Raw genomic sequence first — 71,642 nt, 5'->3', positions numbered from 1 at the left:
ACTAAGTTCATGATAATTAAGTTCATCTAATCAAATCATTAATGAACTCCCACTTATATTAGACATCCCTCTAGTCATCTAAGTATTACATGATCCGAGTTAACTAGACCGTGTCCGATCATCACGTGAGACGGACTAGTCAACGTCGGTGAACATCTTCATGTTGATCGTATCTTCTATACGACTCATGCTCGACATTTCGGTCTTCTGTGTTCCGAGGCCATGTCTGTACATGCTAGGCTCATCAAGTCAACCTAAGTGTTTGCATGTGTAAATCTGTCTTACACCCGTTGTATGTGAACGTCTGAATAAAACACCCGATCATCACGTGGTGTTTTGAAACAGCGAACTGTCGCAACGGTGCACAGTTAGGGGGAACACTTCTTGAAATTATTATGAGGGATCATCTTATTTACTACCGTCGTTCTAAGTAAACAAGATGCAAAACATGATAAACATCACATGCAATCAAATAATGAACGTGACATGATATGGCCAATATCACATAGCTCCTTTGATCTCCATCTGGGGCTCCATGATCATCTTGTCACCGGCTTGACACCATGATCTCCATCATCATGATCTCCATCATCGTGTCTCCATGAAGTTGCTCGCCAACTATTACTTCTACTACTATGGCTAACGCGTTTAGCAATAAAGTAAAGTAATTTACATGGCGTTTCTCAATGACACGCAGGTCATATAAAAGAATAAAGACAACTCCTATGGCTCCTGCCGGTTGTCATACTCATCGACATGCAAGTCGTGATTCCTATTACAATAGCATGAACATCTCATACATCTCATATAGATCATTCATCATTCATCACAACTTTGGCCATATCATATCACAAACCACTTGCTGCAAAAACAAGTTAGACGTCCTCTAATTGTTGTTGCAAGTTTTACGTGGCTGAATTAGGGTTCTAGCAAGAACGTCTTCTTACCTACGTTAAAGCCACAACGTGATTTGTCAACTTCTATTTACCCTTCATAAGGACCCTGTTCATCGAATCCGCTCCAACTAAAGTGGGAGAGACAGACACCCGCCAGCCACCTTATGCAACTAGTGCATGTTAGTCGGTGGAACCGGTCTCACGTAAGCGTACGTGTAAGGTTGGTCCGGGCCGCTTCATCCCACAATACCGCTGAAGCAAGAAAAGACTAGTAACGGCAAGAAAGTTGACAAATCTACGCCCACAACTAATTGTGTTCTACTCGCGCAAGAAGAACTACGCATAGACCTAGCTCATGATGCCACTGTTGGGGAACGTTGCAGAAAACAAAAAATTTCCTACTCGTTTCACCAAGATCATCTAGGAGTTCATCTAGCAACGAGTCATTGGATGCATCTACATACCTTTGTAGATTGCGCACGGAAGCGTTCAAAAGAACGGTGATGATGTAGTCGTACTCGACGTGATCCAATCACCGATGACCAGCGCCGAACGGACGGCACCTCCGCGTTCAACACACGTACGGGACGGGAGACGTCTCCTCCTTCTTGATCCAGCAAGGGGAGAGGAGAGGTTGATGAAGATCCAGCAGCACGACGGCGTGGTGGTGGATGCAGGGCGTCACAGAAGCAGGGCTTCGCCTATACTACGAAAAGGAGACGTAACGGGGAGAGAGGGAGGCGCCAGGGGCTGGTGTGAAATCCCTCCTCTCCCCCCCACTATATATAGGGGTTCCATGGGGGGGGCGCCGGCCCTAGTAGATGAGATCTACTAGGGGGGGCGGCGGCCAAGGGGAGGTTTCCCTCCCCCCCAAGGCACCTAGGGGTGCCTTCCACCACATGGACTCTTCCATGGTGGAACCCTAGGCGCATGGGCCTATAGGGGCTGGCGCCCCAGCCCACTATGGGCTGGGTTCCATCCTATTTCAGCCCATGGGGCCCTCCGGAATAGGTGGCCCCACCCGGTGGACCCCCGGGACCCTTCCGGTGGTCCCGGTACAATACCGATAACCCCGAAACTTGTCCCGATGCCCGAAACAGCACTTCCTATATATAATTCTTCACCTCCGGACCATTCCGGAACTCCTCGTGACGTCCGGGATCTCATCCGGGACTCCGAACAACATTCGGGTTTCTGCATATACATATCTTCACAACCCTAGCGTCACCGAACCTTAAGTGTGTAGACCCTACGGGTTCGGGAGACAAGCAGACATGACCGAGACGACTCTCCGGTCAATAACCAACAGCGGGATCTGGATACCCATGTTGGCTCCCACATGCTCCACGATGATCTCATCGGATGAACCACGATGTCGAGGATTCAATCAACCCCGTACGCAATTCCCTTTGTCTATCGATATGTTACTTGCCCGAGATTCGATCATCGGTATCCCAATACCTCGTTCAATCTCGTTACCGGCAAGTCACTTTATTCGTACCGTAATGCATGATCCCGTGACCAGACACTTGGTCACTTTGAGCTCATTATGATGATGCATTACCGAGTGGGCCCAGTGATACCTCTCCGTCATACGGAGTGACAAATCCCAGTCTTGATCCATGTCACCCAACAGACACTTTCGGAGATACCCGTAGTCTACCTTTATAGTCACCCAGTTACGTTGTGACGTTTGGCATACCCAAAGCACTCCTACGGTATCCGGGAGTTACATGATCTCATGGTCTAAGGAAAAGATACTTTGACATTGGAAAACTCTAGCAAACGAACTATACGATCTTGTGCTATGTTTAGGATTGGGTCTTGTCCATCACATCATTCTCCTAATGATGTGATCTCGTTACCAATGACATCTAATGTCCATAGTCAGGAAACCATGACTATCTATTGATCAACGAGCTAGTCAACTAGAGGCTCACTAGGGACATGTTGGTGTCTGTTATTCACACATGTATTACGATTTCCGGATAACACAATTATAGCATGAATAAAGACAATTATCATGAACAAGGAAATATAATAATAATGCTTTTATTATTGCCTCTAGGGCATATTTCCAACAGATGCCGATTCTTGAGGTAGGTTGAAAATTATTCTTCCTCCATTCTAAAATATAGTGCGCCCGCGCTGTCTGAGGTCTAACTTTCACCATAAATTTAACCAACTAGATCGACTGCGGTGGGAGAAAAAAATTATATAATTGAAAACTTCTTTTAAATACGAATTCATTGGTATAACTCGTAGAAAACTAGGCTTAAGCGTATGCAACTTGCAGGGACGCGTGCGTGTTTATATGGGGTGCGAGGCCAGAAGATTTACAGGGTTGGTTAGGCTTAGGATTGATCTCCAAGTAATCTATCTAGCTAACTACCATGGGATCATATCTCTTAGCCTAACCGGTTGTTATAACAGATATACACGCACGCACACAATTACAATGTTTAACACTCCCCCTCAATCACAACTTATCTAAGTTGAGATTGTGCCTAAAAATCTCTAGCTGCTGCAAGGAGAGGGGTTTAGTAAACCCATCCGCAACATGGTCTCCAGTAGGTATAAACCTGATGTTCAGCAACTTGTCAGCCACCCGTTCTCGAACAAAGTGATAATCAATCTCTATATGCTTAGTCCTGGCATGGAAGATAGGGTTAGCAGACAAGTATGTAGCACCAAGATTATCACATCAAAGTGATGCTGCTCTGGGGTGAGAAATACCCAACTCCGTTAACATGTTCTATACCCAGATGACTTCAGCAGTGGCATTGGCTAGAGCTTTATATTCAGCCTCTGTACTTGATCTAGATACAGTTGGCTGTTTACGTGCACTCCAAGAAATCAAGTTACTCCCAAGAAACACTTCAAAGCCTCCAGTTGATCTTCTATCATCAGGACAGCCTGCCCAATCAGCATCTGAGAACGCACTTACAAGCATTGAGTCGGACTTGCCAAGTTTGAGTCCATGACTCTTTGTTCCTTGAAGATATCTGAGTATCCTCTTTACCGCTGTCCAATGTGTGGTAGTAGGAGCATGTAAGAACTGGCACACCTTATTAACTGAGTATGAAAAATCTGGCCTGGTTAAAGTCAAATATTGCAATGCTCCTACTATACTCCTGTACCTGGTAGAGTCCTCTGCTCCAAGTACTTCTCCATCATAAAGAGACATCTTCTCAGAAGTAGACAAAGGAGTAGACGACTGCTTACACCCTTTCATGCCCATTCTTTGGAGTATCTCTTGAACATATTTTTCTTGTGATAGCAAAATTCCACTCTTTACATTTTTTACCTCAATCCCAAGGAAGAAGTGAAGGCTGCCAAGATCCTTCAACGCAAACTCTTTTCTCAAATCCGCAAGAAGAGCTTCAACTGCTTTAGAGGACGAGCTAGTGACAACAATATCATCAACATAAATGAGCATGAAAATAGTTATCCCACATCTGTGATAGAAGAACAACGAGGTATCTCCTCTAGAAGGAACAAATCCAAGTGACTGCAATTTAGAAGAGAGCCGAGAATACCAGGCTCTAGGTGCTTGCTTCAGCCCATACAAAGCCTTATCAAGTTTGCAAATATAATGAGGTGCCTTAGGATGCTCATACTCAGGAGGTTACCTCATGAACACCTTCTCTTCCAGAACACCATGCAAAAACACGTTCTTAACATCTAGCTGTCTGTTGCACCAATTCCTAGATACTGCAACTGAAAGAATTAACCTGATAGTAGCTGCCTTTACTATCGGACTAAACGTGTCCTCGTAATCAATCCCATACCTCTGTTTGAAGCCTTTTACAACTAGTCGTGCCTTGTATCTATCAATAGTGCCATCAGATTTCCTTTTTACCTTAAACACCCATTTGCAGTCAATTATGTTTTTGCCCTTGACTGGTGGGACCAAACGCCAGGTTCGATTTTTCATTAAGGCAGCATACTCTTCATCCATTGCTTCTTTCCACCGGGGTTCACCAAGGGCTTCACCAAAACTTTGTGGTTCACCTGTTGCACAAAAAGAGCCCCAACGAACACAACCATCTTTATATATTTTAGGTTTAGCAATACCGCTCCTTGATCTGGTGTGAGCAGGTGCAGGAGGAGGCGGCGTCGGTCGCTCAATGTGTTGTTGGAGGCGATTAGGCAAAACAGGCGACCCTGAATCTGCCACAGAAGATCCTCCAGGCGACTCCTGTAGCAGATCCTACTGGATTCGAGGCGAATCAGGCACAGGAGAGGCGCCCTTTGCGGAACTGCCACTTGGCGCTCCAGAAGCGCGCCGCGGGTGCTGGTCGGGGGCGCGCACCACGCCCGAGTCCGCGGCCCCGCACGGGTGACGTGGCCCGCTGTTGTCCGCTCGCGAGGCTGGCTCGCCTGGCCTTGCAGACGAAAGCGGCCGACCGAGGCGACGTGCTGGGGCCCCGCCTGGTCCCGCCACAGGTGCGGCCCGCCTGGCCACCGAATCAGGGGCGGACGGTGATCCCGCGGCGGATTCTCCTGCCGTGCCTGGCGCCTCAGTCGCGGCGGATCCCGAGGCTGATTCACCCTGATCTGCATCGGAGTCAACGCCAAGATCATCTGTGTCTGTATACATAAAATCATGCGCATTTTCTCCATTTTCTTCACTGTTTTCCTGCATGCTTGCATCAGAGTTTTGGTCAAAGGTATTATTGTGAGACATTGACATGCGATCATCAGTATCTAGTACTCTCCCTTGATCAAAACAGGATGCTGGGAGAAGATGAGAGGGCAAGAGAACAAGCTCCTTGCGGAGTTGTGCGCCGGCATTAGGGTGTAGTGTGGCGAAGGGAAAGACGTGCTCATCAAAAACCACGTCACGAGAAATATAGACTCGACCGGTAGAAATATCGAGGCACTTGTACCCTTTGTGGAGGCTACTGTACCCTAGAAAAACGCATTGTTTTGACCGAAATTCAAGTTTGTGCTTATTGTAGGGACGTAGGTTTGGCCATACGGCACACCCAAAGATGCGAAGAAATGTGTAGTCAGGCTTCTTGCCAAAGAGGCGCTCAAGAGGGGACTGATTTTTGGTGACACGGCTAGGCACTCGGTTGATAAGATAGACAGCGGTGAGAAACGCCTCATCCCAAAATTTCAAAGGCATAAATGCATGAGCAAGTAGAGATAGACAAACTTCAACTATATGCCTACGTTTGCGCTCGGCAGAGCCGTTTTGCTGGTGAGCATGGGGGCAGGAAACGTAATGAGTGATCCCAATGCGCTCAAAAAAGGAATTGAGCTTTTGGTATTCACCCCCCAGTCTGTCTGCATAGCAAGGATTTTACGATCAAAGAGGCGTTCAACGTGTTGTTGAAAAAGACGAAATTTCTCAAATACATCAGACTTATTTTTGAGCAAATAAATCCAACTAAACTTGCTAAAATCATCAATAAAGCTCACACAATATTTTTGTCTGCCTATAGAGACGGGTCCAGGACCCCACACATCTGAAAAAATAAGCTCTAAAGGAGCCTGAGATTCACTAAAAGATTTGGGATAAGGAAGTTGATGGCTCTTAGCCATCTGACAAGCATCACAGACCAATAAGTGGTCCTTTTTATTCGATACGGGAAGACAAAAATTGCGAAGAATTTTCTGGACCACCGGTAGAGCAAGATGTCCTAGGCGCTTATGCCACCGTGAAGTGGATGGTTTGATCACGCTAAGAACTTGACCATGAGAAGGAGCATCTTGGCGGCCGGAGACAGGGAACAAGCCATCCCTACTCTCGTTTTGCAGAATTGTCCTCCGAGTGGCCCGATCCTTAACAAAAAACGTTTCAGGGTAAACTACTAAACTTCAAGGAAGGCATGATTATCTTTGATAAGTTGATAGGCAGAAAGTAAACTCTTATCATCTTGTGGAGAATGAAGGATATTGTTCAAGTTTAAGGAGCCTTGAGGAGTAGATAAAACTGAATGACCAACATGAGCAATGTTCATACCTTGACCACTTGCAGTGTGGATTTGCTCGGAGCCGGTGTAGCGGTCATGGACGGCAAGTTTTTCAAGTTCACCTATCACATGGTTGGTTGCGCCAGTGTCAAGATACCAGTTGGTATCAACTCCATAGGAGTGAGCAGCGTTAGCCGAGCGGTTGCCACCACCGCCATTGCCTCCGCCACCACCACCCCCAGCAGGATTGCGTACGTTGTTGTTGAAGTTGCGATCATAACGCCTCCTGCAGCGCCATGCCCCGTGCCCTTCAAGCTTGCAGATTTGGCACTTCTCACGGTCACCGCGGTCACCACAAGGAGCACCGCCGGAGTTGTCGTCGAAGAAGCCCCCCCCCCCCCCCCCCGTGTTGGTGTTGTTGTAGCCACGGGAGCCCCCGTTGTTGCTGCTGTTGCCGTTCCCCGAACGGTTGTTGTTGCCGCGGCCTCCACCTTTTGCAGCAAGGTTGGCGGAGTAGGAGGAGGTTTGCGCGGCGATCCGTGATTCCGCCGCGAGCAGCAGCGAAAAAAGCTCGCTCAGGCCGATCGGCTGATCGGTGATGGTGCGTGTGGAGACGGCAGAAACGAATCCGCTATACTCCGACTCATGCATGAGGCCCTGGATGATGTGGGAGACAATATCATCATCGTCCCGGGGCCTCCCGGCGGCGGCGAGTTCATCAGTTATCCCCTTCATCTTGGTGAAGTAGGCAGCTGCGGAGAGATCCCCCTTCCTGGTGTGGCCGATCTTCTCCCGAAGCTGGATGATGCGAGCGCGGGACTGCGAGGAGAAGCTCTGGAGAAGAGCGCTCCAAGTTGGCCGTCGAGCAGTTGCTGACCTGCAGAAGGACTTCTCGAGAAAGAGTTGCTAAAATTATGGTTAAAGTTGAAGCACATGAATAGAGAAAGTACTATATTTTGAAACGGAGGGAGTACTACTAAGGAGTGAACCACAAATTAACATCGACCCAGACAGGGCACCTACCAGGAAGAATAAAACAACGGCAACCATTACAACAAAAAATAAATAATAATAGCGTTTAATCTATGATGACTTTTTTGTGTGTGGATTTAATCTATGATGACTTGACATCTTTGTCAAAATTATACTGCCACCATGTTTTTAATATTCTTTTAGCATTGGGCACATGAAGTAGATTGAGAGTGCTGTTAAGATGTCTACATTGCCCTTTGCTCACAAGGTTGTTAAACATCTATTTTTCCTTTCAGAAAGAAGAAGCCATACAAGTGCAAGGCTTATGAACCTTTTCTCCAGTGTCATCGTGATCACTGATTAAAGATAAAGCTGGAACACGATGAGTAAAGTTGCATTAGAGGGGTTGAAGGGCAAATATTTTGGAAAAAATAATGGAGAGGCTAAAGAAACATCTACCCTGTTTCAAAACGGAGAGAGAAGCACGGAGAACGAAGTGCTAAGTTGAGTACTATTACTGCCAGACAAGACTTCCAAAACCACCAACTATGACTTTCAAAAGAGTCAATTACACCGGTGGTGCTTGAACTTGACGTAAACAGTCACTTTGGTGTTAGAACTTGTGTCATACATTGAACTGGTGCAATAACTTGGCTTGGGTGTGCAAATACAGTGCTAACTGTACTTGGATATGAAATCAACGCTGACTTGGCCGCCAGCGTGGCATGGGGCCCTTTGTCAAAGACTAGAAGTGTGTGGCCTGTTTTTTCTTTTTTGCAAAAAAACCTTGACATATTTTATTTCTCACAATAAAAGACCCTGTCCACGCGGTAGATCATTTTTTTTTGTTTGTTGTATGCCAGGTGAGTCCCGACGTGAAAATTAAAAGGGAAAATGTTTTTTTTTGCCGGGAATTAAAAGGGAAAATGTTAGACTCCTACACTCTAACACGTGACCGTTTTTATTTGAGAATTCAACATGCGATCTACTGTTAGGGCGCTCGCGCTCATAGCCACTGCACCAATTACATTCGGATGTCTAACAAGGATAACAGCCGTTAATGTAGTATAAGGATGATACATGTGGGGCTTAAATTGGCTGCAGATAGTGCAGCCCATTTGCACGCGGTAGTTCTTTTTGAAATATTTGTGAAACATAAGTAATTAAAATAATGTTTAAGTATTTATTTTTTATAAATATTATACATACAAACAATTATTGGTAAAAAAAGTTTAAATGTACACACATCTATTATATAAAATTGTTCATTAAATACAGACATTTAAAGTATTTATTTAATAGAAAAAATATACATGTCCTGCTTATATTTAATATTCAAATTGATGAATACAAAAATTTATCTGAAGTTGTGAAGACTGAATGGTGTAGCAGCCAGACTATGACATGGGCAAGGGTGGCACGTTCGAGACGTGGAGGCCTCCTTTTTTCTTTTTATTAATTCTCAGTATGTACACACTGGGCCCACTGGCCATAGAGTCGAAAAAATGAAATGCCATTTTCCAACATTGACAGGGCCTTTTTTGGGGAAAAATAATAATAATTCAAGGGGGTTTACCCAAGAAAACTAGCCACACACCCCCCTGTCTGCCTTCGGGTCACTGACGGCGGGACCCATGCCATGTTGGCGTGCCTAATCAGCGGCTTGGGTGTATGCAGCGGATGTTTGCACCGTATTTGCACGCCCGAGCCAAGTTGTTACATCAGTTCAATGTATGCCGCAAGTTCTAGCACCAAAGTGACCGGTTGCGCCAAGTTCAAGCACCACCGGTGTAATTGACTCCTCCACTTCGATGTGGTCAGAAATGGGGAGATGCATGTACTCCTTCAGAGGTAAGTTGAAATTGAATATGGAGTGAATGGACGCGGAGATTGATACAGGCAGCTACACGCCAGAAAGCTTGAAGATAAACAATTACAGCTACAATAATAAGAAAACAGAGTAGACAGATCACGCTGCATAAAGCGCTTGACCGAACTTTGTGGGTCCTCGATGCTAACTGTATAATAAAACAAACCTGGAGCAGGAGCTGAGGAGAGATTCATGCATCTTCCCTGACCATTCATTCCTCACCTCCGAAGCTAGCTACCTAGGGTGCAAGATCACTCCCTGCTCGCCCAAAAATGGCAGAAATAGCAATTATAGTGACGCATATACTCGCAAAACGCTTAGTGAGCATAGTCGATGAGCACAAGGTGAAGGTCTTCGGGGCCATAATTACAGTGATCCGGAATACAGGGCCATCGGCCCAGCAAGCAGAACGAGAGCGAAAGCTGCCTAAGCCGCTGGAGGAGATGTCGCTCAACAGTTACGCGCTCCTTCGGGCGTACGTCTTGATGGCTGTAACGGGGTTAGGCTTCCTGGCGCTCACATGGTCGACGGTAGTCCTCCTGGGCAGCTTCGTCACCACGCTGGGGAAGGAGGATTTTTGGTGCCTCACAAGCATTAGCATGATACAGGCAGCCAGGTCAGTAATTTTAGAATCCTCTTTCCCCTCTTCTGTCAGATCCTTTTTCCTATATTTTCTTCTTGTTTGGCTCTGCAATCTTCAAGTTTGTCCAGTTGCTTTTAGAAATAAGAGTGTGTTAATTCCCAGTTGCTTTGGAAGCTTGTATATCTCAATCGCCTAGTGTGGTTTTTTTAAACCTGGATGCATTGCACCACATGATCAATAATTCAGAAAAGAGTAGCAAGAAATCTAAAAAAAATTGTGACATCAAGTATGATAAAAGAAAGTAGGTTCTTCCAAAATTTCGTCTAGAAAAAACATCCTAGGAGCTCCACACAAGAACAAAAACAATGCTCAAACTGTTACTTCTAGACGAAAATTTTTAAGTGCCTAAAACATTTGAACACATTTGATATAAAAAAAGTTCAGAATTTTTTTATTTGTTTTGAATTTGAGTTCATTGGGAGAGCAATGCAATCAGGTGTAGCCATAGTTTTTCGTTGTAGGTGTTACAGTATACATGGATTACACTAGCCCTTTTCATCAGTTCGGACGAAGCTTAACATGGTATCAGAGCTAAGGTCTTGAGTTTAAGTCCCGGCTTTCGCAATTTATCTAAAAATTGTTGTTCCCCCCTTTGTGTCCACGTATAGGCCTCTTGATCCATACCTCTAAGTCTATTCACATGTTGACTTCCCGTGTCACACGTGAGAGGGGATGTTGAAGTGTATATGTGGATTGCCTAGCTCTTTCCATCAGTTCGGATTTTTGGTTGCGTTGGCTAGTGTATTAAGCTTAACATGGTATCAGAGCTAAGGTCTTGAGTTTAAGTCCTGGCTTTCGCAATTTATCTAAAAAATTGTTGCCGGCCCTCTTTGTGACCACGTATATGTGGATTGCACTAGCCCTTTCCATCAGTTCAGACTTTTGATTGCGTTGGCTAGTGTATGAAGCTTAACAGTAGGAAGCTTTGCTACGGCGTTGCAGCAACCCTTCTTGCTAGGCTCCGCGAGAAACTCTAGATTCAAGGCATCCTTGAACTGAGCGATGACAGCGTTGAGCATGAATTTTCCTTTGAAGCATCGCTCTGGGTGACCCATATGACAACTGAGGTCTATGGGTGCTACCTTGTTGTGGCACTGTCCTCTGAGTCTGAGGTGGCTTGGCCTACATGATCTAAATGCTGCTCATGGTAGGTTTTACACTTCGATTTGTCATGGCGAAGTCGGAGTCGCCAGATCATGGTCACCGTGGATGACGTTGTGTGCAATGTAGATGTGGGGTTCTTCCGGTGGCACTTGTTCAGTTTCTGCTTGCATGTGCTTCCATGGCCATGGATAGATAGTGTGCTCTTAGCCTTGTGCTAGGTGCATATGTGTGCTTTAATCCCTTTTCTATAAATTAATCGGACAACTCTTTCATTTAGTTATTTACAGTATCTATGATGTGATGGTAGGACTCCCACCCTGCTTGTCGGCTTCGAACAAAACAAATAAACATGAATTCACTCTAATTTATATTAATGGCCGGGCACTGATCATGCATTTGCAATGTCACTCACACAGGATCTTCAACGACGCAGGGGACAACTTGTTTCCTATATTTGTGAACCTAATGGAGAAGCTTGTGAGAAAAGTCTTGGCAAATCCATTAGGAGTTGTTATGCAATTTTTTAAGAAAGATACCAGGGGCAAGGGGCGCAGTCAGACTACTATTACCGTTGTGTGGGTACAAGTTGTCCTTTTCATCCTGCAAATACTGTGCATACCGGTCCTGGTTGTGGTTCTAATTGCAGGGACCCTTTATGTGTCTGGGCCTGTCGCCTGCGTCGTGCTGTCACTATGGCGCCTACGGCAGCACAATTATGGCAATACCCCAGGAGATGACAGCAAAGCGAACCTGGTGCCAGCACTGACCATATTCTACAGTTTGGTTATTTTCCAAGGCGTGCTCTACTTCTTATGGCGATTGATAGAGGGCGCGGCGATGCTGGTTGTCGTTTCATTCTGTTTAGATTGCAAGTTACCACCAAAGTGGGGCACCATAACAGTTGTAGATTATCTCCATGATATCCGAGCAAAATGCTGGCAGGACCCTACATCCATACGTGGTAGGAATTTTATCAACTATGTTGTCGATTTGGTGAATTCGGAATCGGAGAAAGACTACCTCTCAGGATCAAGGATGCTCCACAGCTTCATTGAGCAGAAGGCAGATGTAAGGTCCCTGCTACTCCCCTCCAGACCAAAGATTAAGAAGCTGATCGATACGCTAGAATGGAGCAGCAGCAGTCGAGAGCTCAGGGAGGTGGTTGCCAGGATCATTGCATACCTTGCTGGTGACATCCATTTGTCCCAGTTCCCTGGGGCAACATACTGCATATCCTCCCTGCTCGATACCACTCTGCCTTACTGGAACAACCAACAAGGACTACATCATTATTCACCAGTTACTGAGTCAAGAGATGATACTGTCAGTGCTATGGAAAGACTGATTTCTGTTGTCAAAGGCATAGAGGAACATGGCAAAAAAAAAGGATGCTGGTGACACAAAGGACAGTAAAGCAAAAAATGACGGAAACCAAGGTGGTGACATTGCACAAGATGGAGTGGATAGCTCAACCTATCATGGAAGCAAAGGAGATGGCTGGAATGAGCTGATTCTACAAGGCCTGACAATTCTTGAGAGGCTCGCCTTTGATCAACACAACTGCAACGACATATGCAACACCTCTGGTCTCCTCCCTAAGATCATGGCACCTCTCTACTCCGAGACACTAATCCAAGATATCAATGTAAGTGCATGGGCCGATGTAGCTAATGGATCGCTCAAAGTGGTGCACAGGCTCATCCGTGCTCCAGAGTGGATTGGAAAAAGTGATCTGGTCCACAAAATCTGTTCCAACGAGCATGCACTCAGCAACCTAGAGAGAATTCTTTACCAGGGAAAAAATGATGGCACAGAAGTACAGATGCGAGCATAGTTTTAAATAGCCGGCTATAGCCCCGCTATAGCTGTTTGAGAGTGTTGCCGCTAAATGATTTCATGTACAATTTGCCGCTATAACTCCGCTATAGCCCGCTATAGCCCAGCTATAGCTGTTTTTAAGGGTCGCCGCTAAATGCCATAGCCCGCTATTTAAAACATTGGATGCGAGCCATAGAAATCCTGACAGAACTGGCCATTGATTCGTCGACCAACCTCAGCACGGAAATACAATCTAGTCTAATAAAGAAGCAGATGAAGATATTCCTTAATGATAATGAAGGGGAAGAAGACAAGCTTAGAGTTACTGCTGGAAAATCACTGGCATTACTTTCCAAGATGGAAACTATCTCTAAGTTTATAATGGAGGAACATGACAAGGAGGACCTCCAGAGCAACACTGTTGACTGTCGCAATGAAATCGTTGATACTAAGAACAACATTGTTGTTCGTCTCAGTGAAATACTTGATGCTAAGAAAATCATCACGTACAGGACAGTAGCATTGGAAATCTTAGAGAATTTGTGCACTCATTGTACGCTGGACAAGAAGTACAAGGATTATGTGAAGGAAGCCTTGCTGCCAAAGGTTAGCTTACAGATTCTTTCATCTACTTTTATCTAAAGTAGCACAGCACTATTTTTTTAGTAGGCACAACGATAGTTTTGGTTATACCCTTTTAGCACCCTAAAATCCGAGCAGTTATTTGTATTTTACAAAGATGCATTATTGTTTGCAGGTCCTCAAGGAAGTACTGGCCGCAAGTAAATGATACCTCACTCGAGAAGAAAGATTGTCTTTGGAATGGGCTAGGTCATTGCCAGATAATCGACAGACCAATGCAATGAAGGATGTTTTTGCAACCAGAAAACGTGAAGAAAACGAGGCAATTTCTGGACCAGGAAATGATGAAGAAAATCAGGCAATTTCTGAACCTGTAGGTGATGAAGAAAACCAGGCAACTGAATCAAGAGGTAGTGAAGAAAACCAGTCAATTTCTGAACCAGAAAGTTATGAAGAAAACCAGTTAACTGAATACAGAGGTAGTGAAGAAGACCAGTCAATTTCTGAACCAGAAAGTGACGATGAAAACCAGGCAATTTCTGGACGGGGAGATGGTGAAGAAAAGAAACAGTTATCCAAACGCAGCGGCCAAATCAAGTCACCTGATCAGGCAAACAAGGAGCTAAAAGCTAAAATGGAATTCCGAGAAGCATTGTTATCGCTTACTTTGGTGATGTGTGCCAAACTGATCAGTGTAGAAGAGTTCAATGTTGTAGCTCAAAAGATGTCCCTCAGAGAAGGTGAATTTGTGGTGAAGCTCAGGACTATAGTAGAATAGTACTGCGAGGCCAGAGTTGATTGTCTCAGAATCGTGAAGCTTTGTGGCCAGATTGCGGTATTTATGCTGCAGCCCAGCCAGGACACCGCCCAGCTCAAGGAATTCCCGAAGTCATTGAAAAAGGCTTCAAGGATCATGTCTAACCTCGAAAGCTGCATTCTCTTTGCAGGGACTGATTGTGGAGTGAAGAAGACAGTCAGGCCTCTCCTCTCCGATATTGTGGGAAAAGTGCGAAACTTGGTTCGTAACAAGAATGAAACTGTAATTGGCTAATTGCTACCAATGTTCTGTCATGTGTACCAGGAACAAACGTTTCTGGAGCCTTGGGCTGCTTTATTTTCTCATATTTTCATTATAAAGCAACATTGTATTGTTGGAAGATTTGGAGTCCATAGCTATTGTTTCTATAGCACTGGTCTGCTTTATTTTCCACGTTTTCACTGTAATGCAATATTTGTTTGAAAACTTGGAACCTAGAGTTACTATTTGTGGAGCCCTGGCCTGCTTTATGTCGAATGCACCATGAAAATTATACCACTGAAAAGTTATGTCGAATATAGATTCAATTATATATTTTGTATGGCATATAGCTCGTTTTTGTTAGTCAAAATTCGAGGAGAATGAATGGAGTACGTATCTTTAATGACACTAACCCCCTACTTCCATGTGTTACAGGATTCCATTATCTAGTACTCCCTCTGTTTTAAAATAAATGTCTCAAGCTTAGTATAAAGTTGAGATACTTATTTTGGGATGGAGGAAGTATATTTTTGCTGGAATAGAGGGTTCTGTTATTAGCCACTAATTAAGATCCGTTATCCAACTAGCGTGTATCAAAAGCTAGGGCATGCACAACAAAATCAAGCCAGCTAATTTAGTACTCCCTCCATCTGGAAATACTTGTCATTAAGATGAATAAAAGGGGATGTATCTAGATGTATTTTGATGACAAGTATTTCCGGACGGGGAGAGTAATTAATTAATATTTAGGCTTGCCAATTAGAAAAGGAAGGACAAAGCGATGGTTGAAGTTAAAGTTAGATTCTTTACCTGGTTATAAACGCTTGGTGTCATTGTTCCTTCCTCCACGATTGTCAGTAGCAACTGGAGCAATTGACGGACACGCCTGCAGCAGGTTACAGGAGGGTGACTACTGATTAACGTGCTCCGTGGAGCACAGCACCGGAGGAGATGTCTTCTATTCCTCTGTTCCAAAATAGATGACTCAACTTTGTACTATCTATTTTGGAACGAAGGGAACATGCTCCTCTGTTTCTTCTATCTATGAATTTTCAACTGACAGACAGTTTTTAAGTCAGACAAGGCATGCTTCCCGAAAAGAAAATGGCGGAAGTAGTTGCAGGTGAGGGATAGAGCGGCTGCTGCGCATCGATCTCGAGTCAACTCAAAGCGACCAAGCATGCGTGTACTTTCACTGGTATCTGATGCTGCAGAAAATGTTATTGGTTAGTATATTCTGGGCAACGACATGAGTCCTGCTCAACCATGACAACAGCAACCGATTTGCTTAATCTGATTTGCGTCGCCATTAGTCTGAGAACGATTGCTTTCCTCTAGCAGAGGTGAGTCGGTTTTGCATTTCTCTGTTAAGTCGAATGGGTTTGACTGGGCAACAGATTCCGTGTATATGTTTAGCAGGTGAAGCTGCCCTGGCTCAAATTCCTCGTCGGTTTATTGGTGAAGCTGCCGTGTGATTGAATAGGTATTAGAGAAAATAAAGAACCATATATCAACAAATAGCTATGGAGATGAAATATACAAGAACAACCAACCTTTTCAGCAAAATCTTTGGATATAGCTTTGGTCCTCTTGTTGATACCGTTGACGTCCTTCAATCGATGATAATAGTAACTGTTCTTTGCTCTTTCTTCTACAGAAATGATGGTCGAAGATGGTTGTTCTTACAGGAGAACTAGAACAACACTTTTTTTCATCCCTGCTATTTCTCTATGTTACATTCCGTAATCAAATGCTAGGCGACCCCACACCAGCAGGTATGCGACTCCACACGAATAAGTATACTGCTTTAATTTACAAATGCCTTATGTGCATATAAGAAACATTATACGAGAGCAAATAACCTATACACAAACGAGTTTATGAACCTTAGCGCAGATCGGTGGCCGACAATCTACGTATCCCCACCTATGTGCGCAGGGCCGTACCTCCAAAACATGGGGCCCTGTGCAAACTTAAAATTAGGTCCCATGGGTAGAAAAGTCTAAAAATGTTTTTTTTTGCATACGTGTTCCAAGAATTACCATTTGCCAAATAGAAAAGGTAGTATACTATCTTTCCATATTAATATGGAATCTTAGTTTTTTTTGATTAGTAACAATCTTACATCTTTCAACCATACTGATTAATGGCTCATTAGACTTCAATTAACCATTTTTTAGAATCAGTTAACCCCTTGGTAATTATGGAAATACTAGTACTTAGAGAAATTTTGGGGCCCCTAATTTTTTTGGGCCCTGTGCCATTGCTCCGGATGCACCTGCCCAGATACGGGCCTGTATGTGCGCCACGAATCCTCTTACTATCGTACTCCATTCATTTCATGAATAAAGCACGCACATATTCCAAAATTCCAGCTAAATATTAATTATATGTGATAAAATTATACAGTTGAATTCGTATTGAAAAGAAGTTTCCAATGGTGTGATTTTTAAGTCACAAATATATATATATATATATTATTTATTAATTTATGATCAAAATTAGTTTTTAGGATGCGTCCGCGTATTGTTCATTGAAAGTTTGAAACGAAGGGAGTACAAAAGTAATATTTTTGATAGAAAATACAAGAGTAATTTTGAATGTACATTTGGAAGACCACACACACTTAGAGCATCTACAACTGGATTCTTCATATCCTCCTTAAACGTTCGAGCGGACATCACGGTCATTGCTCGGATAGAAGAAAGAAGAAAAAAGCCACCCAACCGCAACTCTCACTTTGTTCAGGTAGTCCGCCACGTAAGATGTGGCCCATCATCGCGGACCACCTTTCTCATTCTTTATTGTTTTTATATTTTCTCTCTTCATATTCATCAATCACATGTATGTAACTGGACGTTTGAGGAGTGTGGTTGTCATGCAAGGAATGTGGGGGACACTGACCGTAAACTATGAAGGCCACATCCACTTGGCAGTTGCTTTTAGCAAAGAATTATTAAAAAAACTCAGATGTGTTAAGAGATGAGGACATGTACATGCGGATCTTGAGAGAGGTTAAAGTTATACTACATGGGAATCTCATAAACAAAAAGTTACACTAGATGGAGTGGACCAAAACCTGACATCAAACCACAGGTATGGGCATCAAATATAAAACAACCGCAATGATTATAACAATTGTATTAAAACTATGATGACTTGAGCAACATTATACTACTTGCGCGTTTAAAAAAAAATCCATGCAGGCATCTTGGGTTTACATAAATTTTGTAGGAATTCTATAGGATATGGTTTCAATAGGAAAAATATATCCTTTTGAGTCATTTAGTTTATAAGAATGAATTCTTATTTCTATGTAGAATTGTTTCCTATCCTTAAGATTTCAATAACTGAAAAATTAGCTCACACCTTGTGGAAAATCCATATCTTATAAACCAAATGACATGTCTTTACTATATGAATTTAAATATGCGTCATCTTATTTTCTATGACTTTCCTATTTACTCCCTTCGTAAACTAATATAAGAGCGTTTAGAATACTAAAGTAGTGATCTAAACACTCTTATATTAGTTTACAGAGGGAGTATATTATATTCCTCGTCTATGAAACAAAGAGACGTTTAGGATTGAGGATACGAATCGAGTGTTGTGAAAATGTCTACATTGCCTTTTTCTCGCAAGGTCATTAAATATCTCTTTTTGTCCCTCAGAAGCAAGCCATACAAGCGAATGCGGAGCCAATAATCTTTTCTCCTTTGTTACTGATTAAAGATAAAACCGAAACACAATGACTAAAGTCTGATTGAGGTGTAGAAGGCCATATATTTTGAAAAAAGCTGGAGAGGTTAAAAGAGCATCTTTAGTCACTGCACTTCGATGTGGTCAGAAACGGGAGATGTATATGTGCATTCACAGGAGTGAGTGTATGCATGTATATATAAATGCTTACGTATGTAATGTGTTCGAGAAAAGAAATGGGTGATTTATGTAATAGTACATATGTAGGTAAGCTGAAATTAATTATGGAGTGAATAAAACCAGAGATTGATCCAAACAGGTATGTGCTGAAAAGCTTAAAGTTAAACAACTACAGTACGACAATTAGGTCAGGCGGGCGCCCATATCTTAGAGCATCTCCGGCCGTTCCGCCCCCGAGGACGCTGAAAAAGCGCCGTCTGGGGCCGAATCGGCGCTTACTTTCAGCGTGGGGGCGATTGCATTCTCAGTCGTCGCCCCTAGATCGCCCCCAACTTGGCGCAAACTCGGCGATTTTTTCATTCAAATTTGTACAAAAAACAAACAAACTACGCCTAGCCCTACTACGCCGCGGCCGCCGCCCGCCTTCTACATGCCGAGGAACCTGTAGAACTGGATGTAGTCACCTCGGTCGTCGTCGTCGTCGCCATCATCGCCGCTGCCCTGCGTCCCGCCAGAGCTGCCCCCGTCCCTGCTGCTCCCCTGACCAGGGTCGCCGAGCGCTGGGGGTTGGACGGCCCGGGCGCCTCCTCGTCGTCGTTGTCGAGGATGACGACGCCGCCCTCGTCGCATCCGCGGCGACGAGCCTTGATCTCCTCGTAGGCCCGGCACTGGCGCGCCACCTGCTCACGGACGTAGTCCGCCTTCGCCCACTTGAGGGTGGTCTCGTCGGCGGCGGCCATCTCCGCGTGCTCCTTCTTGACGGGGACCAACCCCAGCTCGGTCTTTGGCCGAACTAGGCGGAGGGAACGCGGGGAGGGGCGACCGCCCCCGTTGATGACAAGGGGCGCCGCTGCGGGTGCGGCGTCTCCAGCGGCTCCGGCTTGACGGGGCGAAGCGCTGGCGACTTGGAGGAGAGCGAATCGAGCCCGACAACGAGGAGGTCACCGCCTCCATTCGCCCCGGCGTCCAGGAGCTGCCACGGCAGCGAGAGAAGGACGGGCGCGCCGTGTTGCTGGTCTCGATGTGGTCGAGGACGACCTTGAGGGTGCGGCCGTGCACGCCCACCATTCGCGCCGCCCGTCGGCATTGAGTCGGCCGCGGGGGATGTTGCCGTTGGTGGAGGCGATCTGGTCTTCGTGGTGGCGGTCGAAGTACATCGTCCACAGCGTGTGGCTGTCGGCGGCGTACCTCGACTCATTCCGCTGCGCCTCCGACAGCGATGAACGGATGCCGGCGATCTCGGCCCGCCGTTCAGCCCCGGTGGCACCGGGACGCCGCCGGCGCTCAACTTCCATGAGCCCGGCACCCGCATGTCTGGCAGTGTCGGATAGTCGGCCTCGTAGAGGAGGCGTGCCTCGTCCTCGTGGAGATGGCGGCGGCCGAAGTCGTTCGCCGCCGCGGAGTCGCCGGGGTACCACTCAGCCATTGTTCATCGGCGGAGAATGAGGGGAGAGAGTTGTTTCTGTGGTGAGATGAGGTGAGAGAGAAGGCGAGTTGTGGCGACTGTGGCGTTCACCGGCGGGGAGGTCAGCTTTTATAGCCGAGGCGAGGCGGTGAGAACCTGCATGTCGGGTGACGCGTTGCGGGAGCGGGCGGGATGCGCGTCGCGGCGTCTTCACTGCGCCGCCCGTGAGGCATCAATGGAGACTGACCGGCACGACAGCGCGGCAGCCTTGGCATTGATTCCCGCGGGAACTGAGGCGATGAAGACGACGAAGCGGCGTGTCGCTGACTCGGTCGGCCCATTCCTATTGCGCCAAAATCGGTTTCCCCGGCGCCCCCCAGCGTGCCGGTTTCAGTCGGGTCCGCCGGCGCCAGTTTCGGTCCAAACCGGCGAAAAACAGGCTCCTGGGGGAGCTCCTGTGCCGTTTTTTGGTCGCCGGTGTTAAAAAATGGCCTGGGGTCGCGGCTGGAGATGCGCTTAGCTAGAGAGAGTTTCGTCGGAATTAAACATGTTTTGGTTCGATGAGCCTCCTGAATGTATTTTGCAAGTTGTTTCAGATGACATCCCTACTCCCTAGCATGGGATGAGCAATAAAATTGAACTGATTCTCAAAAAAAAAAAAGATACCGCAGACTCCACATATATTTTGATTTGACGGGCCTACACTAGGCAAATCTATCAAAAGCAACAGGGTAGGTGGTTGTAAAAAAGAACAGGGGATGCTGGTGGGGGGCTCAAACAGCTAAAAAGCTAAAAGTAAAAAAAAAATAGTACCGATGAAAGGACCTTTCCACCGCGGCTACCACGCTGTCCACTTTGAGCGCGATGACGACACTGCATAAACTATGGCGATTACTGACCAAACTTGGTGGGCTGCGACGCTAATTGTATTATTATAAACAAACCCGGAGCAGGAGCTGAGAAGAGCTACATTCATACATCTTCCCTAACCATTCATTCCTCACCTTTAAGAAGATAGCTAGCTGCAAGATCACTCGCTGCTAATTCCAGAGCAAGACTTCGCGCCCAAATATGGCGGATGTGCTCGTTAGTCTGGCGGTGTTAGTGGTGGGTGTAGCCGCAAGAGCAGTCGAGTGGTGGGTGGACAAATCTGGACCACCGGGCCAGCAAACAGTACTTGCGCAAACGCGAGCGCGGGCGCGAGTGCGGCCGGAGGAGGTGTCGCTCAACAGTTACGCGCTCCTTCAGGTGTACGTTTTGATGGGGGTGACGGGGTTAGGCTACCTGGCGCTCACATGGTCGACGGTAGTCCTCCTCGGTGGCTTCGTCACCGGGCTGGAGAAAAGGATTTTTGGTGCCTCACGAGCATTAGCATGGTACAGGCAGCAAGGTCAGTACTTTAAAGCCTCTTTATTCTTACTAATCTTTTTCCTTGTATTTGGTTTTGCAATCTTCACGTCTGTCCATATGCTTTTAGATATATCATTTTGCTAAGAGTCAATTATACGGGTGGTTCTAGAAGTTGACGCAAACGGTCATTTTAATGCTAGAACTTATGATATACATTGAACTGATGCAAAAATTTAACTTAAACGTGCAAGTACAGTGCTAATCATGTTTCTATACACCGGCGACACGGACGTGTCATGCTAGCATGGCATCAGCCCCGCTATCACTGACCCCATGGTGGAGTCAGGGCGTGTGGCATGCTCCTTTTGCAAAAATCCCCTTTGATTTTTATTTTGGGTTTTCTATGGAAAGGCCCATGTAGGTGTACACTAGCTGGATGTGTGGCATCGGGTGGGTTCCATCTCTAAGCTAACAATTAAAAACACAGGCCACCCAGAATTCTTACTGGTGACATCGGATAACCCACGTGCCTAGCTAGCCAACAAATCCACATAAGGGCATGTACAATGGTGGCATGTGGATATAGATGCCTTATGACAAAAAGTAATTTGAAATATATGTGTTGATTTTTTTCTCCCCAATGCAAGCTACTACTAGTGAACCTCATCAAAGAATAGAAAGTGACTTTCACTACACATGCATCCCTCCTCTCCATCAACTTTACGCACCGGACCACATTTTTTGTCTCTAAGCATCTGCCTCCTGGAAAGGATCCCGCTTCTTCATCCGAACCTACTTTTTCTGTTATCCGATTCTACATGGCATGTGAGGCATCATCCTGAGGCTATGCATTGGTCATGCCCTAACAGTTCATGTCCTATTAGGATACTGAACATTTATATCTTTTGGCTAAGTGACATGAACTCCAACTTTTTATTCGGAAAAAATGACACGGCCGAGGGTTTCAAACCCAGCGACTGGAGATATACCGGCGGGAAGAACTACCAATACAACCACTGGCTCTGCTTAGCTAGAATGAATTTTTAGCATCTATGTCCATGACATATCGCTCGCTGGACTAAACCAGACAGTAGTTCGGTCGGCACATTTTAAACATGTTAGTTTTCTCTTTTTATTTTTCCAAATTTGTAAAGAATATGTAAATTATAATTATATTTGTAATTGCAAATATGTATTTATTTGAGAATCCGTAGTCTGCTGGCACCCTAGGCTCATATTTTTTCCATACATATATTCATATTTGTTTCAAATACATTTTTTATTAAACACACAAACTTTATTAAAATGCAGGAACAGTTTGAAAACACCATAAGAAGTTAAATCATGATCACTTTTATACACAACATCAATATTTGTTAAAAAAATCGAGCTTATATGATCATTTTCTAAAAAAATATCTTCTTAAATTAATTTAAATGCAAACACTTTTAAAAATTATACAAACAATTCATAATTAATTTGATGGATTTTCTAAATTAATAGGTGAACATTTTTAATACAATTTATTTTATTTTATGTATATTATTTATATTTAAAAAATCAAAAATGAAAAAACTTTTTTAACACGCTCATACACTTACCCCTATGAACGCACACACGCACACCCTACCCCTATGAGTATCTTCGAGAGACTGAGCAGACATATTATTTTGAGATTTATGAAGTCACCGTAGGCGCCTTCTCGTTCGCGGGAACGTCTCCTCCCATTGAAAGTGCATCGCCGAAAATCTTAAAATAAATCTAGAAACAAAGAGAGCAGCAGGACTTAAACCCTGGTGGGTTGGGAATGCCATTGTCCCTCTAACCATCCAACCACAGATTGGTTCACGAAAATGAAAAAAGCTAACATAAATTGTAGCCCACGGGCACGTTCTGTTATAGACAAAACCCCATTGTTATAGTCTGGGCAAGTATGGAGTCTGGGAATGAAGTTGGGGTGCGGTAGGTTGCACTAAGTAAGTAGGTTTATTATCTTGCATTGCATCTTGCTTGATCAATACCATGACCTGGTTATTGTATTTGTTATGTTACGATGGTTTGTCTTGGTTTGTTTGTGGACTAAAGCTTTTTATAGTTGACTGGACCAACCAACCACTATGTACTAAATATGTATAGCTTGCTTTTGGATTGAAGCTTGTCCTGGCATTTTTTTTTCTATTTATTTTTTCGTTTCTACTTAGAACTAAATCCTTATAGTTTTTTAGTGATTTCTTTTTTCTTTTAGGTGACAAAAATTATAAACTTTCTGTTAGTGCCATTAGCTTTAAAATTTGAATAGTTTAAATTTGAATTTTTTAAAATTTGTGTGAATCACTAGTTTACTAAGTTGTGTGAAAACACTTTGTAGAATAGTTAAAATTGATTTTTGAGTCAATCTTTTTCCTGCTATTTAATAGTAGGTGGCACTTTTTTGTTTTTTTGTTGTGTAGTGATTTCTTTTTTATTTTAGGTCACAAATATTATAAACTTTCTGTTAGTGCCATTAGTTTTAAAATTTGAATAGTTTAAATTTGAATTTTTTAAAATTTGTGTGAATCACTAGTTTATGAATAACTTTACTCAATTTGGTAATTTTAGTTAGTCATAACAAATATTATAGGCATTTTTTTTCTTTTTTGCTATTTATTTTTTGATTTTACTTAGAACTAAATACTTATAGTTTTTTAATGATTTCTTTTTTCTTTTAGGTCACAAAAAATAAAAACTTCTCTGTTAGTGAACATAGATGCACTTATAGAGAAAATTAAACATAAATTCATAATTAATTTCTATTTATGAATTTAGGTCCAATTTCCTCTATAGGTGCATCTATTTTCACTTTGAGAGGAGCTCAACAACGCAGAGAGGGACGGGCTTATAAACAGGTGTGGGCACCCATTCGGTTGGCGAGGTGGGACTAAACTCTGGGCAAACCCTTTAGTCCCGGTTCGTGGCATGAACTGGGACTAAAGGGGAGTCTTTGGTCCCGGTTCATGCAAAGAACCGGGACCAATGGTGGTGGGCCAGGAGCCAGGCCCATTGGTCCCGGTTCGTCCCACCAACCGAGACCAAAAGGTCCAGACGAACCGGGACCAATGGCCCACGTGGCCCGGCCGGCCCCCTGGGCTCACGTACCGGGTCCAATACCCCCATTGGTCCCGGTTCTAGACTGAACCGGGACTAATGGGCTGACCTGGCCTGGACCAAAGCCCTGTTTTCTACTAGCGTGTGATCATCATTAGGGGGGTCTAGCCCATGCTCGCCCCTTTTGTCTCCGCCCCTGCTACACTGAGATGTGCAACTTCGTGTTATGCACCAACCAACTACCTAGTAGTCGATATGCAACATTTCTATCTAACATGAAATTGGCACATATGGCACTAATGTTGGTATTCGTAGCAATAAAGCTCTTTCCTGAAGCCCAAAAGTTATATAAAAAAATTCGTCGAAACATACCCATGCAGGATGTAGTCTTGAAGAGCTTATTGTGAGGAACCTATGAGTGAAAACACTTTGTTAATTTCGGTGCTCAGTTAAGAAATTGTGACTTTTTTAAAACACATTTAAATGCATAAGTTTAGGGCTCCTGGTCAGTGCATTATGCGTCGGTTAGGAGTTCAAGCGCTCATCGGCTACAAAAATGGGCGGCCCATAAAAATTAAAATCTGAAAAGAATTTGTAAAAAAGAAAAAGTTGGTGAATTCAAAATGTTCATGGATTTTACAAAAAGTTCACAAACTTCAAGAAAAGTTTAAGAATAGTTTTTTGAAAAAAATTCATCGACTTTGAAAAAAGTTCATCGAATTTGAAAAATTTCACAAATTTAAAAAAATCATCACCTTTGGAGAGAATTCAAAAATATATAAAAACATTTCATCGACTTTTTAAAATAATTCAAAATTTTAATAAAACTTCACATTTTTTTGAAACTTTAATCGATTTTTCAAAAAAGTTCACAAATCTAGAAAAAAGTATATCAATTTTGAGAAACAAAATCATAAAATTTGAAAAAAGTTGATGTATTTTAAAAAATAGAAAAGGAAAAACAAAAATAACAAGGAAGTAGAAAAAATAGAAAGAAATAAAAAAAGAATAAAACCGAGTTAGTAATCACAAGAATTGTTTTTAGACACTATTATGTGTGCTGTCTCTCGTGCTTAGTGCAGCTAAACGAGAACTAAGAGATCACAGGTTCGAATCGCTTCACGCTTATAATTTTTGCAGTTTAACGTAAAGGGAAATCTAAATGGGCCGGCTAATTTTTGCAGTTTAACGTAAAGGGAAATCTAAATGGGCCGGCCCAATTCGTAGGGGGTGTGCGCCTGTTTGTAAAATGCAGCGCTTGAAGCGTCACTTAGGAAATGCCTACGTACCTCAAAAAAAGGAAATGCCTACGTTCTGTCCATCCCCTCACAACATAAAATGCGAGTTAGTTTTGTCCATCCCCGCAGCCGAGGCCGCTGCCTCCCAAGGATCCACCGCCGCTCCGGCCCCCACCAAGCCAGAAGACGCGCCCCAGCCATCAGACGGACGGGACGAGCCCACACTATCGCGCTCACGTGCCGCCTGCGCATCCTACAGCTTGGCCCGCAGAGAAGCCTTGTAGGCCATCGGATAGGAATCACTCGCCCCCGGCGACCTCAGAGGCCTCTTGCGACTGGAGTTGCGGTCACTAGACGAGCCGCGCATCCGATCCTTGGCCACGACGCCCGCGAACAAATGAGAGAGCAGAGGAGGCGGGGGAATGAGGGAGAAAGTGCGAGGAGGGATCCTAGATCTGAGGAGATCATGACGGGAGGCAGGAAACCCTAGCCAGGGGTCTGGATGCCTCTTAAGTACCCAGAGCAGGCCAAGCCCATGCGGCGGGAGGTGGACGGGGGCAGGCAGGTCCACCCAGGCCCATAAGAGGAGGGGAAGACACATTGGACACGACTGGGCCAAACAGGCTCCCCACCAGCCGCGGCCCAGACCCCGGCCCACACACCAGAGCACACAGCCCAGGCATGGCCCATCCCCAATAGCCACCACACCTAGGGCTGGGGGTGAGGCAGGGCTGCACCCACCGCCGCCGCCGCTGCCCGGCGCTGTGGATCACCAATTCCAGGGTCGACGGGACGACAGAGGTGAGGCCGGATCAGACAAAGGAGTGGGAGGGAGGGGGGACGAACCGGGACCGAGGATACCAGCCTCAAGGGAGTGACGCCCAAACTTATCAGGACGACGAGATTGACGAGACACCGCCGCCGCCCAGCCAGATCCGGCACCCCGGACGGCAGAGAGGCCCTTCAGGCCCCACCACGACCGCCCGGAGCAAATCGACGATGATAGGACGCATAGGACGAACCCCCAACGATGGAGGCCAGCGGCACGGCGGGGGGTTAGAGTCAGAGTCCGACGCATCATCCACCCGAGCCCAGAAGCGGATGCCCCGCGGGGGCGAAACAGGCGCCGCAACGGGGTGAAGGGTTGGATCCACCAAGTCCTAGACCAGCCAGCCCGCGAGGGAGGAAGGCTGAGAGCAGCGCCACCCATGGCGGAGGGGAGAGCCGATGGGGAGGATGAGGAGGGGGAGGAGGGGAGAGATGGGAGGAGAGCCACCCTCAATTCATTGTAGTCCAATCACTTTATTAATATATGACCCATCTTACACTCATAAATTTTTTTGAAGCATATGCTGCAGCAGGCTATTACTCTACAACATGTTTCTCTCTCTCCACTTGCTGTAGCGTTCCTGATCCAGCCGTGGGACCAGTGGTAAGGGACCCATGTGGCAACGACTGACAGCTTCTCTTTTGAGTTTTTGGGGCTGAGCAAACAACTCTTTTGATGAGATATGCATCCCGCTTATTCGGGGAAAAAACAGTGACGGCTTTTTCAGTTTTGAAGCTGCCATATTTGTTGTAGGAGTTAAAAGCACTGGGCCCTAGAACTTGCTGAGAATGTGATGATTTGGTCTTAGAACTTGTAAAATGACTCTACTCAGTCTCACAACTTACATTAAATGTGCAATTTTGGTCCTGGACCAATCACAGAGCGACAAGTGTGTTGGGGAACGTTGCAGAAAACAAAAATTTTCCTACGGTTTCACCAAGATCTATCTATGAGTTCATCTAGCAACGAGTGATTAGATGCATCTACGTACCTTGTAGATCGCGAGCGGAAGCGTTCAAAGAACGGGGATGATGTAGTCGAACACGACGTGATTCAAATCACCGATGATCAAGCACCGAACGGACGGTGCCTCCGCGTTCAACACACGTACGGAACGGATGACGTCTCCTCCTTTCTTGATCCAGCAAGGGGGGAAGAGAGGTTGATGAAGATCCAGCAGCACGACGGCGTGGTGGTGGATGCAGGGCGTCACAGTAGCAGGGCTTCGCCTATACTACGAGAGAGACGTAACGGGGAGAGAGGAAGCACCAAAGGCTGAGGTATGAAATCCCTCCTCTCCCCCACTATATATAGGAGGGCCAAGGGGGGGTGGTGCGCAGCCTAGGAGATCCAATCTCCTAGGTGCGGCGGCCAGGGGAGGGTTTCCCTCCCCCCCAAGGCACCTCGGGGTGCCTTCCACCACTTGGACTCCTCCGTGGTGGAAACCCTAGGCGCATGGGCCTAGTAGGGCTGGTGCCCTTGGCCCATGTAGGCCAAGGCGCACCCCTACAGCCCATGTGGCCCTCCGGGACAGGTGGCCCCACTCGGTGGGCCCACGGGACCCCTCCGATGGTCCCGGTATAATACCGATAACCCCGAAACTTGTCCCGATGGCCGAAACAGCACTTCCTATATATAGTTCTTTACCTCCGGACCATTCCGGAACTCTTCGTGACGTCCGGGATCTCATCCGGGACTCCGAACAATATTCGGATTACTGCATATACATATCTTCATAACCCTAGCGTCACCGAACCTTAAGTGTGTAGACCCTACGGGTTCGGGAGACAAGCAGACATGACCGAGACGACTCTCCGGTCAATAACCAACAGCGGGATCTGGATACCCATGATGGCTCCCACATGCTCCACGATGATCTCATCGGATGAACCACGATGTCGAGGATTAATCAACCCCGTATACAATTCCCTTTGTCAATCGGTATGTTACTTGCCCGAGACTCGATCGTCGGTATCCCAATACCTTGTTCAATCTCGTTACCAGCAAGTCACTTTACTCGTACCGTAATGCATGATCCCGTGACCAACCACTTGGTCACCTTGAGCTCATAATGATGATGCATTACCGAGTGGGCCCAGTGATACCTCTCCGTTATATGGAGTGACAAATCCCAGTCTCGATCCGTGTCAACCCAACAGACACTTTCGGAGATACCTGTAATGCACCTTTATAGTCACTCAGTTATGTTGTGACGTTTGATACACCCAAAGCACTCCTACGGTATCCGGGAGTTACACGATCTCATGGTCAAAGGAAAAGATACTTGACATTGGAAAAGCTCTAGCAAACGAACTAAATGATCTTTGTGCCATGCTTAGGATTGGGTCTTGTCCATCACATCATTCTCCTAATGATGTGATCCCGTTATCAATGACATCCAATGTCCATAGCCAGGAAACCATGACTATCCGTTGATCAACGAGCTAGTCAACTAGAGGCTTACTAGGGACATATTATGGTCTATGTATTCACACGTGTATTACGATTTCCGGATAATACAGTTATAGCATGAATAAAGACAATTATCATGAACAAAGAAATATAATAATAATGCTTTTATTATTGCCTCTAGGGCATATTTCCAACAGTCTCCCACTTGCACTAGAGTCAATAATCTAGTTACATTGTGATGAATCGAACACCCATGGAATTCTGGTGTTGATCATGTTTTGCCCTAGGGAGAGGTTTAGTCAACGGATCTGCTATATTTAGGTTCGTGTGTACTTTACAAATCTCTATGTCTCCATTTTGAACATTTTCACGAATGGAGTTGAAGCGTCGCTTTATGTGCCTTGTCTTCTTGTGGAACCTGGGCTCTTTGGCAAGTGCAATAGCTCCAGTGTTGTCACAAAAGAGTTTGATTGGCCCCGACGCATTGGGTATGACTCCTAGGTCAGTGATGAACTCCTTCACCCATATTGCTTCATGTGCTGCCTCCGAGGCTGCCATGTACTCCGCTTCACATGTAGATCCCGCCACGACGCTCTGTTTGTAGCTGCACCAGCTCACTGCTCCACCATTCAACATATACATGTATCCGGTTTGTGACTTAGAGTCATCCAGATCTGTGTCGAAGCTAGCGTCGACGTAACCCTTTACGACCAGCTCTTCGTCACCTCCATAAACGAGAAACATTTCCTTAGTCCTTTTCAGGTACTTCAGGATATTCTTGACCGCTGTCCAGTGTTCCTTGCCGGGATTACTTTGGTACCTTCCTACCAAACTTACGGCAAGGTTTACATCAGGTCTGGTACACAGCATGGCATACATAATAGAACCTATGGCTGAGGCATAGGGGATGATACTCATCTCTTCTATCTCTTCTGCCGTGGTCGGGCATTGAGCTGAGCTCAATCTCACACCTTGTAAAACAGGCAAGAACCCTTTCTTGGACTGATCCATTTTGAACTTCTTCAAAATCTTATCAAGGTATGTGCTTTGTGAAAGACCTATGAGGCGTCTTGATCTATCCCTATAGATCTTGATGCCTAATATATAAGCAGCTTCTCCAAGGTCCTTCATTGAAAAACTCTTATTCAAGTAGGCCTTGATGCTGTCCAAGAGTTCTATATCATTTCCCATCAAAAGTATGTCATCTACATATAATATGAGAAATGCTACAGAGCTCCCACTCACTTTCTTGTAAACGCAGGCTTCTCCATAAGTCTGCATAAACCCAAACGCTTTGATCATCTCATCAAAGCGAATGTTCCAACTCCGAGATGCTTGCACCAGCCCATAAATCGAGCGTTGGAGCTTGCACACCTTGTCAGCATTCTTAGGATCGACAAAACCTTCCGGCTGCATCATATACAACTCTTCCTTAAGGAAACCATTAAGGAATGCCGTTTTGACGTCCATTTGCCATATCTCATAATCGTAGAATGCGGCAATCGCTAACATGATTCGGACGGACTTTAGCTTCGCTACTGGTGAGAAAGTCTCATCGTAGTCAATTCCTTGAACTTGTCGATAACCCTTAGCGACAAGCTGAGCTTTATAGATGGTCACATTACCATCCGCGTCTGTCTTCTTCTTGAAGATCCATTTATTTTCTATGGCTCGCCGTTCAACGGGCAAGTCAGTCAAAGTCCATACTTTGTTTTCATACATGGATCCTATCTCGGATTTCATGGCTTCTAGCCATTTGTCGGAATCCGGGCCTGCCATCGCTTCTTCATAGTTCGAAGGTTCACTGTTGTCTAACAACATGATTTCCAAGACAGGGTTGCCGTACCACTCTGGTGCGGAACGTGTCCTTGTGGACCTTTGAATTTCAGTAGGAGCTTGATCAGAAGTATCTTGATCATCATCAATAACTTCCTCTCTAGTCAGTGCAGGCGCCTTAGGAACATTTTCTTGAGTTGCGCCATTTTCCGGTTCAAGAGGTAATACTTCATCAAGTTCTACCTTCCTCCCACTTACTTCTTTCGAGAGAAACTCTTTCTCCAGAAAGGATCCATTCTTGGCAACAAAGATCTTGCCTTCGGATCTGAGGTAGAAGATATACCCAATGGTTTCTTTAGGGTATCCTATGAAGACGCATTTTTCCGATTTGGGTTCGAGCTTTTCAGGTTGAAGTTTCCTGACATAAGCATCGCATCCCCAAACTTTTAGAAACGACAGCTTAGGTTTCTTCCCAAACCATAATTCAAACGGTGTCGTCTCAACGGATTTCGACGGAGCCCTATTTAAAGTGAATGCGGCAGTCTCTAAAGCATAGCCCCAAAAAGATAGCGGTAAATCGGTAAGAGACATCATAGATCGCACCATATCTAATAGAGTGCGATTACGACGTTCGGACACACCATTACGCTGAGGTGTTCCAGGCGGCGTGAGTTGTGAAACTATTCCACATTTTCTTAAGTGTGTGCCAAATTCGTGACTCAAGTATTCTCCTCCACGATCTGATCGTAGAAACTTGATTTTCCTGTCACGTTGATTCTCAACTTCACTCTGAAATTCCTTGAACTTTTCAAAGGTTTCAGACTTGTGTTTCATTAAGTAGACATACCCATATCTACTTAAGTCATCAGTGAGGGTGAGAACATAATGATAGCCACCGCGAGCCTCAACACTCATTGGACCGCACACATCAGTATGTATGATTTCCAATAAGTTGGTTACTCGCTCCATTGTTCCTGAGAACGGAGTCTTGGTCATTTTACCCATGAGGCATGGTTCGCACGTGTCAAATGATTCATAATCAAGAGACTCTAAAAGTCCATCTGCATGGAGCTTCTTCATGCGTTTGATACCTATGTGACCAAGGCGGCAGTGCCACAAGTATGTGGGACTATCGTTATCAACTTTACATCTTTTGGTATTCACACTATGAATATGTGTAATATTACGTTCGAGATTCATTAAGAATAAACCATTGACCATCGGAGCATGACCATAAAACATATCTCTCATATAAATAGAACAACCATTATTCTCAGATTTAAATGAGTAGCCATCTCGTATTAAACGAGATCCCGATACAATGTTCATACTCAAACTTGGCACGAAATAACAATTATTGAGGTTTATTACTAATCCCGTAGGTAAATGTAGAGGTAGCGTGCCGACGGCGATCACATCGACCTTGGAACCATTCCCGACGCGCATCGTCACCTCGTCCTTTGCCAGTCTCTGTTTATTCTGCAGCTCCTGCCGTGAGTTACAAATATGAGCAACGGCACCGGTATCAAATACCCAGGAGTTACTTCGAGTACTGGTAAGGTACACATCAATTACATGTATATCACATATACCTTTTGTTTTGCCGGCCTTCTTGTCCGCTAAGTATTTGGGGCAGTTCCGCTTCCAGTGACCCTTCCCTTTGCAATAAAAGCACTCCGTCTCAGGCTTGGGTCCATACTTTGACTTCTTCTTCCCAGCAGCTTGCTTGCCGGGCGCGGCAACTTCCTTGCCATCCTTCTCAAAGTTCTTTTTACCCTTGCCCTTCTTGAACTTAGTGGTTTTATTGACCATCAACACTTGATGTTCCTTCTTGACTTCTACCTCTGCTGATTTCAGCATTGCAAATACTTCAGGAATGGTCTTTTCCATCCCCTACATATTGAAGTTCATCACAAAGCTCTTGTAGCTTGGTGGAAGCGACTGGAGGATTCTGTCAATGACCGCATCATCCGGGAGATTAACTCCCAGCTGAGTCAAGCGGTTATGTAACCCAGACATAGTGAGTATGTGCTCACTGACAGAACTATTTTCCTCCATCTTACAGCTGAAGAACTTATTGGAGACTTCATATCTCTCGATCCGGGCATGAGCTTGAAAAACCATTTTCAGCTCTTCGAACATCTCATATGCTCCATGTCTCTCAAAACGCTTTTGGAGCCCCGGCTCTAGGCTGTAAAGCATGCCGCACTGAACGAGGGAGTAGTCATCAGTACGTGTCTGCCAAGCGTTCATAGCGTCTTGGTTCTGTGGGACGGGTGGATCACCTAGCGGTGCTTGTAGGACATAATCTTTCTTGGCAGCTATGAGGATGATCCTCAGGTTCCGGACCCAGTCCGTATAGTTGCTGCCATCGTCTTTCAGCTTGGTTTTCTCTAGGAACGCGTTGAAATTGAATACAACGTTGGCCATTTGATCTACAAGACATATTGTAAAGATTTTAGACTAAGTTCATGATAATTAAGTTCATCTAATCAAATTATTAATGAACTACCACTTAGATAGACATCCCTCTTCTAGTCATCTAAGTATAACATGATCCGAGTTGGCTAGGCCGTGTCCGATCATCACGTGACACGGACTAGTCAATGTCGGTGAACATCTTCATGTTGATCGTATCTTCTATACGACTCATGCTCGACCTTTCGGTCTTCTGTGTTCCGAGGCCATGTCTATGCACATGCTAGGCTCGTCAAGTCAACCTAAGTGTATTGCGTGTGTAAATCTGTCTTACACCCGTTGTATGTGAACGTAAGGATCTATCACACCCGATCATCACGTGGTGCTTCGAAACGACGAACTGTAGCAACGGTGCACAGTTAGGGGGAACACTTTCTTGAAATTATTATGAGGGATCATCTTATTTACTACCGTCGTTCTAAGCAAACAAGATGCAAAACATGATAAACATCACATGCAATCAAATAATAATAGTGACATGATATGGCCAATATCACATAGCTCCTTTGATCTCCATCTTGGGGCTCCATGATCATCCTGTCACCGTCATACTCATCAACATGTAAGTTGTGATTCCTATTACAATAGCATGAACATCTCATACATCACATATAGATCATTCATCACAACTTTGGCCATATCACATCACATAGCATACCCTGCAAAAACAAGTTAGACGTTCTCTAATTGTTGTTTGCATGTTTTACGTGGCTGCTATGGGTTTCTAGCAAGAACGTTTCTTACCTACGCAAAGACCACAACGTGATATGCCAATTGCTATTTATCCTTCATAAGGACCCTTTTCATCGAATCCGATCCGACTAAAGTAGGAGAGACAGACACCCGCTAGCCACCTTATGCAACTAGTGCATGTTAGTCGGTGGAACCTGTCTCACGTAAGAGTACGTGTAAGGTCGGTCCGGGCCGCTTCATCCCACGATGCCGCCGAATCAAGATAAGACTAGTAACGGCAAGCATATTGAACAAAATCAACGCCCACAACTACTTTGTGTTCTACTCGTGCAAGAGAACTACGCATAGACCTAGCTCTGATACCACTGTTGGGGAACGTTACAGAAAACAAAAATTTTCCTACGGTTTCACCAAGATCTATCTATGAGTTCATCTAGCAACGAGTGATTAGATGCATCTACGTACCTTGTAGATCGCGAGCGGAAGCGTTCAAAGAACGGGGATGATGTAGTCGAACACGACGTGATTCAAATCACCGATGATCAAGCACCGAACGGACGGTGCCTCCGCGTTCAACACACGTACGGAACGGATTACGTCTCCTCCTTTCTTGATCCAGCAAGGGGGGAAGAGAGGTTGATGAAGATCCAGCAGCACGACGGCGTGGTGGTGGATGCAGGGCGTCACAGTAGCAGGGCTTCGCCTATACTACGAGAGAGACGTAACGGGGAGAGAGGAAGCACCAAAGGCTGAGGTATGAAATCCCTCCTCTCCCCCACTATATATAGGAGGGCCAAGGGGGGTGGTGCGCAGCCTAGGAGATCCAATCTCCTAGGTGCGGCAGCCAGGGGAGGGTTTCCCCCCCCCCCCCCAAGGCACCTCGGGGTGCCTTCCACCACTTGGACTCCTCCGTGGTGGAAACCCTAGGCGCATAGGCCTAGTAGGGCTGGTGCCCTTGGCCCATGTAGGCCAAGGCGCACCCCTACAGCCCATGTGGCCCCCCGGGACAGGTGGCCCCACCCGGTGGGCCCATGGGACCCCTCCGGTGGTCCCGGTACAATACCGATAACCCCGAAACTTGTCCTGATGGCCAAAACAGCACTTCCTATATATAATTCTTTACCTCCGGACCATTCCGGAACTCCTCGTGACGTCCGGGATCTCATCCGGGACTCCGAACAATATTCGGATTACTGCATATACATATCTTCATAACCCTAGCGTCACCGAACCTTAAGTGTGTAGACCCTACGGGTTCGGGAGACAAGCAGACATGACCGAGACGACTCTCCGGTCAATAACCAACAGCGGGATCTGGATACCCATGATGGCTCCCACATGCTCCACGATGATCTCATCGGATGAACCACGATGTCGAGGATTAATCAACCCCGTATACAATTCCCTTTGTCAATCGGTATGTTACTTGCCCGAGACTCGATCGTCGGTATCCCAATACCTTGTTCAATCTCGTTACCGGCAAGTCACTTTACTCGTACCGTAATGCATGATCCCGTGACCAACCACTTGGTCACCTTGAGCTCATAATGATGATGCATTACCGAGTGGGCCCAGTGATACCTCTCCGTTATATGGAGTGACAAATCCCAGTCTCGGTCCGTGTCAACCCAACAGACACTTTCGGAGATACCTATAATGCACCTTTATAGTCACCCAGTTACGTTGTGACGTTTGATACACCCAAAGCACTCCTACGGTATCCGGGAGTTACACGATCTCATGGTCAAAGGAAAAGATACTTGACATTGGAAAAGCTCTAGCAAACGAACTACACGATCTTTGTGCCATGCTTAGGATTGGGTCTTGTCCATCACATCATTCTCCTAATGATGTGATCCCGTTATCAATGACATCCAATGTCCATAGCCAGGAAACCATGACTATCCGTTGATCAACGAGCTAGTCAACTAGAGGCTTACTAGGGACATATTATGGTCTATGTATTCACATGTGTATTACGATTTCCGGATAATACAGTTATAGCATGAATAAAGACAATTATCATGAACAAAGAAATATAATAATAATGCTTTTATTATTGCCTCTATGGCATATTTCCAACAAAGTGGACTCATCGGGCCCGAGCCGGTCAGCGCGCGTTTTTGCAAAAAAAAACCCTGCCTTTCGTTGTAAACAACTGCGGTATAAGAATGCTGCACATTTGACATCGGATTGTGTGCCTGAAGGTGATACCGCTAATCATGCTCCAATTGTTTCATGTGGCCCTTTATTTCTTTTGTCCGCTTGTAAGCCAAATTAATAATGTGACTAGTGACTAGACCACTGAGTTTACAAGCAGTTCATCTCAGTCTTATAAACAAATTATCATTCAAGGAAACAAGACTGCAAATATTTGTACCAAGAATAGTTTTGCCATTCTCAAGTAATATTGTTGAAACAAGTTTGTATTGATATGTGATCACTTTATCAAAACGATCGACAGATAAAGATACAACTGCTGCTCTTGGAAAAAAATCAATTGACAACTGATGTAACACACTTAACAAAACATTGGCGTTCAAGTCACATTGTCAGTAACCTAGAAATTAGAATAATTTCAACACTCCCACTAATAAGCTTGCGCTGTTTGCGAGCACTGAAGCTTCAATCGTCTTAATGTTCATCTAAGGTGGTCATTGGCAGGGCAGGATCGTAGGCTCCATGGCCGTGGATATGCTCCTAGTGCACATTTCAGGGCCAATTTCTGTGACCCCTTCTTCTTGAATAGTTATAATGCTGCCGATCAACATCTTTTTTTGGGGGGCTACTGGTTTAATTCAATATAAGGAAAAAGATAGCCTGGAGAAAATATAGCGCATATCTTTGCAAGGTTCCTGAAGTAAACTGTTGTGTAGTTCCCCATTCGGAAGAAAACTTCTATCTGATCAGCAAGAACCAACTGGGGCTGCGAGATAGCTCCATCTGACCAATCTTTTTAAAAACAGGAAGTTTGTTAGAGACTACATATGTAAAACCATATGACACACTGAGGTTTGGGCATTGTTATCAACTCATCACCCTGATTAAATGGGATGGAAAAAAAGAAAAACCAGGTCACTATGTTTTCTTAAGCACAGAAACAATAAATATAACTGTCATTACCAAGTGCCTTGGAATTTCCTATTCTTTTATCAAATCTCCATATGCTTTGGTTAGTTATGAAACTGAAACAAGAGTCACGGCCCACATCAATATTGTCCAAAAATGTGGATAGCTTGTACTCTGCAGGATCCGAGGCATATGTCTGATCTATGACCACATCCACCGTCTGAAATTTATATGAACCAAGTTTGAGTTAGATGCTACTAGTAAATGGTAAATAAATAGTCGGTCCAAGAATTGTGAAATAATAGACCATACGGTGGTTTGCGGAATTTTCTTCTTACATGTACATAGTAAAAAAGAGAGTATTTAACAAAAAACTATCACAATTCGTGAAAACCGTGCCTACAAACTATCATTTTATAAATTTGTGCCGGAAACTACCATATTCTCATTAATCCCTGACTAAAAACTACGAAGTCCGAAAAGAGCCCGATTTGACTCGTTTAAACGCGTTTCTGACTAGTTGGGCCCACATATAAGCGGGCTAAAAAAGCAATCAGGTCCCTAGAAATTTTTCAAAAAAGCAATCCAGTCCTGGCTGTGGCTATGGCCGGCCCCCGGCCGTGGCAGCGGCCAAGCCGTGGCTCTGGCCAGCCATGGCCGCCCGTGGGCGCGCTGCAGCCGTGAGCGGTGAACGACTCCGAGCTGTGGCTGGTTGTCGTGGGCCTTGCCGCCCGCCGGCCGACCTCGCCCGCTCGCGCCCTGCTATGTTCAGCCGCGCCCGGTCTCCTCTTCCACGCCCTGCGGCCTGCTCTGCGCGCGCACGCGCCACGCCCACCGCCGCGCGCTCCCGCCAGCGTGCACGCCCATGTCCTCCCACACCTGCGCCGCGCGCACCCTCCCTCTCGCCTTGTCTGCGCCCAGCTCCCGCTCCGCCGCTCCCTGGGCAGCTCCTTGCCGCGGCCGCCTGCGCCCCGTCCCGTTTTCGCCCGCGCGGCCGCCGCCCTTGCCCCTCGTGGGCCAACTCTGTCATAATCGCGTCTAAAAGAGCCAAATCGTGCTATTTTCAGACTTGGTAGTTTTTAGTCAAGGATTAGTAAGAAAATGGTAGTTTTCGGCATAATTTTATAAAGTGGTAGTTTATAGGCACGTTTTCACGAATTGTGGTAATTTTTTGTTAAATACTCTAAAAGAGGCCCAGTTCATTTTAGAACAATGTTAAAGTTCATATAAGCAGTCAAGTGGTAAGAAACGAGCTCTTGTTAGCATCATCTGAAATGGTGATCGGGCGGACATTTTTAGCTGTACAAGGTGTGACAATAGGTTCTTTCTTAAATTTTGAAACTGCTGCAATAACACGAAGTGATGCTATCTGTAACTTGTAGCTTTCTCTGACAAATGTCCATACTCCCTACAGCAGTAGTAGTTACAGTACACTGATGATCAGTAAAAACTGTACATTCAAAATTTTGCTTAGATAAATGCACCAGAAATTCATGATCCCTTGGGTGTAAAGTTGCATACCTCTGTGAATTCAACCCATGCTACTATAGGTTTGAATCAGATGCTTAGGGCAGCAGCTGCTTTGCTTAAGCACAACTAGTTTGTCTTAATCTGCATTAGGAGAAACAACTTGTCTTAAAATTTTGAGTTACTTGTTATGGTAGCAATATTACTGAATGCATACACAGAGTCTTCTATCTCAATCATAACAAAGCAAATTCAGTCACATTTTATTGGTCTTAACTGCATCATATACTGCATTGGCCCTGTCTTCGGAGTTCGTGAACGTTCCCAGGTATTTAATCCACTTGGCCCTCTGCACAGAGCCACCAATATTAGATCTGTCAGTTCATATAACTGCTGAGACAGTGTATTCTAGGCAGTGATCTTACCTGCAACGGAGTGTCCTCTTTGAAGGGTACGTAGGCTGTGAAGTTGCAACCTTTATCTTAATCCGTGCTCACGAAATGCGCGCGGAACTGCGTGAGTTTACCTGTGTCTGTCCTGTTGACAAGCTGAACATTTCCAGTTGCATATGCCTGGAGCACGCACTGAGAAGCCACCTGAGGTGATGTTATCCCTTTCAAGTTCTCCAGCACCCCAAGTAGCTGCACACACGGCAACAAAGGCTCAGATAGCTAAAGCATCACACGCAGAAAGCATCATCACGCCGCGCCATTGCCGATCAATCAATCTGCAGATTAACCAATGCGTGCGCGTGTATTTATGAATATGAATTTGGTATAGTACCTGCATGAGGAGATAGCTCTTGCCGTCCCAGGCGTTCTTGATGACCTTGAAGCCCTGCCCGTAGTATATGTGGAACAGCCTCGCCTCCTCCGCCCGGGACACCGGCCCGGCCACCACCGCGGGCGGCTTGCCCACGGCCGCGAGGCGCAGCAGCAGAGCCGCCCACAGCCACAGCAGCGCTGCGCTCCAGTGGCACGCCATGGATTGCTGCTCTGCTCTGCTCAGCCGCCTCTTCTGCCTTGGAGCTCGCTCCGGAGGTGACGGTGAGTGAGTGTGTGTGCCCGTGACGGACAGGGTGTGTCCAGGGTGTGCGTGTGTGTTGGAGGGGATGCTTTCGTGTCCTGCGGGTTGATTACAACGAAAGGCAGGGGCCTCTTTACAAAATGCCGCACGCTGATCGGCTCGGGACCCAGGCGTCCACTTGTCGCTCTGTGATTGCTTAGGACCAAATTTGCACATTTGATGCAAGTTCTGGGACTAGGTAGGGTCAATTTGCAAGTTCTAGGACCAAAACATTACATTGTGAGCAAGTTGTAGGATTCCCAGTGCTTTTAACTCTTGCTATAGCATTGCCTGTTCGAGGTGGCTTGGCTAGTGTGATTTCAGTGTTGTTTTTCGTGCGCTTTACACTTGGATTCGTCATTCTGAAGTCCGAGTCACCAGATGACGTTGTCTGCAGTGTAGATTTGGGGCCCTCTGGTGTTGTGCGTTGAATTTGTGCTTGCCGGTGCTGCCTTGGTCGCTGGCAGATGGTGCTCTTGGTCTTATTCTAGGTACCGTGTCGCAATGGTTTTTAACCGATTTTCAATTTGACTGTGCAACTATCTTCTTATGTTATGATGGTAGAACTCCTTCCGTGATTGTCGGTTTGGGCAAAATCAAATAAACATCAACTCACTATAATTTATACTCCCTCCGTCCGAAAATAAGTGTCCTCGATTTAGTACAAACCTTGTACTATGTGGGAGTATTACCGATCGGGCACTGACCACGCATTTGGAATGTCATACACAGGATCTTCAACGACTCAGGGGACAACCTGTTTCCTATATTTCGGAAGCTAATGAGAAATCTTGCGAGGAAGGTTCTTGCAAACCCTGTAGAAGGTGTTCTACAAAAATTGTATCAACATCGCACAGGGCATGGTGCCTTAACTGTTCTCTGGGTACAAGCTGTCCTCATCATCGTGCAAATATTATCCATCCCGGCCCTGGTCGTGGTTCTAATTGCAGGGATCCTTTATGTGGTTGGGCCTGTCGCCTGTATCGTGCTCTCATTGTGGCGCCTACGGCAGCATGATTATGGCGACACCACAAAAGACGGCAAAGCGAACCTGGTGCCAGCACTGATCATATTCTACTGTTTGGTCATTTGCCAAGGTGTACTCTTCTTCTTATGGTGGTGTATCGATTTTGCGGCGATCTGGGTTGTGGTTTCGCTCCGTGAAGATTGCATGTTACCAGAAAAGTGGGGCAGCGTGACAATTGTAGATTACCTCTATGATACCCGAGCAAAATGCTGGCAGGACCCTACATCCATCGATGGTAGGAATTTGATCCACTATGCTGTTGATTTGGTTGACTCAGAATTGCAGAAAGAATATCTCTCAGGAGCAAGGATGTTGGACAACTTTATTAAGCTGGAGGCAGATGTAAGGTCTCTCTTACTCCCTTCTAGAACAAAGATTCAGAAGCTGATCGATACACCAGGGTGGAGAAGCAGTAACAGAGAACTAAGGGCGGTCGCCGCCAGGATCGTCGCATACCTTGCCGGTGACATCCATTTGTCCCAGTTCCCTGGGGCAACACAGTGCATATCCTCCCTGCTTGATACCGCCCTTCCATACTGGAACAACACACAAGAACCCAATCATCATTTACTGTTTAGTAAGTCAGAAAAGAATACTGGCGGTGCTAAGGGAAGATTGATTTCTCGTATCAAAGGCATAGAGAAACGCAGAACAAACAATGTTCCCAACCAAGGTGCTGACATTCAGCAAGATGTAGTGGATAGCACAACCCATGGCGGCAAACGAGATGGCTGTAATGAGCTGATTCTGCAAGGCCTGGCAATTCTTCAGAGGCTCGCCTTTGATCAACAGAACTGCAGCGACATATGCCGCACCCCTGGTCTCCTCCCTAAGATCATGGCACCACTGTACTCTGAGACACTAATCCAAGATACCAATGCAAATCAATGGGCCGATGTAGTGAATGGGTCACTCAAAGTGGTACACAGGCTCATCCGTTCTCCAGAGTGGATTGGCAGAAGTGATCTGGTCCACAAAATCTGTTCGAACGAGCATGCACTGAGCAACCTGGAGAGAATTCTTTATCAGGGAAAAAATGATGGCACAGAACTGCAGATGAGAGCCATAGAAATACTGACAGAACTGGTCACTGATTCGTCAGCCAACCTCAGCACCGAAACAAAAGAAAATCTAATCAAGAAGCAGTTGCAGATATTCCTTACCAGTGATGAAAGGGAAGAAGAAAAGCTTAGAGTTACGGCTGGGAAAGCACTGGCATTACTTTCCAGGAGAAAATCTATCTCTAAGTTTATAATGAAGGAAAAGAATAATATTGTTGAGCATCTCAATGGAATACTTGATGCTACGAACAACATCACGTACAGGACAGTAGCAGTGTTGCTCTTGGAGAATTTGTGCACTCATTGTACATTGGACAAGGATCATGTGAAGGAAGCCTTGCAGCCAAAGGTTAGCTTACAGATCCGTTGATCCACTTATATCTAAAGTAGCATAACACTCAAAAATTTAGCAGGCACGGATAGAGTTTTGGTAGAATCATCTGGGCAGTATTTTTTCTTTGGTTATAAAGTTACATTATTGTTGCAGGTCCTCAGGGAAGTATTGTCCAGTACACAAGACCTCCCTAAAGAACAAAGAAATAATTCTGCACGGGAAGAAAACCAGGCAACTTCCGGACCAGGACATGATGAAGAAAATCAGGCAACTTCTGGACCAGGACATGATGAAGAAAACCAACTGTTGCCTGAAGCAAATGGCCAAATCAACTCACCTGATCAGGCAAATGAGGAGCTAAAAGCTAAAATGGAATTCCGAGAAGCATTGTTATCGCTTACTTTTGTGATGTGTGACAAACTGATCACTGCAGATGACTTCGATGATGTGGTTCGAAATAGTAACATCGGAGAAGTTAAATTTGTGGCCAAGTTACAGGCCATAGTACAAGAGAACCGTGACGCCAGAGCTGATTGTCTAAGGATCGTGAAGTTTTGCGGCCAGATTGTGGTATTAATGCTGGAGCGCGGACAGGTCACGGCGCGCCTAAAGTTATGCGTGGAGTCGCTGCGTGAGACTTCAGAGATCATGTCTGACCTTGAAAGCTGCATGCTATTTGCAGGGACTGATTGCGGAGTGAAGAAGACAGCCAGGCCTCTCCTCTCCGATCTTGTGGAAAAAGCGAGAAAGTTGCTTGGTTACTAGAATGTAACTATAATTGCTACCCATATTCTGTCATGTGTCCCAGGAACAAACAATCATGTTTCTGCAGCCCTAGCCTGCTTTATTTTCTCATATTTTCATTATAAAGCAACATAGTATTGTTGAAACACTTGGGAGTCCAGAGCTATTGTTTCTATAGCACTTATCTGTTTATTTCTCACGTTTTCACTGTAATGCAATATTTGTTGGAAAACTTTGAATCTAGACTTACTATGTCTATGGAGCCCTGACCTGCTTTATTTCAAATACTTCAGGAAAATTATATCTTTGGAAAGTTATGTCAAACATGCTCCTGTGTTTCTTCTATGTCTGAATTTTCAACTGGCAGACAGTTTTTCAGTCAGACAAGGTACGCTTCCCGAAAAGAAAATGGCGGAAGTAGTTGCAGGTGAGGGATAGAGCGGCTGTTGCCCATCTATCGAGTCCACTCAAAGCGACCGAGCATGTGTGTAATTTCACTGATCTCGTGCTGCTGCAGAAGATGTTATTGGTTAATATATATTCTGGGCAACAACATGAGTCCAGCTGCTCGACCATGAAAACAGCAGCCGATTTGCTTGATCTGATTTGCATCGCCCTTAGTGTAAGAACGATTGGTTTCCTCTAGGCTCTAGCAGAGGTGAGTCGGTTTTGCATTTCTCTGTTGAGTCGAATGGATGGTTTGACTGGGCAACAGATTCCGTGTGTATGCTTTGTAGGTGAAGCTGTCCTGGCTCGAATTCCTCGTCGGCTTATAGTTATAGGTGAAGGTGCCGTGTGAATCAGGCAGGCTCGAGGATTAACGTTAGTTTACTGCGTATCTGTCATGGACATGGCTTCAGATATGGTGCTTAAACCTTCAGGCAAAAGCAGAGGCCACAATGGTCCACCTGACAGGCATTGTGTATGTGTGTGTTGGCGTGCGTTAGAGCAACTCTAGCAGTCCCCTCAAATCGCGCCAACCCGCCAAATTCCGGCGAGCATACGGGCTCGGCCCAATTTTCTGGGCAGAACAGAGCCCGTATACCCGCCCGGCCCGTAAAACATTTTACGGTGGCCTGCAAACCGTCCCCCGAAGCGGTATATCTACGGGTTTGCGGGGCAGATACGGGCATATCTGTCATGGACCTGGCTTGAGATATGGTGCTTACACCTTGAGGCGCAAAAACAGAGGCCTAAGCTAACAAGACATTCAGCTAGGACCACCTGACAGGCATCGTGTGCATGCGTGCGCGCGTGTGTGTACGTGTTGGGGCGTGTTAGCTGCCTGTTGTTGTAACAGCAGTTGGCGTGGTGGGTTGTCAGGTTAAGTAGTTGAGTGGCGAGAGAGCTAGGCGGCTGTCTTTTGGCCAAAGTGTAACTGAATCCCAAACCAGTCTCTCCTCTACTCTGAATGCTAGCTGGAGCTGCTGCTGTTGCCTGTCCCCAATTCTCTGCTTCTGCCCTGTTCTTGTTGCTGCTGCATCCAGGTCCATAACAGTATCGCTTCCATTGGACAGGTCATATGTGTGAACATTAGCCTAAGCAGGCTGTTGTGCCGCCGTGGCGTGGTCGATGATTCGAGGCTTTCCCCCCCCCTCCCCCCTCAAGATCACAATATGGTCTCCTCTAGCAGAGGTGAGTCAGTTTGGCATGCCTCTGTTCTGTCGAATGGTTGATTGACTGAGAGACAATTTTTTTTTAGAACGAAGACGCTGGGCGCGTCCGGCTTTAAATTAATAAAGCCCACAACTAGGCAGCGTGACTGACAGAGTCTGAGATTACAAACACGAGCATGGAGGCTCCGGCCAAAGAGAGCGCATAGTCTGGAGAGTTAACGGGCAGGCCAAAAGCAGCATTTCGAAGCCTAAGCTTAGAGCACGTAGGCTCGCTCGTGCGCCATCCAAAAGGGCCACCTCATGTCGAAGAAGTGGCGGTTGGCTCCCTAGCCATCACGTAGACTTGGCGAAGACGGTCTTGTGCATGTTTAAGTTTATCAGCATCCTTGCGCCTCACCAACGGACTCCACGGCTGCAGGAAAAGGTTACATTTGTAGATGATATTAGCAGGGTGGGTTGGGAAGATACCCTCGATCGCAAGTTTGTTCCTAGTGAGCCAGAGGGCCCAGGCCAGCGCGCCCACACAGCTCCAAAGAACGCGTTTGTTGCCTCCTTGAACCGAGTCGACAATGGTCACGAGATCGGCGGTCGAGAACGGGTTCCATGTGGTGTTGGCTGCGGTGCGAACCGCACTCCAAGCGAAACGAGCTAACGGGCAACGAAAAAACACGTGATTCGCGTCTTCCGAGACGTTGCAAATCGCACAAAGGCCGGATGACGGGCCATTGCGTTTGGCAACATTGGCCGAGGTGGGCAATCTGTTACGAAACAGTTGCCAAAAAAACACCTTAATTTTAAGCGGGAGTCGCGCATTCCATAGACCTTTCGACACTAGGGAGGACTGGCCCTGGCAAAGTTTCCGATACAGCGACTTGACGGAAAACTTGCCGGAGGGGGTAAGAGACCAAGTCACTTGCCGGAGAAACAAACTCCGTGTGTATGTTTTCTAGGTGAAGCTGCCGTGGCTCGGATCTTCGGGCTTATAGTTGCAGAGGCCGTCAGGCAGGTTCGAGGATTAACCACGGACCCTGCCACAGCTTCCCGGCCCTTGGGCCGGACCACCGTCGGCGGAGGCGGCGCATCATCAGAGAGAAAGATGAGGTGAGACAGAGCAGAAAATATCGTCCGAGCGCTGAGAATCCTCCTCTCGGATTCCCATCCCCTACCTCCCCGTCACACGAACACCAAACCCAATCCAATCGGCCGCCGGCAACGCCCCAAATCAAACCGAGGCAGAGCAGGAAGGGAGGGAGAAAGAGGGACCAACCACGCAACCGAAGAAGAGACGCAGCAGCCAGGACGAGAACAATGGCGAACACTCACCGGAAGAACGTGCACGGTCGCCGTGGGAACGGGACCGGGAACCACACCCTAGCCCGCTTGCAGAACTCGAGAACTTTTGGCAAACCCTCGGAGGAAGGAGAAACAAAAAACATAAAACAACCGAAATGTTATTTGGCGAGCGTTCGCTAGGAGGCTGATTCTGATCAGTTGGCCTAGAGAGGTTTTTGGAATGGGGACACTTTTGCGCTCAAACGGCTTTTATTTATGGGCCACACTGTCATTTGTACAACTATCCATCATCCAACACCGTTCTCATTATTGCAACAAGCAGTAGCGTAGCTAGCATATTGGCACGCCCCGGGCCAGCTTCAGGGCACTGTGGCTACAGTGTGCTACAGTACACAACTGTAGCAGTAAACAAGCCTAGGTTTTGCCCTCACGCCCAGGGCCAAGGCCAGGGTGGCCTGGGGCCTGTCTACGCCCCTGGCAACAAGGACAGCATTGTAGAAATACTTTGCAACAAAGGTTATGTTGCAGAGATCTTTTTCGACATAGTTGATATTGCATATTTTTTTCATCACTATTTTTGCAACATGGGTGTTCTTGCGGAAACCAAATTGCAACACAGATAATGTTGCAAAAATATTTTTTAAATTTTTGTTGTCTTCATTTCTTTGCTTTTTCGTCTTAATTTTTTCGCAACATAGGTGTTGTTGCGGAAGAGAGTTTTGCAACATAGGTGTTTTTTAGAGGTGATTATTTTTCTAAACTTGCCATGTGCATTTTTTGTTATATGTAGGATGTCAATTTCCATTTCTTTTTCAATGCCCCCGGGCAACTTTCTATAAGAGCATGAAATTTTAATAATTAGTAACATGACATTTTTATCATTAAGAGGATCACAACTTTATTATTAAGAGCATGAAATTTTTAGTATTAGTAACATGACATTTTTTATTTGTCAAGAGGATGACATTTTTATGATTAAGAGCATGCCGTTTTTACTCTTATTCTGCTTCAGTCTTGCTTTACTCCTGTGTTTCTTAAATTCTTTTGCATGTCTCTGTTCTGTCGAATGGTTGATTGACTGAGAAACAAATTCTGTGTCTTAGTGTACGTTTTCTACTATGCTTCCGTGACTCGAATCTTCGTCGGCTTATACTTGCAGAGGCCATCAGGCAGGTTCGAGTATTAACCATGCCCCCTGCCACAGCTTCCCCCGGCACTTGTGCTGGCTAGACCACCGTCCGTCGGCGGAGGCGGCGCATCAGAGAGAAACATGGGATGAGATGAGACAGGGGGGCTAGAGAGGAACGGATCATGAGACGAGCGAGGGCTGCAAATCCTCCTATCGGATTCCCTTCCCATACCTAGCTCCCCGTCACACGAACAACAAACCAATCCAATCCAATCGGCCGCCGGCAACGCCCCCAAAATCAAACCGAGACAGAGCAGAAAGGGAGGGAGAAAGAGGGACCGACCGCAACCGAAGAAGAAGAGCGGCAGCAGCCAGGACGAGAACAATGGCGACACTCCCCGGAAGAACGCGCACAGCCGCGGCGGGGACGGGACCCGAAACTACCACCCTCGCTCGCGTGCAGACCTTGACAACTTTTGGCAAACGACCCTCGGAGGAAGGAGGAACAAAAAAATATTAAAAACCAACTGAAATGTTATTTGACGGACGTTCGCTAAGAGGCTGATTCTGGCGAACGCCTTTACCGCCGTCTGATCTGGCTGCACGGATCTTTGCGCAAATCCGATGCCAGTCAGCTCTCTCAAAGAGTTTGCTGTAAGTGAGCCTCCGAGCGAATGTCCTTTTTTATCTTTCTTCAAAAAAACTAGAGATTGGGGGATTGAACTCGCGTCCTCCAGCCACGCGCAGGCATCAGTTGCGCTAGAGAGGTTTTTTGTTTAACTTGAATAAATAAATGGCGTTTGAGCGCAAAAGTGTCATGACAAATGGTTGATGAAATAAAATAAAATGTAAAAAATCATGTGTCAGGACAAATTGTATTTTGCCTCTTTGTTCCCTGGGCCATGCTTTCAATTCGTCTCACTTTATGCTTAAAACCGGTACATGGACCATGCTGTCACTTTAACTTGCTTTTGTCAAACAGACTGCATTGTGACCAAAGTCACATGTTCAAAACAGATTGAATTATGCACTACACTATGGCCAAAGTCAGATGTAAATTTCCCGCAAAAAAAGAGTCACATGTAAATTTCCCGCAAAAAAAGAGTCACATGTAAAAGATTGATTCATCTCCGTTCATAAACCTTCACGTTTATAGATATCATTGTATCATCAGGAACTTACATTATACCTTAATACATCATCACATATAAAGATAGCTTCACCGGTTCCATCGCTACAGAATACACAATATCTACAAAATACACCAAATACAGCAACTTGCAATGACAAGCAAACATCTTCTCAGTTGTTCACCTTTTTCTTAGCACCTACAACTTGCAACGGTCACACACATCTTCTTCTCAGTGCTCCATGGTTGACATCCAATGGAGGAGACCACCCTGAACAAATTGATTTCAGAGCTAGCAAAGGTTCAGCTAAGTGAACAAGTAGAAGGACTGATCCTAGCTGAGGTCTCATCCCTGCAAAGACAATAAATACACATTACTTGTGCTGCCTTAGTATCCATCTCCTCTTAATTCTAACAGCGACTATCTCTACAGGAGGAGCTCCAATTGAAGCTTGAGCCACATCAAACTCAGGATGTGCTAGGAAAAGCACCAAGCTTCTCTCCAGGCACACGCATTAGCCAATTATACATGGAGCTAAACACATTACTGTCCTACCGATCGCTGAAAAGAAACATGGACTTCTTTGGATTCGTCGGAAACTTACCTAGGTAAAACATTACAAATTTCTTCAGAAACGAGATATCGACAACTTGTCTGGATGGCACCTATTTGACATCGGAGGTATAACCTAGATGCGGGAATCGTTGCACTTCACCAACTTCTTCACTGCTTCCAGTACTCTGCTCGTTGGTGAGTTTGATCGTTATCGTCATCTTCATAGTGATTCTGGGTGTTCTCGTGTATCATAATTTTTTGTTGCATAGCACGTCCCCCTTCACAATAGCGCACGCGAGGGGTGTAGCCCCGAGCCTCTGATCGACTTGCGGGGTCAGGTTATGGGTCTTCATTGATTTCCCAAAAGGCATACCAGGCGTCAGCTCGACCGCATGGCGGGAAGACGACGTGATCTGCCCAGCTTGGATGCCCGGCGGAAAAACCTGAGCCAGCCAAGGCGGGTGTGCAAGGCGTACGATCTCGTGGTCTTGTTTTGTCGTTGGAGACGGTTAACTTCAGAGAACCGAGCTGACGGCGAGGGACTTGGAGCTGCCTGAGTCGCCACATTGGGGATGACGTGTGGCGGGTCGAAGTGAAACTTGAAGGTAAACTATTACAACTACGACTATGAGAAAAATGGCGTAGACGTTAACACCGCATAAACTATGCCTATTACTTGACCAAACTTTGGGGGTCGTTGATGCTAATTGTATTACAAAACAAACCTCGAGCATGAGTTTTTTTTCTCGAAAAGATGATTACCCGACCTCTGCACCACAGGATGCACACAATCATATCTCTGCTGGAGACATTCAGTTACTGCCGAGCAAGAAGAGGGTTCGACGACCGAGTACAGCCCGGTGCGACACAGGCGCACTAACCGTGAGTTTGGGGCAAACCCAAAGTTGATTGGTCCCAGCTGGGCTCGTTGAGGGTAAAGACAAAAGAGGCTAAAGGCAGAAGGCGTCGATGGAGCAGATCGTGAGGAAAGAATATGCACTCCTCTTTCTTCCTCTGCAGTCTATACCCAGTGTTCCTGGCATTCAGATTTGTGTTCCTCTTTCTTCCTCTGCAGTCTGTTCTCCTCTTTCTTCCTCACCCCGGCTCCCCTTGTATCCAGATTTGTGTTCCCTATAGACACTCTGAACCTCAGCAGGGGGTGTGATCTGTGTTGGGTCTCCAACACATAGGCTGCTGCCAGATCGCTCGCCGCTGAAATGGCTGAAATGGCAGCTATACTAACCGATACGTTTTTGGTGACGATGTTCAGCCGTGCCAAATCTACATGGCTAATTGTGAAGAAGGCCACCAGATCCGGGCCACCGGGAGAGCAAGCGCGGCTGGAGGAGGTGTCGCTCAATAGTTACGTGCTCCTTCAAACGTACATTTTGATGGGGGTGACAGGGTTAGGCTACCTGGCGCTCACATGGTCGACGGTAGTCCTCCTGGGTGGCTTCGTCACCTCCTTGGGCAACAAGGATTTCTGGTGCCTCACAGGCATTAGCATGGTACAGGCAGCCAGGTCAGTTCTTAGAAGCCTATCTTTTTTCCTTTTTTCGCGGGACTCGGAAGCCTCTTTCCTCAATCTTCACATCTGTTCTGATGCTTTTTTGAATTTAGTGATTTGTAGTTGCTTCAAATTTCGTAGATCTCAATCACCTAGAGTTGCAATGTATGTACTTTTTAAGATCTAGGATTTTAGAGACATACCAGTGCAAGTTTTAGTCCATAGATTTTTTTAACCCTACGTTTTGTCAATATCACATAGTGTTTACGTAATTACGAACAAAGGAGCAAGATTTCATTTTATGAGACTCTTTCACCTGCCGGAGAATTTCATGACTTCTGTGAAATTTGAAGAATTTTAGCCAAGCCCAAAATCATATATTATTATTTTTTTTGGCAAAAAAGGTGTAACCATGGGATTTTGGACCCAGGGCTATAGTGGCAGATCTTAACTGTGATCGGGGGTACCATGCTTCAGTATGCATAGGATTAGACTAACCATTAGTAGAAAAATATATGCTAAAAAGGTATGTATGTAAATACTTCATTGCATTTTTGGAGGGGCGCAGTGTAGTGTTGCAAACAAACGGTTTCCGCATGTCTGCGACCCTTCGTGGCACCCTCACTAGATCCGCCCCCTGCCCAGGACCAGCAAAACCCATGAGGCTGTAATACAAATAACTATGATAATTTGATCGTACATTTTTTCAAATTGCACCGGTTGAGATTGCTAAATCCCATCTCCTTCGGAAAACCATTAGTTTTATGAATTTCATGCGAACCTAAGTTTTGATGGACATAGAAGAGAAGATGGTGTGATCAAATCTCTATCGTTGCCGCTGACCTCAGCTGCACAGATGATGGTCCCCACTCCCTAAGGTTAAGGGACTCATATTCATTCTAGAGGTGCAAGGATCGGCAGACATCTCAGTGGCAAGAGGTAGAAATGGCAAAGACCCGGGCTTGGCAGCAGTAACCTTCCCCAGACAACATGGAAGGCGGACTGGTGGGTAGGTTGCTGCCTCCATGATGTCATGGCACGACTGATCTTGGTATTCCACGGTTAGGCCAACTCGAACCTGCCGGCACAAACGGACACAGTTTTTGCGTGTCCGGTTTTAGCCATGAAATGTCGGTATGTTCAACGTGACCAACTCATTTGGTCCGCTCGGTGTTAAGAAAAAACTAAATAGCCATAAACATTTAAAATAAAAAATACATATTAAAATGCCGGTCGAAGTCCACTTAGACATTAATTAAGCACGCAACATTAAAACTAAAAAAAGACGCAGCCAAGGTCAGTTAGTTGGGCACAAGGATTTTTGGAGCCTCGCATGCACTAGCGTGATACAGGCAGCCAGGTCCGTTCTTTTTTCCCCGAGAAACTTCCAATCTATTCATCTTTAATCATGACAATAGAAAGAACAACAGAGGTAACATAAGTTACAACCATGTCCGTAGACCATCTAGCGACGACTACAAACACTGGAGCGAGCCGAAGGCATACCGCCGTCATCGTCTCTCCCTCACCGGAGTAGGAAAAACCTTGTTGTAGTAGACAGTCGGAAAGTCGTCGTGCTAAGACCCCATATGACCAGCGCACCAGAGTAGCAACCATCGCCGATGAAGAAAGTCGTGGATCAGAAGGATCAAATCTGTAAACACCTAAACGATGACGAACGAAGACCGGATACAAATATATCTATCGAAGACCAGCATCGATCGAATCCTGCAAGATCCGACGGAGACAAACATCCACATGCCCTTGGACGATGCTAGACGCACCATCGGGACGGGGAGACATTATTCCTATTAAGGGACATTGCCGCCGCCGCCACACAGCCCCAACCAAGATGCTGACTCTAACAAGAATGAGAATGGGGTCCCTCCCGCCGACGGGGGACCGAGATCCTCCACACTTCCATGGCCTAGAGGCCATCCGAGATGAGACGGACCGGCGGAGGCGCTGACGGGAGGAGAAGAGCTTTTCTTATGGAGGAGGAAAGAGATCTGATCCTGTACAAAGTGATCTAGCCAGGTCCGTTCTTACTTCTTAGAAGCCACTTTCCCCTCCTTTTTCGCCGGACTAGGAAGCCTTCTTTGCTGTGTCCACATTTCAACGTCTATCCTGATTCTTGTAGAATACGAATTTACTACTAATTTCTAGTTGCTTCAAATTTCGTGGATCTCAATCACCTAGAGTTGCAATGCCTGTACTTTTAAGATCTGCAATTTTAGTGACATACTAGTGCAAGTTTTAGTGAATATCCCATAGTGTTTATGTAATTTACGAACAAAGGAGCAAGATTTCATTTTATGAGACTTTTTCACCAATTGGATAATTTTATGACTTCTGTGAATTTCCAAGAATTTTAGCCAAACCCGGAATCTTATGTTGTCATTTTCACAAAAATAAGGTGTAGCCATGGGATTTTGGACCTAGGCCAAGTGGCATATCTTTTTTCCCTTGAAATAAACATCAAAATCATTAATTAAAAATAACGGTTACATCGTCAATAAGAAAAGATACAATATCCTCTATAGGCTCCTCAAACCAATTCCTTGTGACGGAAAATTTCGCTAGCTTACAAGTTCATGGACAACCTTATCTGCTTTCCGATTACTATGTTCAAATCTAATAATGGGAAAATCACATGCCATAAAGTAGCAATCATCGAACACTGCCACCACATCTCCCGCCGATTGTCCTCCATTCTTCATCTCCCGCCGATTCCAACTTGCCTTCTATGCAAGGAATAGGCCAAACCTTAGAGCCAAGGCTTCTGCTGCTAATACATTAGCACACCAATCAATCCTCCAATTTTCGCCAACAATGAATTTTCCTCTCTCATATCTGAGGATAGCTCCCGTCATGCCCCTAAGTAGATAATGATCAAAAGAAGCATCAATATTCAACTTAACAAAACCCATAGGAGGTCTGCCCCATCCCCCTATTTTACTAGTTGCCTTAAAGGAGTGGGCATTAACATAGTTTGCAGTTATATATAGCACGAGCCCCCATTGAAATTTGATATGCATCGTAAAACTTTCCTTCATGAACTAGTTCACATCTATTCCATCATAAATATCAAGTTGTTATAGCGATCAATTCACGTGCGTTCCAGAGACCCAATACAGATAATTCTTGCTCTCGCATAAGGAGTGAAAATTCAAAAACTACCTCTCCTGCACGACATCAGAAGCTCTATTCATGACCTCATACAATCCTAACTTGTACCAAACCTCTTTCTCCTTCTGATAAAGAAACAAGAAGTGTTTTGCCAGTGGCAGATCTTAACCGCGATCAGGGGTGCCAAGCTTAGCCTTCAGTGCACATACGATTAAACCAACCATTAGTAGGTAAATTCTGCTAAAAAACTACTTTAGTATTCTAAACACTCTTATATTAGTTTACGAAGGGAGTAGTGCCTAAATACTTTATTGCATTTTTGGAGGTGGGTGCCATGGCACCCTCACTAAATCCGCCCCTACCCAGGACCAGCAAAAACCATGAGGACCCCATGGCTCTTATACAAAAAAAACTATGCGCTTTTTTATTAAGATAACTACAGTTGATCATACATTTTTCAAATTGCACCGGTTGAGATTACTAAATCCCGTCTACTCTGGAAAATCATCGGTTTCACGAATTTCGTGTGAGCGGAAGTTTTTATGGACATATAAGAGAAGATGCTGTGATCAATGGCCCCTTGTCAAACCCTTGTTGTTGTCCCTGGCTTAGGCTGCAGAGGTGGTGGGCCCCACACCCTAAGGTTAAGGGGATCGACATAGACAGATAGTGATATCTCAGTGGCTACAGGTACACGTGGCGCGACGACCTGGGCTTGGCAGCAGTGATCCTCCTCAGACAGCCGGGAAGGCCGACCGGTGGGTGGGTGCTGCCTCCAAGATGTCATGGCACAACCGATCTTTGTATCCCATGGTTAGATCTAGATGACGTGTAGTGATCGAGGGTTCCTATCCGGCGATCATCATTTGGTTAGCTTCTGGCCACTCATGAGCTCCTGTCATGAGCCTCATCCAACCGCCACTTTTGACCTCGCCACTACCTCAGCCTACCTACCGGTGGGTTGTTGTTGCAGTGGCGAGGTCAAAAGCGGCGGTAAGGGCTGGTTTATCGGGTGGGTAGGCAGAGGATTTGCAGCCCAGTATGCTGGTTTCGGCTTTGACAAAGGCAGCAATAAAACACATGTGGGCTCCGTTTATCTCGTTGGAGGTTTCGCTACAACACTGCATATTTGTTTCTTCCCCGGGTTCGGGAGAAACACTAGATCCGAGGTTTTCCTGAATTGAGCGGCGGCATCGTCACACTATAATTCTCGTTGGTGGCATTGCTCTAGAGCCTCTGTCTGCGGTCCCTTGGCTACAGGTTCCCCACGCGACTGAGGGTCAAGTGGTAGGCGACAAAGGATGCAAATTAATAGTCCTCACTCTAACCTCTAACTCCCTTTCTCGATCAAAGGAACTAATTTTTCAAAATTACACACCTAGAATTTTATTCATTTGATTAAACTAAATAGGATTAGTGGCTATCCCAAAGGGTCCCCATTTGCACCCCTAAGATGACACATGAGTCAACGACGACGACTTTATTGCTGCGGTAATGCCCATTCTGGAGGTGGCTCAGTTGGCGTGATCTTAATGTGATCTTCACGGGCTTGTCAGCACAATACATTAGCTCACAGTGAAGAGTTTGTGCTCCGTGCAATACGTTGTAATTTTTCTCCCTTTCTCAACGCCCACGCCGAACCTTGGCATTCACGCCATCCCACGAACCAGTACGTGCGGGCATGGACTAAGCCTAATGCAAATATCTAGCCAGAAACTCACCTAATTAGCTGAAAAGGTGCACACACAGTCTGTACTCAGACTTCTGTCGTGGCAACATTATTGTCCTACAAAGAGTTGTCGTGGCAGTGAAAAAGCTCTGCCATGGCAACGAAATGGACCAACACAGGTTTACTTCAACATTCAGTCCCCAAACTTTTTGTGTTCCAGCAATTCCCGATCATCCCGATATTTACTCGTTGCTCCTAAAGCTTGACACGCCCAAGTGCTTCGGTGAGGACGTCGGCGAGTTGTTCTTCCGATCTAGATCTTCCCGGCCACCACGCCTCCCGAATAAAATGATATTGAACCTCAATGTGTTTGCTTCAGTTGTGGAAAATAGAATTCTTACGTGGGGATATGGCTGATTTTGTTGTCGACATTGAGCATCGCCGGCCTTGGCTCTTCATCTATGATTTCTTCGAGTGGGCATGCAAGCCAAATGCCTTGGCATGCGGTCGTTGTTGCAGATATGTACTCCGATTTGCATGACGAGAGGGCCACCACCCTTTGATTCTGCGGCTGGCGGCGTACCAGGTTGCTGGCAAGGAAGAACATTTCGTCATGGTGCTTCTTCTATTGTCAACTTCGCGTCTTGATCAAGGGTCCTCCATGGCGACTTGGAGAGTAATACACTCCCCCCCCCCCGCGATGCAGAGTTCCTGCAACGTAGCACATGATGTGCTTGTGCTCGGTCATGGGCTCCTGCATGAATCATGACACTTGGCCGGCGAAGAAGAACAAATACGGCCTCGTGTGGACAAGGTAGCAAGCATGTCGATGTTGCTCCAGTACTCCATGGCGTCCGGCTGCGCTGAGCTCACTCCAAGAAATATCATCGTATTTGGGACCTGGAATTATTAGGGAACGTAGTATTTCAAAATTTTCCTACGATCACGTAAGATCTATCTAGGAGATGCATAGCAACGAGACGGGAGAGTGTGTCTACGTACCCTCATAGACCGAAAGCGGAAGAGTTTAGTAACGCGGTTGATGTAGTCGAACGTCTTCAGAATCCAACCGATCCAAGCACCGAACGTACGGTACCTCCGTGTTCAGCACACGTTCAACACGATGACGTCCCTAGAGCTCTTGATCCAGTTGAGGACGAGGGAGAGTTCCGTCAGCACGACGGCGTGGCGACGGTGTTGGTGATGTGATCTGCGCAGGACTTCGCCTAAGCACTACGACAATATGACCGATATGGTAAACTGTGGAGGGGGGCACCGCACACGGCTAAGAAACAACTGTTCTGTCTTTGGGGTGCCCTCCGCCTTCGTATATAAAGGGGTGGAGGAGGTGGCTGGCCAAGGGGGGCAAGCCATAGGGGGGAGTCCTACTTGGACTCCTAGTCCAAGTAGGATTCGCCCCCCTGCTTCCTTCCACCGGAGACGGAAAAGGGGAAGGGAGAGAGAGGAGAAGGAAAGAGGGGGGCCGGCCCCTTCCCCTAGTCCAATTTGGTTTGGACAGGGGGGGGGGGGGCGCCCCTCTCACGTGGCCTTTCTCCTCTCCTCCAATAAGGCCCAATAGGCCCAATACTTCTCCCGGGGGTTCCGGTAACCTTCCGGTACTCCGAAAAATGCCCGAACCATTCCGATGTCCAAATGCAACCTTCCAATATATGAATCTTTACCTCTCGACCATTTAGAGACTCCTCGTCATGTCCGTGATCTCATCCGGGACTCCGAACAAATTTCGGTCATCAAATCACATAACTCATAATACAAATCGTCATCGAACGTTAAGCGTGCGGACCCTACGGGTTCGAGAACTATGTAGACATGACCGAGACACGTCTCCGATCAATAACCAATAGCCGAACCTAGATGCTGATATTGGTTCCTACATATTCTACGAAGATCTTTAACGGTCATACCGCATAACGATATACGTTATTCCCTTTGTCATCGGTATGTTACTTGCCCGAGATTTGATCGTTGGTATCTCAATACCTAGTTCAATCTCGTTACCGATAAGTCTCTTTATTCGTTCCGTAATGCTACATCCCATAACTAACTCATTAGTTCAATCTCGTTTGGTAGCACACAAAGTGTTCCTCCGGTATTCGGGAGTTGCATAATCTCATAGTCAGAGGAACATGTATAAGTCATGAAGAAAGCAATAGCAATAAAATTAAACGATCATTATGCTAAGCTAACGGATGGGTCTTGTCCATCACATCATTCTCTAATGATGTGACCCCGTTCATCAAATGACAACACATGTCTATGGTTAGGAAACTTAACCATCTTTGATTAACGAGCTAGTCAAGTAGAGGCATACTAGGGACACTCAGTTTTGTCTATGTATTCACACATGTACTAAATTTCCGGTTAATACAATTCTAGCATGAATAATAAACATTTATCATGATATAAGGAAATAGAAATAACAACTTTATTATTGCCTCAAGGGCATATTTGCGTTTTTGGGCTAGGTGTCAAACTAGGCAGAGACCACACTGACACTTTCATCCAGATCAAGGAATCAAACACATATGAGGACCATGGCGTAGATCCTGCATCGAATCTGGCCTTGAGCTTACAGCCGAGTACTACGGTGACAGATCAGGCATTCAGCCTTGCCATTATAGACCCCAAGGCCATGTCAGATCGCACATCAGCTCCAACTGAGCCTAGCCTACAACCAAGTTTTGGGTGAAAGCGATAAGGCCCTTCTGAGCGATATGTTAGATAGAATTCAGAGCCTTGAGATCTCGGATGATCAAAACTCTTTGTACGATAGGATCTGGGAAGATCGGGATAAAGCTGGAATTTTCAGCCCGCCCACTACCCACTTAGTCGCTGTCGTCGAGGACTTAACCAACATCTTAGCCAATGCCTCCGAGGAGGCAACCGACATGGATGAAGATGTCGGTGATAATTCCTATACTACCTTGCCACCAGCCGTCACCTATAACGGGAAGTGGGTAAGAACCTCCACCTATCATGTCTACATGGTGGACACCCTAAAAAACGGAGGAGAAGAGGGAGGACCCCTAAAACACCGACACGTAGGCCGCCATAACAGGGGCACTGGCAACAGCGACGCAAACAGTGACTGCACTGGAACCGATGATGCATCAAGGGACGGTGCAGATAACCAGAATGACGACAATGTCACCTGAGACAACAATAACAAAGGTGATGAAAAGAGCAAAGATGATGACGACTATGATCTAGAGGCAGAGGAAGAAAGGAGCCTCGGCCCCAACAAGTACGATGTTTTTGAGGAGCCCCTAGAGGCACCTCAACTCGAAACAATGCGCGGACAATTGGCCAACACAGACATGAGCATCAAGAAAATGTCCCAGCGGCTCAAGACCGAAGAGGATGATATAAACGACAGATGGGTCGAGCTCCTCAGGGCCGAGCAGGCGTTCGACAAAAAGCTCCAACTCATCTCACAAAAACTTATTGAATGAGTTGGATGTGAAGGCCGAGGATAGCATGCTTTCAACATATGACTGGGTTGAAACCCTCGATCGTCCTCCCCAAGACAGAGATCAGCCAACAGGTGCAGCCAAACGCGTCTCCCAGGCAAATAAAACCACCGCGAGTTACCCAAAAGTATGACCCAAAGGACAAAAGGCCCTTAAGGTTCAAAGTCCAACCTCAGTCAATTTACAAGTCGAGAGAACGACCACCTGCTGGACATGCGATACCTGGCTTGGTTAGCAAAGAATGGTGACATACACGACTATACACGTGATCGCAACGTGACAATATCTAATGTGCGCCACACCAGTGCTAGGGTCCGAGGTGCTGCGAATCCTCAATGCTTTAAAAACGACGTTATGCAACAATAGTTCCCCGAAGGATTTAAACCAATAAACATGGAGCAATACGAAGGAATAACGGATCCCACCATATGGACCGAGAACTTCCTCATGGCAGTACACATGGCAAGCGGAGATGACCTCCACGCCATTAAATATCTTCCTCTAAAGCTCAAAGGCTCGGCTGGGCATTGTCTTAACAGCCTTCCAGAGAACTCGATTGGCGTCTGAGAGGACCACGGGGATGAACTCTGGGCCAACTTTCAAGGCACCTACATTCGAGCTCCGTGTGTCCATGACTTGGCTCATGTTGTGCAAAAGCCATGATAATCAGTTCGAAAATTCTAGAATAGATTCCCGACAAAGAACCATATAATAGACTGCCCAGATGAAGGGGCAATCACGACATTTAGGCACAACATCAGCGATGAATGGTTGGCGAGAGAGCTATGGGCACAAGAAGCAAAGAACAATGGCAAGCCTCACGCATCTCATGACTCGATTTTGCACTAGTGAGCATAGCTGGTTAGCTTAGAAGAGCATTCACAATGGTAACCCTGGCACATCTGAGATGTGCGACGGAAATGGGAAACCTCGGCACAGCAAGAACAACAAGCGCCCAAATAGAGGTAACAGTAGTGACGCCGAGGATGGCGAAGTCAATGTCGGTTTCGGCAACCAACTGGGAGGTAATAAAAAGAAGCCCCTCCAAGGTGGAAAGGCTGTCCTTCGCAGCTGGATAATATTTTGGATCAACCAGGCACCATACACGGAAACCCCGAGAAACCCACCACCCACACTAATTAGAACTGTTAGGTGATCAAGTAGGCCGGTAAGGTGGCAGCCGAAAATCAAGGCTAAAAATAGCTGCAAAATAACGATACAGACCACCCTGTCGAGCAATACCGACCAAACGAAGTTCCTTCTCAAGGTAAAATACGTGAACATGATCTACACCACTCATGTCACCAAAAGGAGAGGAAACACGTGCTCCCTGATGTTCATGCGATAGAGACCGCCGAGCCAAAATACAGTACGTGGTTGTAACTCCTGATTAAATTTGACTGACGTGACCATCCAACTAGTACCCGTCATGAAGGCACAACAGCTCCGGTCCTTAACCCCATAGTCGATGGCTTCCACTTGACCAGAGTTCTCATGGATGGTGCCAACTGTCTCAACCTTATATATGCAAACACCATCAAGAAAATGCATATATATAGACTCATCACGGATCCAACCCAGTAATACAACATTCAAGGGTATCATACCGGGAGTGGAAGCACAGTGCTCGGGTATGGTAAGCCTAGACATAGTCTTTGGCACACCCGAGAACTTCTGGAACAAAGATTTAATCTTTGATATCGTTCTTTTTTTGAGCGGCCATCATGCACTCCTAGGGAGAATGGCCTTCGCCCATTTCCATGTCGTCTCGCATTACGCTTATCTAAATCTGAAGCTGCTCGGGCCCTATGGCGTCATAATGGTGAATGACAACACGGAACGCTCACTCCGAACAGTGAAGCAGACCGCGGCCTTTGCGGCAAAGTACAAGTTGTCAGGGAGGCGTTAAAAGCACGGGCTGGATCAAGCAGCCTCGACATGATGAAACGGCGGAAACCCGGTCCAGATGCACTTACCGATGACTTTGGCATACGTGAGAGCACCTGAAAGACAAATTGGACACCACCTCGGTAGTTGCCGAGGAGACCCCCACATAGGGGTACGTGCTCCATTTCCCCCTGCACGGCGCTGAGGACTGTGTTCCTCGGTTCCACAACTTTGCATTGATAACTCCATGGGGGATGGTAGAGCACCTGCAACAGAGGATATGCTGGCGATAAGACCAGCATTATCCTAGCAACCTAGGAAATCAGCGTCGAGCTCTTAATCAGATAAAAGTGTCAAACTACGAGTCGGATACCAACATGATACATTTTAGGGTATGATAAGCAAACACCATGGCCAAACAATAGTGGACTGGGGGGCCATATCAAAGCTCGGACTAATAAGCAGCCCCTGATGTTTGACCAGGTTGTGCGCATACTGTTAAAGTAAAAATAGGCTCCACTCCTCGGTTTAGATGAAAACGGAGCGCAAACCCAAGCTATAAGGGAGGCTGTAATCCCTGGCTGGATAGGGCCATAGGCAGTGGCGAATCTAGGAGAAAAATGGAGGGTAGGCTCAAACTAAGCCCTCTTCTTCCTTTTCACTTTTTCCCTAACAACCCGTGGCCGAGCCAAGAATTGAGCTAAGGTCTAAATTTTGTAAGGCACAATGCAAGTCTACTCAACGAAACAAACAGTTCACGAAAAAGTTCCATGAAACACAAATGCGAGAAAGTATTAACATCGGCTCATGTCTTCCGCACAACCGCGCTTGCATCTACCATTGTCATCCCAAAATTCCAAGCAAGGCGTAGACTATGTGAATGGATAAATCTAAATCTTTAGCACAAAATGTGATAATGGTTGTAGCTTTCGATAAGATTGTAGTATACCACTAAATTGTAGTTAATCTAATAACACGAGGTTGTCAAGGTAGATGACATCCGTGATTTTTTTAAAGCATGAAACCGTAGCATAAGCAACTTGTATCCAAATTTTGCAAATAGCTCACGCTCACATAGTAGACCATCATATCATTGAGCCAATCAACACAACGCAAATTCTAAAAAGAAAAGGCCAAAAGGGGGGTTTCTAGTTCTTGCCGCTTGTGCTATGATCTAGTCGACTTTCTCTTCAGCATACATCGGCAACCGGCGTCGGCTGGCTCAACACGTACGTGCGCGGACACGGACATGCGGCGGCACGGACGTAGACGTGAGAAGACGGGATTGCTGCTGCAACTGCCGATGCGAGAGAAAGCGTACAGAGGGATTTTTTCGTTCAGTCACTAGTGCTGGGGTAATGCAGCAGTCTATCTGGGCATTACAATAGGCCCGCTAAGCCACTAAGGCCCAAGGGCCAAGGCCCCATACCGGTTCATCCCTGCCCTGTGTTTCCTATGCTAGCGCAGCTACGGCGGACAACGAACAGACCTTCTCCAGTTCTCCATCCAAATCCATGGCGGTGCGTACATGTATAGAGAAAAATTGCAACTTTGGAGGGCAGGCTCAAGCCCGTTAAAGCCTGCCCCCTAGATTCGCCACTGGCCATAGGGGTGGATGGCGCGAGAAAAGCGGTGACGGACATGAAACCGGAAGCTCACACCTCAGAACGCTATCTACAGGGTAGCAAGTTTATAGAACTCCTAAGCATGTATCTAGGGAAGCGAACAAGATGGTGTCATGACCCTTGATCCCCACAAGTGAGCTGTCCCCAAACTTCGCGAGGCCGGAGTTTTCCTTGTCCAGCTTAGTGAACGCCGCCTCATCACCGGTCATGCCGTTGGATGCACCGGTGTCGAGAATCTCGATATACCAGGTGGCGTCGACATCCTCCAGGGAGCACCAGAGAACAATGCAAGCATGCTCTTCATTGAGGAAGACACGCTCGTCGGTAGCATTAGCGATCGCCGGTTTTGTTGCCATGGCAGCATTTCCACGTGCCTCTAGAGTGGCTGTCTGCCAGCGATTTTAGCTGCCATGGCAGCATTTTTACCTGCATTGTTTGTGATCGCCAAGGGGACCTCAATCATTACAAGGCATGTTTCTTCATCGTCTCCGGCTTGGCCTTGGGTAAGGAGAGCTTGAGCCTCCTCGCTGTTTTTCTTATGGCCCAGTGGTCTATGATGTCGCAGTAGTGGCACTTGTCACAATGTGGATAGTTGTCGCCGCCGCTCTTGCCCTCAACGGTGTTAGTACCGGTAGGGCCTTTGCCTATTCCTCCACAGCCTTTGCGTTAGATGGGCCACACCTACATGCGCCATTGTTGGTGTCACGCTTCTACGCGCATGGCATTATTCCTCAGTGAGCAGTAGTCGCATACCGGCATCTCCCTTGTCGTCCTAGTCGACCCGTTCCTGCTCCACCTTGAGCCCGTCGGTAAGCTCCTCAATCATGAGTGTGTCGAGGTCGACGAGGGTCTCGACCAAGAGCGCCACCTAAGCGTACATGTGGGGCAAACACGCAAAAACTTGCGCACGACACCACTGTCAGAGACCGGATGGACATGGATGGTGAGGTTGTTGACGAGCCCACTGAGACGCATGGCAAAATCATTGACGCTTTCACCGGGCTTGAAGCAGATATCCTTGAAGTCCCGACAAAGGGCATGGGCCTTTGCCTCACAAAGGCGGCCGAGCCCATGCGTATCATCTTGACCGTGTGTCCCAGGTCTCCTTCGTCGTCTGCTTGCTGCAGAGGACGACGGGCATCTCCGAGGGCACCGCCTGGAGCACGGCCTCGAGAGCTGCTCGATCATCATGGTAGTTAGTAACCCCCGATGTCCATGGCGTCCCACAGCCCACGCGTCTGCAGGATGGCTCTCATCGGCAACAACCAGTCTTCACAGTTGCTCTGTGTCAGCGTCGGGAGCATGGTAGGCAGAGAGATCTCACGCCTCTGCACCATAGGCATGGCAACCTTGCTCCAGCGGATAGTGCGAGTCCACCCATGCCTCGTGGACAAGCGTGAGGGCGAACACGTCCGCTGTTGCCATGTCGTGTTCTAGCTAGAGCATCCTTGGTTCTCGGGCGCCGCCTTGCTCCCTCCATATCCACCGGACCGCAACCATGCTGTGTGATGCCAATTGTCCGCACAATACACTCACTCACACGAAGAACTCGATGAGACAAGAGTTTGCCTTGCGTGCAATACATTGCAGCTTTTCTCACTCATTTCCTTTTATTCTGTTAGCAACTGAAAGAGCTTCTAACAGCCCAAGGAAGACGTCCACGATGAACCTTGGCGTTTGTACCATCCCGGGAACCAGTACGTGAAGGCGTGGACTAAGCCTAATCCAAAAATATAGCTAACAAGCTTACCTAATCGGCTAAAAAGGTGCACACATAGTCAGTACACAGACTTTTGTCGTGGCAGCATTATTGTTGTTGTGAAGTCAGAGTCACCATATCACGGATGCCATAGGTCATCACAATGATGTGGGGTCTTCCAGTGGCGCGTGTTGAGTTTGTTCTACCTTTTGTTGGGGAAGAAGTTTGTCCTACGTTGGCTGTGGGCAGATGGTGCTATTGATCTTGTTCTATGTACCATGTCTCCTGTCTCATATGGGGGTTTAAACCGCTTTTTTTTCTTCTCAATTATCTGGATAACTTTCTTCTTCTTATGGTAGAAATCCTTCTCTGCTTGTCGATTTCGGCCAAAACAAATAAATACTAACTGACTCAATCTATATTAATGCCCGGGCACTAACGACACATTTGCAATTTGACACACAGGATCTTCAACGACTCAGGGGACAACCTATTCCCTACATTTTTAAACCTAACGGGAAAGCTTGTGAGGAAATTTTTAACAGATCCCAGGAAACAGTTTACACAAAATTGGTATGCACAAAAAGGGTATCTACCGGAACAAGTCATTCTGTCGGTACAAGTTGTCATTGTCCAAATACTATCCTTGCCAGCCCTGGTCGTGGTTCTAATGGCATCGATCGTTTATGAACTTGGGCCTGTTGCATGCACTGTGCTCTCACTGTGGCGCCTATGGCAGCACGATTATTGCAACACCGCATGTGATGACAACAAAGCAAACCTGGTGCCAGCACTGAACATATTCTACTGTTTGGTTATTGGCCAAGGTGTGCTCTTCTTCATATGGTGGCTGATGGATATGTCAGTGATGTGGGTTGTGGTTTTGTTCCGGGAAGAATCTCAGTTACCAGAAAAGTGGGGCAGCATAACAATTTTAGATTACCTATATGATACCCAAGCAAAATGCTGGCGAGACCCTACATCCCTAGATGGTAGGAATTTGATCAACTATGCTGTTGATTTGATTGACTCGGAATCGCAGAAAGACTACCTCTCAGGAGCAAGGATTCTCGACAACTTCATTAAGCTGGACGCAGATGTAAGGTCCCTGCTACTCCCCTCAAGACCAAAGATTCAGAAGCTGTTTGATACGCTAGGATGGAGATGCAGCAACAGAGAGCTCAGGGAGGTCGTCGCCAGTATCGTCGCATACCTTGCCGGTGACATTCATTTGTCCCAGTTCCCAGGGGCCATACACTGCATATCCTCCCTGTTTGATACCACCCTGCCGTATTGGAACAACCAACAAGGAACCAATCATGTTACTGTTAGTGAGTCAAAAAAAGATGCTGACGGTGCTAGGGAAAGTTTTATTTCTCTTGCCAAAGGCATAGACGAATATAGACGAAGAACAGTTGCTGGTTCCCCTAAGAAAAAACCAATTTCTGTTCTCAAAGGCACCGAGGACAACAAAGCAAAAATTGTCAGAAATCAAGGTGGTAACATTCCGCAAGATGAAGTGGATAGCTCAACCCATCATGGCAAGAAAGAAGATGGCTGGAATGATCTGATTCTACAAGGCCTGACAATTCTCGAGAGGCTTGTCTTCGATCAACACAACTGCGACGACATATGCAACACCCCTGGTCTTCTACCTAAGATCATGGCACCACTGTACTCCGAGACACTAATCCAAGATATCAATGCAAATCCATGGGCCAATGTAGTGAATGGGTCACTCAAAGTGGTACACAGGCTCATCCGTGCACCAGACTGGGTTGGCAAAAGTGATCTGGTCCACAAAATCTGTTCCAACGACCATGCACTGAGCAACCTGGAGAGAATTCTTTATCAGGGGAAAAATGATGACACAGAACTGCAGATGAGAGCCATAGAAATCCTGACAGAACTGGTCACTGATTCGTCAGCCAACCTCAGCACCGAAACAAAAGAAAATCTAATCAGAAAGCAGTTGCAGATATTCCTTACGGATGATAAAGGGGACAAAGGAAGGCTTAGACTTGCTGCTGGGAAAGCACTGACATTGCTTTCAAAGATGGAAACTATCTCTAAGTTCATAAAAAATCAACAGAACAGCATTGCTGATTGTCCCAATGAAATACTTGATTCTAAGAATGACATCACGTACAGGACAGTAGCATTGCAGATCTTGGAGAACTTGTGCACTCACCGTGCATTGGACAAGGATAATGTGAAGAAAGACTTGCTGCCAAAGGTTAGCTTACAGATCTGCTAATCTACTTATCTCTAGCACAGCACTATCATTCCAGTAGGCACGACAATAGTATTGCTTATACCGATATTACCCCTTAAGCAGTATCATATGGGCAAGTTTTTGTATTTTACAAAGTTACATTATGTTGCAGGTCCTCACGGAAGTACTAGCCAGTACACGAGACCTCCCTAAAGAACAGAGAGAAGAGAGAAAAATGTCTGCATGGGAAAAAATATGTGCAAGAAGGGGAAATGATGAAGAAAAACAACTGACAATAGAACGTAGCGGCCAAATCAAGAAGTCACCTGATAAGTCAAGTGAGGAGCTAAAAGCTGAAATAGAATACCGAGAAGCATTGTTATCACTTACTTTTGTGATGTGTGAGTGTGACAAACTGATCAGCGTCGATGACTTCGATGATGTGGTTCGAAAGATTTCTCTCGAGGAAGGTGCATTTGTGGGAAAGCTCAGGGCTATAGTAAAAGAGAACTGTGAGGACAGAGCTGATTGTCTAAGAATCGTGAAGCTTTGCGGCCAGATTGCGGTATTAATGCTGCAGCCCGGCCAGCACACCGCTCTGCTCAATGAATTCCTGAAGTCGTTGGAAAAGGCTTCAAAGATCCTGTCTAACCTTGAAAGCTGCATGCTCTTTGCAGGGACTGATTGCGGAGTGAAGAGGACAGCCAGGCCTCTCCTCTCCGATCTTGTGGAAAAAGTCAGAAATTTGGTTGGTAACGATAATGTAACTGTAATTGGCTAATTACTACCCTTGTTCTGTCCTGTGTACCAGGAACAAACAATCATGTATCTGGAGCCCTGGCCTGCTTTATTTCTCGCATTTTCATTATAAAGCAACATTGTATTGTTGGAACAATTGGGAGTCCAGAGCTATTGTTTCTATAGGCTATAGCACTGGTCTGCTTTATTTCTCACGTTTTCACTGTAATGCAATATTTGTTGGAAAACTTGGAATCTAGAGTTACTATTTGTGGAGCCCTGGCCTGCTGTATTTCGGATGCACCAACAAAATCATACCAAATTCAATTGTATACTTTCTATGGCATATAGCTCGTATTTGTTTAGTCAAAATTAGACTCAAAATTCGAGGAGGATGAATGGAGAACATATCTTTAATGACACTAATCCCCTACTTCCATGTGTTACAGGATACTATTATCTATTTTATTTTTGCTGGAATATATAAGGTTCTGTTATTGGCCACAAATAAGATCCGTTATCCAACTAGTGTGTATCAAAAGCTAGGGCATGCACAATAAAATGAAGTCAGCTAATTAGTAATTAGTTTATATTTAGGCTTGCCAGTTAGAAAAGCAAGGGCAGAGCGATGGTTGAAGTTAAAGTTAGATTCTTCACCTGGTTAAAGTTAGATTCTTCACCGTTCCTTCCTCCACCATTGTCAGTAGAAACTGGAGCAATTGACGGACACGCCTGCAGCAGGTTACCGGAGGGTGACTAGTGATTAACGTGCCCCGTGGAGCACAGCACGGGGGGAGATGTCTTCTACTAAACATGCTCCTCTGTTTCTTCTATGTCTGAATTTTTAACTGATAGACAGTTTTTCAGTCAGACAAGGCACGCTTCCCAAACAGAAAAATGGTGCAAGTAGTTGCAGGTGAGGGATAGAGCGGTTGTTGTCCATCTATTAAGTCAAACTCAAAGTGACCGAGCATGCATGTACTCACACTGATTTCCTGATACCGCAGAAAATGTTATTGGTTAATCTGATTTCCTGATGTACTTCCACGGGTAACAACACGAGTCCTGCTCAACATGACAACAGCAGCCGATTTGCTTAATCTGATTTGCATCGCCATTAGTCTAAGGATTGGTTTCCTCAAGCAGAGATGAGTGGGTTTTGCATTTCTCAGTTGAGTCGAATGGTCTGACTGGGCAACAAATTCTGTGTGTATGCTTTGTAGGTGAAGCTGTCTTTTTTTTTTCGGGATTGTAGGTGAAGCTGTCGTGGCTCCGAATTTCTCGCCAGCTTATAGGTGAAGCTGCCGCGTGAATTAGGCAGGTTCGAGGATTAACGTTAGTTTACTGCGTATCTGTCATGGACTTGGCTTCAGATAAGGCATTGTGTGTGTGTGTGTGTGTGTGTGTGTGTGTGTGTGTGTGTGTGTGTGTTAGGCTGGATGTTGGCGTGGTGGGTTGTCAGGCTCCGTGGCGAGAGAGATAGGCTGCTGTCTTTTGGCCAGATTGTAACTGAATCTCCTCTACTCTCAATACAACCTGCTGAATCCAATCCGAGAGAGGAACGGATCACGAAACGACCGACCAAGCGCGTCCGAGAGCCCAAAATCCTCCTCCCGGTTCCCCTTTCTCTACCTCCCGTCACATGAACACCAATCCAATCGGCCGCCGACCGGCAATGCCCCCAAATCAAAACGAGACACAGCAGGAAGGGAGGGAAAGAGAGACCAACCGCAACCGAAGAAGAGCGGCAGCAGCCGGCCAGGACGAGATCCACGGCAACACTCCCCGAAAGAACGCGCACTGCCGCCGCGGGGTCGGGACCGGAAACCACCCTCGCCCACGTGCAGGACTCGTGATTTTTTGGCAAACCCTTCGGAGGAAGGAGCAAGAAACAAAAAAAACAAACATAGGGAAACGTTAAGTAGTGAACGTCGGCTATTAAGCAATTCCCAGCTAACTCCTCTAGAGCCGTTGGATCGGAGCGCGCCGATCATGAAGCAGGGAGCTTGCCACGTCTTACCATTTTCTACGGCTGCTTGCTCCTCACACACTCCTCTCTCTCTCTCTCGCTTTGCGGCTACTTGGGTCGGCGAAGATGGAGAGGAGGGGAAGAGGGGTAGGATCGCCTGCGACGAGGCTCGGGGACTAGGGGAGTGTCCTCTGCAAACCCTCGGAGGAAGGAAAAAAGCATAAAACAAAGTAACGCCACTGGATTACAAGGGAACAAGTAGAACCACAAAAACAGCACACGTGTAAACACACAACACGCACCGTCGTGGGAACGATCCTGACAGTGAGAAGTAGGGGTACAAACAAGGGCTGATCCTAACTACGGCGCATGTGTGACATATGGGTTTTACGAGTTCGGGTCCCTCTCCGAAGAGGTAACAACCCTACGTCTCAAGCTTTACAACTATGTTTTTCTCTTGTGTCTGGGATTACATAGGAATGCGAACCCTTATTCTAGTGCTACGGGGTGGCTTATATAGAGTGCGTCAACCCTTTGTCTAGCTATGTTACATGGAGATTGATGGGCTAAGTTTAATATAGGCGTTACTACGACTAAATAAAGCATTGATTGCTAGTAACGCCTGAGAGTGTGTGCCCTTAGGTGTTCTAGCTTCCACGTTGGTTGTTCGCCTCGCTAGTTCGAGTGTTGGCGGAGCAGCCGAGTGGATCGTAGGCGACCGAGTGAATAGGCAATGTCCGAGTGGATGGACGTCATCCGAGTGGATGATTGACGTCTAAATGGAATAAGGCTTGATGACCATTTGAATGTACTTATGGCCTAGAGGCATCAATGTTTGTTGATGCAGGGCCCTAGGTAGGACTCAAGATGCGTGCCTCGTGACCCTACCCATAGTGGATGGCCCCAACATTAGCCCCCGAATCGGTTAAAATTTTATGGAACGAATTCACTAAAGACTCGACTTGTCCTGAGTACCGTAGAGGTATTCAGGCTCTGTCATCTAGTTTTAGTCACCCATGATCTGAGCAAAACTACAACGGATTCTGGACTAGGTGCTTCCCGAATAATCGAGGCAAGTTGGCCATGAAGGTAAACTTGGTGTCATTCGTACATCTCCCTGAGGAGACCGACTAGTGGTCTGAGTGTGGACGTGCCATGAAAACCTGAGCAGCAATGCTACCGCGTGGTCTGACTCTTCGGAAAAATGCCACAAATTATCCCCGAGGAATGCCGGCACAGACTGACTATAAGTCCAAGTTCATGAAATTTATGCTTTGGAGCCTAGCAGAAGGGCCAAGCTAATCCGTAGAGCAGCGTCGATCTCATCCTATATATAGTAGCCCTGAAGATAACTTCAATCGGCATTTTGTGCGTCCGTCTGAGTGGATGGCAACACTTTGATAGTTTTCAGTGGACCGAACGCGTATCTTCGGAAAGATATCTTTAGTGATGAGACCAGGCGAGCAGTCGCGCGAACAACCTCATCCCACCTACGGGCTTATCCATTTTCTACGGCTGCTCCTCACCCACTCTCCTCTCTCTCATTCATTTTGTGGTTGCTCGGGTCGGCAAAGAAAGAGACCATTTCTCTTGAAACTTCTGTCCCTCCAAGCATTGTACATCCTTCAGAGCTTCCTGCCTATCCTGCTAGTAACTTCTACTCAGTGTGCAGCTATACCTTATGGAATGAACAACCAAATCTAGCTATCTTAGCAAAGGAAGTGGCATTGAAATCTACAGGTTTTTCTTCTTTAGCCTTTTCGCCCAGCGTTGTCATTATTGACACGTTTTTGCGATCCCTCTTTTTTAGATCCTCAATGACTACCACCAGAAAGGGAATGTGACCACCATTCTTATTTGAGAAAAGTGACTCCACTATAGCACTAACGATCCTAGACAGCAGAGAAAGCTTGATTGGAGTTAAGAACTATTTCTAAAGGATCCCTTTCACTCTTGTGTGGAAAGATCTTTCTTCGTTCAGTCCATTCTGATTTAAAACGTGTTATCTACTATTGTTCATAAACTCCTTGAAAATCAAACAGACTTATTATCAGTGCTCCAAGCTCCATTACAAAACAGTAAAACTGAGCTAGCTACGGCCTCCCACAGCGATTTCATGTCATCAGCCGTCCGATATAACCGCTGACGGTTCAGATTTACGACATGTGCTAAGCGCACCGGGTACGTCGCAGCTCGGTGGACCGGGCCGCTGCTCCGAAGGACGAGTACAAAGCATCGTGGTTGATTCGGGTTCCAAACCCGTTAGGTTTTCGACGCCGCCTCAGGAAGGATCCCTCTCTCCTTTCTCACGCCGCCTCGCTCAGAGGAGCAGAGTGGTGGAGGCAGGCAAGCGGTGATGGCTATCAGCGGAGAAGGTGGTGCGAATCATCATGGTCAAGGCCACGTCGATGGCCGACGGCGGTTGCCCCTTGTGCTGGCCGCCTCTCACTACCGGAACCGCACCCTATGCCGACGGCCTTGGCCGTCGGCATAGCCCTGAATGGCCGTCGGGACAGGCCTATGCCGACGGCCCTCGTCGGCATAGGGCCGTCGGCAACATATCCGTCGGCGTAGCCAGGAATGCCGTCGGCATAGAAAGGCCGTCGGCATAGGCCCTATCCCGACGGTGTCCGTACATCTATGCTGACGGCCCCGGCCGTCGGCAACGTTATCGCCTAACGGCGGCCGCCGTCAAGTGCTGACCAATGCTTGCTCGCCACGTGGCAGGTCTATGCCGACGGTCTAGCCGTCGGCATAGTTTCAACCTAAGCCGACAGCTAGGCCGTCGGCATAGACGTGCCACGTGGCGAGCAGGCGTCACCCCTAGGGCGGGTCTATGCCGACGGCCTAGCTGTCGGCTTAGGTTGAAACTATGCTGATGGCTAGACCGTCGGCATAGACCTGCCACGTGGCAGCCACTGGGAGCTCCTGGAGCAGGCCTATGCCGACTGCTTAGCCGTCAGCTTAGTGTGAAACTATGCCGACGGCTAAGCCGTCGGCATAGACCTGCCATGTGGCAGCCACTGGGAGCTCACGGCAGCTCTATGCCGACGGCCTAGCCGTCGGCATAGTTTTTGTCTGTTTTTTCTTCTTTTTTTTGTTTTGTTTCAGCTTAATTCATTTGAATATATACAGTACACAACAAATATATGCATCACATAACAGCTGGCCCAGCAGCATCACACAACAAATTCATCATCACACATCATAAGAAGCATCGCAAAGCATAAACATATAAGTATCATCACCACC

At 46.2% G+C, this 71,642-nt stretch overlaps 4 protein-coding genes across 4 annotated transcripts; 3 read left to right on the top strand and 1 right to left on the bottom strand.

The window, feature by feature from the left end:
* The first annotated feature begins 9,836 nt into the window (after window positions 1-9,836).
* On the top strand, window positions 9,837-14,996 carry LOC125532257 (uncharacterized). The gene is made up of 3 exons (XM_087539119.1): window positions 9,837-10,278; window positions 13,704-13,833; window positions 14,024-14,996. Exons 1-3 carry the CDS (start codon window positions 9,935-9,937, stop codon window positions 14,585-14,587), a joined length of 1,038 nt encoding a protein of 345 aa, XP_087395245.1. The 5' UTR covers window positions 9,837-9,934; the 3' UTR covers window positions 14,588-14,996.
* Window positions 14,997-21,025: 6,029 nt separating this feature from the next.
* On the top strand, window positions 21,026-42,976 carry LOC125539707 (uncharacterized). Its single transcript, XM_048703218.2, has 3 exons — window positions 21,026-21,501; window positions 40,305-42,009; window positions 42,148-42,976. Exons 1-3 carry the CDS (start codon window positions 21,407-21,409, stop codon window positions 42,757-42,759), a joined length of 2,412 nt encoding a protein of 803 aa, XP_048559175.1. The 5' UTR covers window positions 21,026-21,406; the 3' UTR covers window positions 42,760-42,976.
* On the bottom strand, window positions 38,861-40,291 carry LOC147992722 (uncharacterized). The gene is made up of 2 exons (XM_087531503.1): window positions 39,291-40,291; window positions 38,861-39,148 (listed from the first exon to the last, which is right to left on the bottom strand). The coding sequence occupies exons 1-2, from the start codon at window positions 39,747-39,749 to the stop codon at window positions 38,990-38,992; spliced, it is 618 nt and encodes a 205-aa protein (XP_087387629.1). The 5' UTR covers window positions 39,750-40,291; the 3' UTR covers window positions 38,861-38,989.
* A 6,560-nt stretch (window positions 42,977-49,536) lies between the features above and the next one.
* Window positions 49,537-68,155, top strand: LOC125530940 (uncharacterized). The gene is made up of 3 exons (XM_048695359.2): window positions 49,537-49,983; window positions 63,934-65,704; window positions 65,856-68,155. Exons 1-3 carry the CDS (start codon window positions 49,679-49,681, stop codon window positions 66,462-66,464), a joined length of 2,685 nt encoding a protein of 894 aa, XP_048551316.1. The 5' UTR covers window positions 49,537-49,678; the 3' UTR covers window positions 66,465-68,155.
* The last annotated feature ends 3,487 nt before the right edge of the window (window positions 68,156-71,642 follow it).

The sequence above is a fragment of the Triticum urartu genome, chromosome 1A, assembly GCF_056163025.1.
Source record: "Triticum urartu cultivar PI428250 chromosome 1A, HENAU_Tu73, whole genome shotgun sequence".
Lineage (NCBI taxonomy): Eukaryota > Viridiplantae > Streptophyta > Magnoliopsida > Poales > Poaceae > Triticum > Triticum urartu.
Note: the sequence above shows the minus strand (reverse complement) of the source record. Positions and strands in the feature narration are given on the sequence as shown.

Excerpts from the sequence above, each read along its gene's own strand:
- LOC125532257 (XM_087539119.1), top strand. The coding sequence starts at position 9,935 with ATGGCAGAAATAGCAATTATAGTGACGCATATACTCGCAAAACGCTTA. Across the intron at positions 10,279-13,703 it reads AGCATGATACAGGCAGCCAG|TGAAATACTTGATGCTAAGA; the intron begins GTCAGTAATTTT and ends TGTTCGTCTCAG. Across the intron at positions 13,834-14,023 it reads AGGAAGCCTTGCTGCCAAAG|ACTCGAGAAGAAAGATTGTC; the intron begins GTTAGCTTACAG and ends AAATGATACCTC.
- LOC125539707 (XM_048703218.2), top strand. The coding sequence starts at position 21,407 with ATGGTCGACGGTAGTCCTCCTCGGTGGCTTCGTCACCGGGCTGGAGAA. Across the intron at positions 21,502-40,304 it reads AGCATGGTACAGGCAGCAAG|GATCTTCAACGACTCAGGGG; the intron begins GTCAGTACTTTA and ends TGTCATACACAG. Across the intron at positions 42,010-42,147 it reads AGGAAGCCTTGCAGCCAAAG|GTCCTCAGGGAAGTATTGTC; the intron begins GTTAGCTTACAG and ends TTATTGTTGCAG.
- LOC147992722 (XM_087531503.1), bottom strand. The coding sequence starts at position 39,749 with ATGTGCAAATTTGGTCCTAAGCAATCACAGAGCGACAAGTGGACGCCT. Across the intron at positions 39,149-39,290 it reads AGAGCTATCTCCTCATGCAG|CTACTTGGGGTGCTGGAGAA; the intron begins GTACTATACCAA and ends CCGTGTGTGCAG.
- LOC125530940 (XM_048695359.2), top strand. The coding sequence starts at position 49,679 with ATGGCTGAAATGGCAGCTATACTAACCGATACGTTTTTGGTGACGATG. Across the intron at positions 49,984-63,933 it reads AGCATGGTACAGGCAGCCAG|GATCTTCAACGACTCAGGGG; the intron begins GTCAGTTCTTAG and ends TTTGACACACAG. Across the intron at positions 65,705-65,855 it reads AGAAAGACTTGCTGCCAAAG|GTCCTCACGGAAGTACTAGC; the intron begins GTTAGCTTACAG and ends ATTATGTTGCAG.